The 52,133-nt window shown below is 50.1% G+C and overlaps 7 protein-coding genes across 8 annotated transcripts; 4 read left to right on the top strand and 3 right to left on the bottom strand.

Annotated features, from left to right (window-relative positions):
• The first annotated feature begins 2,645 nt into the window (after positions 1–2,645).
• LOC120641372 lies at positions 2,646–4,178 on the top strand. The gene is made up of 2 exons (XM_039917456.1): positions 2,646–2,916; positions 3,584–4,178. Exon 2 carries the CDS (start codon positions 3,642–3,644, stop codon positions 3,978–3,980), a length of 339 nt encoding a protein of 112 aa, XP_039773390.1. The 5' UTR covers positions 2,646–2,916; positions 3,584–3,641; the 3' UTR covers positions 3,981–4,178.
• Positions 4,179–7,805: 3,627 nt separating this feature from the next.
• Positions 7,806–11,640, top strand: LOC120641371 (elongation factor G-2, chloroplastic-like). The gene is made up of 4 exons (XM_039917455.1): positions 7,806–8,184; positions 9,056–10,464; positions 10,628–11,140; positions 11,242–11,640. Exons 1-4 carry the CDS (start codon positions 7,962–7,964, stop codon positions 11,410–11,412), a joined length of 2,316 nt encoding a protein of 771 aa, XP_039773389.1. The 5' UTR covers positions 7,806–7,961; the 3' UTR covers positions 11,413–11,640.
• Positions 11,641–23,556: 11,916 nt separating this feature from the next.
• LOC120641368 (hsp70-Hsp90 organizing protein-like) lies at positions 23,557–27,329 on the bottom strand. Its single transcript, XM_039917451.1, has 7 exons — positions 26,322–27,329; positions 24,969–25,257; positions 24,756–24,841; positions 24,282–24,505; positions 24,119–24,185; positions 23,939–23,998; positions 23,557–23,858 (listed from the first exon to the last, which is right to left on the bottom strand). The coding sequence occupies exons 1-7, from the start codon at positions 27,204–27,206 to the stop codon at positions 23,745–23,747; spliced, it is 1,725 nt and encodes a 574-aa protein (XP_039773385.1). The 5' UTR covers positions 27,207–27,329; the 3' UTR covers positions 23,557–23,744.
• Positions 27,330–31,014: 3,685 nt separating this feature from the next.
• On the top strand, positions 31,015–37,229 carry LOC120641369 (vacuolar-processing enzyme beta-isozyme 1-like). Of its 2 annotated transcripts, XR_005662245.1 has the most exons (10): positions 31,015–31,312; positions 31,989–32,153; positions 32,318–32,474; positions 32,586–32,671; positions 32,773–32,972; positions 33,694–33,742; positions 33,845–34,051; positions 35,009–35,215; positions 35,364–35,619; positions 37,072–37,229. XR_005662245.1 is itself a non-coding variant. In XM_039917452.1 (9 exons), exons 1-9 carry the CDS (start codon positions 31,100–31,102, stop codon positions 35,544–35,546), a joined length of 1,467 nt encoding a protein of 488 aa, XP_039773386.1. In that variant the 5' UTR covers positions 31,015–31,099; the 3' UTR covers positions 35,547–35,703. The 2 variants fall into 2 exon arrangements, 1 of the variants encoding a protein (XP_039773386.1); XM_039917452.1 differs by lacking the exon at positions 37,072–37,229 and having other exon boundaries at positions 35,364–35,703.
• Positions 37,230–37,256: 27 nt separating this feature from the next.
• Positions 37,257–40,118, bottom strand: LOC120641370 (plasmodesmata-located protein 8-like). The gene is made up of 2 exons (XM_039917454.1): positions 38,963–40,118; positions 37,257–37,587 (listed from the first exon to the last, which is right to left on the bottom strand). Exons 1-2 carry the CDS (start codon positions 39,717–39,719, stop codon positions 37,481–37,483), a joined length of 864 nt encoding a protein of 287 aa, XP_039773388.1. The 5' UTR covers positions 39,720–40,118; the 3' UTR covers positions 37,257–37,480.
• A 4,502-nt stretch (positions 40,119–44,620) lies between these two features.
• LOC120640258 (glycosyltransferase BC10-like) lies at positions 44,621–45,634 on the top strand. Its single transcript, XM_039916113.1, has one exon. The coding sequence runs from the start codon at positions 44,621–44,623 to the stop codon at positions 45,632–45,634; it is 1,014 nt and encodes a 337-aa protein (XP_039772047.1).
• Positions 45,635–47,936: 2,302 nt separating this feature from the next.
• Positions 47,937–48,904, bottom strand: LOC120641367 (auxin-responsive protein SAUR36-like). The gene has a single exon (XM_039917450.1). The coding sequence runs from the start codon at positions 48,716–48,718 to the stop codon at positions 48,203–48,205; it is 516 nt and encodes a 171-aa protein (XP_039773384.1). The 5' UTR covers positions 48,719–48,904; the 3' UTR covers positions 47,937–48,202.
• Between the last annotated feature and the right edge of the window lie 3,229 nt (positions 48,905–52,133).

Below are 52,133 nucleotides of genomic sequence, written 5' to 3'. Positions count from 1 at the left end.
GTGACCTTGAACCTTTATCTTTGAATGAAATCCACTTCTAGTTCAAGTCACCGTCTTCACAATAAGATTCTAGAAAGATTAATACTTGCCAACATGAACACCACACATGACCAAGATTCTTCAAGTTGAACCCAAAGAACGTTTTGTCACCCTAGCATTGGTTTCTCGGCAAAACCACAATTGCCCTTCTCCAAGCTTAGTACCTAGAAACCCATTCCCGAATTCCAACTCTTCATCCTTGCATCACATATAGCTTCATGTAGGCTTGTATCACATTTAACTTACAATAAAATCCATTTTGATCCTCAAGCTATTTTTCTTCTTCTAATGAATAATGCTTCTCAATGTGAAATTCTCCTTGTCTCTTAGAATTCTTGGACTTGATCATTATCGGTTTCCTTGCTCATGCCAAGCCTTTGCTTACATAGCCTCTAGAAACTCGCCTTTCGATCACATCCATTTATTCTCAAGAGCCCTCTTGAACTCACATTGATTTTGCCATTACAATGAACATCATTTCTTTCATACTTGCTTGATCATCAACTATCTCATACATTCCTTATGACAAGTTTCTCCAATTGTGAGACTATGCCTAAGCATACACCTTTGTCTCATTCATAATACCTTGGCTTGTCATTTTGAATTCCACTTACATCAACAAACTTCATTTGGATATACGAATAAATTCTTTATTGTTGATACATATCCCAATTTCTATAGTAGTTGTTGCTTGTTAATATTCTCATACTAGAATATGTCATTCATCTTGTCATATGAGCATATGTCTTGAATCTTGATTCATTTCATCACATAGATTATAATTATGATAATCAATTCCTGCTCATATATTCAATAAGATAGTTAGTCCTTTAATCGTGGTGTCAATCAATCCACCAAAACACACTAGGGGCCGAGATGCACTTTCACTATGAAGTGATTCTCCATCTTGATTTTAAAAGTTTATACTACAGAATCAAAGAGAACCACTTTCAGCCACAAAATCACTTCTCTTAGAGAATCAGCTCCCATAGATCTGAAGTAGATGGAGCTCTACCCAACATGCCCTAATAACGCACCCACAGACCCCACTTATTGAATAGAAGGAAAGGACTACAAAATATATACTGAGTTCTTTGTTTACTGGGATATAATAGCCTTACTAACTCATGGAGAAATTGTACAACCACCATCAAGATTAGGCTTATGTATTGTTTCTTTAACGAAGAATTATAAGATGGCAGGGAAGAAAGATGCCAAGTTAAGACAAGGGTGGAGAAAACCTGCTTAGGGTTACCTTATGCTGAATATAGATGCTTTATTCCTATGATGAGAATTGGGGGTGAGGCAGGAGCCATTGTCGGAGATGGTTCGGGGGGTATGATTGTATCCTCAAATACTTATGCCCTACCTAGTGGATGCACCAATGGCGGAAGTTGTTGCTCTCAAGGAGGGATGCTATAGCTCATTATATGGGAGGTAACTGACCGGTTATTCAATCTGATTGTATGGAAGTTGTTGAAATTATGGAGAATGACAGCTTTACTGCGAATTCAGCTGCCTCAATTTATGATGAATGCAATATAGTTTGTAGTGGGTTCCAAGAGATTTCCATTGAGCACTTAAGCAGGGAAGCAAATCAAGTGGCACATGAGTTAGCTAGGTAAGCTATGTTTACTAAGGAAAATTGTATCTGGGAATGGGATGATGATCCTCCTAGCTTCCACTACTACAGATCGGGCCATTTGTCCCGGTTCCAAAGGGCTATTTGTCCCTCGCGCTAAAAAATATTTGCGCCCTGCGGGATTGGAACCCAAGACCTATTGCCTAGCGCATGACTTCCTTGCCAACTCAACTAAGTAGTACATGTGACTCAGTAAAGAATAACTCCCTTTTGAACTATCACGTGGAGGAGCCTTTTGTCCGGGTTGGTAACACCAACCGGGATAAAATGGTCCTTTTGTCCGGGTTGGTACCACCAACCGGGATAAAAGGGTCACCCTTTTGTCCGGGTTGGTGTTACCAACCGGGATAAAAGGGGTTGGACCTTTTGTCCCGGGTGGAGCCACCAACCGGGACAAAAGGGGGGACTTTTGTCCGGGTTGGTGGCTCCACCCGGGACAAAAGGCCCCTGTCCCCCGCTGGCCCGGCTAGCCTTTGGACCCGGGACAAAAGCCACCTTTTGTCCCGGGCCCAAAGGTAACCGGGATAAATGACCTGGAACAAAGGCATATTCTGTAGTAGTGTTCATTGTCCAATAATTATTATAACAATGTAACTATCTTCGATCAATAAAGCTTGCCTATTATAAAAAAATACTATCCATAGATAGTAATCAAGAACTCTACTTATGTGGTCTAATATTACTTTAGTCACTCTCCTCCTAATTCAATTTCAATAAGGTCGGTCCCAACAACAGCACAAATTAAGTAAGGAATTCAATTCAGGCTACCTGATTCCCTTGGCCTTCCTTGTGCTCACACCTGTATCGTCTGCGTTTTCAGAGCGCATCATAGTACTCGCCACATGCCTCGCGAGTAATTTAGTGCCTAAGATTCCTGCTACGCATCAGACTATCCAAGCCTTACCGTGTTAGCCACGCGCCTCCGATTAATTTAGTACTAAGAGTGCCATCACATGAGCTGGATACATCTAACTTGGTCACCCCTCTTTAACCCAGTGGCACTAATTAGTCCATCCTTGACCAGCAAAAGTTTCTCACCTCATTGATAAATGCTAGACAGTCCAGACAGATTAGGTAGGAGGGTTTCACCAAGTGTTGTGAACTTGTGATTATAAATAGCTGAGCCCTCTAGTTGTGCCCTTCACCACATACCCATCTCAGAGCGCGCAAAAGCCTTTCAGACCAAGAGAAGAGAACTAGCGTCAGAGTCGCATACCTTGGGGAGAGTTTATAAGGTAAGCAGAATATATATTTTGAGCTGTTCCGGTTTTCTTTTTCTTATTGACATTATTTTTCATATTGCAAGTGTCCAGTGCGTGTCAATAAACTGCACATATATATTTTGGGTTGTTTGTAGTTTGGTTTCTTCTCTTTTTTTTTTGATGAAAGGTTTCTTCTTTTTCATATCAGAAACATTTACACAGTATTGCGATTTGTCACAAGTAATGGTTCAGTAAATCTGATCTGCTGCCTCACTGCCGAATGTTGGTTTATCTGTCATTTCGCCATTTCAAAGAACAGATCATCATCTAGGATTATTTTGTTTCCATTTGATTCAATGACATTTATCATCCTGCAGTTGAATTTGAGGAATGGAGCAAATTAATGCCCATGATCAGATACTGTTAGTATTTCTACTGATAACATAAAGCCAGAATGTGTAGTACTAGTCATCTCAACAGGCTTTCAGATTTTCCTGGAACAAAAAAAAAAAATCCATGATCCTCTGGACATGAAATTTCCGGACACCGACCGTTTTAGCACAACTGCACAAGGCCGGATTGCATAGATCCCCATCCGTATATTTTCTTCTTCATGATTCGAAGCACGCACTGTCAAAAATCCTATTGCCACATGAAACAGCTAGCAGTTCTTGTTAACATCTGATGTTACCAAATGCAGGTAGCACCAGGACAACCATCGGGCTCCATTGAGATCTTCAGGCAGATCATCAAGCATCATGCAGCGGTGGACTCGCAACGGGATGCTGAACTTCTCTCAGCCGTCGGCGTCCCCGTTCGGCTTCTACGACCCCGGCCATGGCGCGTCGAGCAGCCGCGGGCGGTGGCACGGCTGCCGGAGCCAGGACAAGGAGCAGCGCAACCTGGAGAAGAACCTGACCAAGGTGCGCAAGGAGTGGATGAAGGTGAAGGAGGAGATGGGGTACGCGAGGCTGCTGAGCGAGCACCTCAGCGAGACGGTGACGGAGGCCGACCGGAAGGTGGCCGCCATGCTGGAGGAGCTCGACCGGACGGACAAGTATATGCAGGACATACTGTCGTCGTCCCAGCAGAAATGAACTAGCCATGGTGGCAGATTTTTTTTTTTGAGCCGGACATTATTTGTGTGTTTAGCTAGCTAGAGCTTCTCCTTTGGGGGATTTTTGCCATTTGGTATTCTTGTAGATGTCCAGGCCAGTACGGCCGGCGTGTATGTACATCATATGTAGTCGACGGGTCTGACATATATATGTTATTCTTCAGTTCGCCTATGTATATATTTTTTAGTTCAGTTCAGTGCTCGCAACCTTCATCTCTAGTCTTCAGGTAGCTTTATTTGTCAAAATTTCGCCCAAAATTAAATCCTTCAAGTGCTTCAAGATTTAATTTATATATATGCAACTCATGTAGACATACCGTTTGGCGGCTGGAGTTTGCATCCCAGCTGTGTTTAGTTCCGCGAAAAGTTCCTAAAATTTTTCACTGACGTACATCACATCAAATCTTATGATATATGCATGGAGTATTAAATGAAGTTAAAAAATATAACTAATTGCACAGTTTGGTTGTAAATGACGAGACGAATTTTTTGAGACTAATTACTCCATAATTAAACAATAGTTACCAAATAAAACCGAAAACATTAACTTTTTCGCAAACTTTTTGCGAAAATAAACACACCTAGCGAGACTCCGAAAGCAATGCGCCGCCCATCTGTACTACCTGGAACGTACTCATCGTACGTCGGACGAGCAACATAGCAGACTTTGCAGTGAAGGACTAGTGACGACTTGACCGCCGAAACTGCCGACGCAAAACAATAGAAAAGCCGCCCATCTGTACTACCTGGAACGTACTCATCGTACGTCGGACGAGCAACATTGCAAACTTTGCAGTAAAGGACTAGTGACGACTTGACCGCCGAAACTGCCGACGCAAAACAAATGAAAAGGTAAGGCAAATAAGGCGTTCCAGCGCAAATTTTTTTTGTTGGAATCTTAAAGTACTAAAGTAAGTTTATTTACAAATTTTTTTGCACAGATGGATTATAAATCGCGAGACGAATCTAATGATGCTAATTAATCCATAGTTAATCAATAATTAGCGGAGGGTTACTGTAGCATTATTGTTGTAAATCATGGATTAAGTAGGCCCATTAGATTTATCTCGCGATTTACAACACATCTATGTAAAAAAAATGTAAATAGACTTCATTTAGTACTCCACGCATGTATCGAAACATTCGATGTAACGATTTTTTTATATTTATGAGGTTTATGGGATGTGAACAACAGGACCTAAGCGAAGCGATGAGCTCATAGCTGACGAATTGGGCGTCCTCCCTTTCCATTACCAGAAAGCACAGCAGGAGCATAGTCATTTGCAGGAGCAGGGGACCGCGAGATCGTGCGTTGCCATATTGTTTAAGGGACGCGACGCAGCTTATTATTACCCACTTGGGAAGGCGCCTGCATTGTGTGGTCAGCGAAACCGGTTTAGGGTTCCTAATCCGGTGGGCGGATCTGAAGATAATGTCAGGCCTGACGTAACTTCTCTCCGTCTCTGTCTCGCATCAGGTCACACACACATGCCGGTCAGCGAATGGATGGCAACTGCCAGCTGGCAAGCCAAGCCGTGCGCGCGGGCGCTCGTAGTTTCAGCTCGGGTTGTGGGGGCCACCACGGAATTGGGTTGGGTGTGAATTTAGCTGGGCTCAACTTATTTGGGCTGACCCGCATGCTCCTCTTTCTACATAGATGGCCCATCAGAACGAGATGCGATGATCAGTTCAGGGCCCAAAACCTCTCATGGGCTGTGGCCTGTAAGCTTCGTGCACTTGCAAGTATTGAAGTATGTACGGCAAGCAAAAGAGGGGGAAAATCCTCTAAAAAACTAAGAAAAAAATCTTTACAAGTCTCTGAAGGTAGATCGCAGATCGCACAAATAGTTCTGAAATCTCATAAAAAGCTGCGAAAATCAAACCGATCCGTTTGTGAAAACGGGCCGGCTGCAGCTTCTCAACTATTTACTGCATAGCCAGCCTCTGCATATTCCAAGGCACGTCAAGGACGATCGCTAGCGCCCCATCCAGCAACCAGTACCAGCTCGTGTAGCCGTGTGACAGAAACACCGGCTTTTGTCCTATGCCTCTGGATGCAAGTGGAATAAAATTGAGTCAACCAGTGCTTGACACTACCCATTAATATATTTTTAGTGTTTTGGGTTACCATAACCCATAACAACGTTTACAAATGGGTCAACCAGAAAACACCAAAATTATATCTGATGGACATGCTTTACTACCAGCCTGCCGCATATGCTCCTAGAAATAACAGTACATAGCTCACATTTGGACACAAAAGCAAAAGGAGTAAACTGCAGGCTAGAGCGGCCGATGCCAGACTGGTGGGATGCTCTACCTTGAGCGCACCAATGAGAACTCCATAGCCTCCGACGAGCGCACTGACGAGGACTCCATGGCCTCCGATGCGTCCTCCTGCCCCCAGCGGCATCTGAGCGAGCTGGAAGCGAACGCGGGTGGCGGGATTTGAGCTCCGCCATGGATTCGTCCTCGTCGACTTCGGCTGGTACTCGCGGCTACTACTCCGCGACCGGAGGCAGCCGCCGCAGTAGCACGAGCGGCTCCAAACCTCCAGTCGTAGCTTGGGCTCCTCCATGTGGTCCCGGAGCTCATAGGACGGTGTCGTGAGGAGTCGAGGAGGGCCGCCATCATCTTCTCCAAGGCGACGCCACGGCCATGCGCAAGTACCGCAAGGTCATCGTCGTCGACGGCGAGGAGGAGGAGGAGAGCTCGACGACACTGCGAGCTCCGGGCCACGCTCAACGATATGCTTGTAGCCGCCGCGTGCATGCAACCCCTGGCAGACGTGCCGTGTGCGTGGCCGGGTACCAGGCCATCAAAACTCATGTACGGGAGAGAACTGGACACACAGGTCATAGATGAGAAAAAGCGCGTGCGAGTGCGACTACGAGGTGAAAGCGAAGTGTCTGGCCGCCGGCGGTAAGAATTGGCAGCCGTTCTGCCAAGAAAAATGCGGGTAAAATTTCGAGGGCTCGCTGGCTTTGCAGCGGGTGCAAGTGGGCCGCGGGTGTATGCCATTGTGTGGGGGGGCACGTCCAAAATTTGGATGGCTGCTGGGACTGAATGGCCACTCGTGGTAGGAAATGTGGAGACGTGGCCGCTTCGCTGGCATCATATATACTTTTTTGTTTAACTGTTTTTTAGCCGAGGTGGCAGAAGACTGAATCTCAAATTACAGTGTTTGTGAGTATTGTGTCAGTACCGTGCCAGGTTTTTCTTTGAATAAAAAGTTTGACAAAGATTTACGGCGGATCAACATGATACAACTACTGTTTGGTGTCCAAACATGTAGCCTTTGAGACACCTCAAATTATATTTCCTAATACTTTCTATAAGGGAAGGTCGCGTCATGTCTCCAAGACTCCAATCATTTTTGCCTCTCAAATCATCAACATCCGCCAAAGGACCTCTAGCTGACTTGGCTGGGAGAACCCAGCGGCACTGGTCCTGGGTTCGACTCCTCATGGGAGCGATTTTTAGGTTGAGATTAAAAAAATCCCCTCGTCTGCCTCATGTCCAAAGCACTGTGGAGCCCAGCCTAACTCATAAGGCGACGGGCCCCCGTGTACGGGTGGGGTAGGGGTGTTTTCTTGGTCTGATGTGAGAAGGTCATTCTATCTCTCAAAATAATGTCGTGGGGGCGGTCTTACCCCGCAGGTCAAGTTTTTTAAGTTCATCAACGTCCAGATCTTTTTTTTTTGAAACGCAGGCAAAAAAAAGGGGAAAACATGCTGGCTATCAAATAAACGAAAAAAGAAGCGCCAATCCAAAACGTGAGACGGGGAGGCGTCCTCTGCGCTGCGCCCGCGGCTCACATTATCCTCAGCCTCAGCGGCCGCCGCTCGCGCGCTTAAAACCCGCAGCCTTCCGCCCGCGGCAGCCTCGCGGCGCAGGCGAGGCGACGAGAGAGAGCTCGCGGCAAGGAGCCACGACCAAAGGCAACCAGAGGCAAATCTCCATGGCAGCCGAGGCGCCCGTGCGAGCCCCCGCCGCGGCGCGGTCCGCGCGCCGGCCGGCCGCCGTCGTCCCCACCTCGTCCGCCTCGCGCCTCCTCCTCGGCCACCGCCCCTTCCTCGCGCCGCGCTTCGCCGCGGGGCGCGCCGCGGTGACCGGCCCGGCGGCCGGGCTCCGCGCGCGCCCGCGCAGGCCGCGGCTCTCGGTCGTCGCCATGGCTGCCAGTGGTGAGCGAGCGCTATTCCGCCCCTTTTTTTAAGTTTTCGTTCTCTTGTCGGGCGCGTCGTTGCTGGTAGTGCGCTGGTGCGAGTCCTGTCGATGGCGCGTGGGTGTTCCATGTGTCCATGGTGTTTGTGGAAATGACCAATAGAGTATCTCTGTAGAGTTGCGGTGGGTTGCAGTTTAGTATGATGAAATTACGATTGTCCGTTAGTGTTTGTGCTGCTTATTGCTGACCGCCTTACCCAAATCGAGCAGTTTGCTTGTTGTTGAAATTATCCCTGCAGCGCTTCTGTTCTGCCTGTTAATCGGATGTTAATGGGTGTGCTTTACCGGATAAACATTTTATAAGTTTTTTTCTTGAAAATCGATGGAACTGTACTGCTCGGAGTTGTAGTAAAAGTAGTGCTGGACTTCGTAGCTTGCTGATGGACTTCATTTCTGTACAAGTTGTTTTGGTAATTAAATTTGATTCTCACGAATGGAAGTTAAAACATAATGGGAAGCAGGGCATAGGAGGTCCAATAATGAAAATTCTGCAAATATTCAGGAAAAAAGTGTCTGAGGCCTTGTAAAATGAGAGTGGCTCTCTATTTCATTTGCTTGATGTGAATTTGCTGCAACTACAGAGGGGAAATCAATGTGCTTTGCTGTTGATGCCACTTGATACTAGAAATTTCTTCATATGTAACTCCACAATTTGACTGGATATCAATGCTAAACCTTTCCATATACATCCCTGAAAGTTGCGAGTCACTTCCTTTTAGTTTACATTTCTTACTGCCACATCTACCATTTTTTTTTTGAAATAATACATTCCTCTATCCACTTTTTTGGCTTTATGAATTAGATATTGACTTGCTTTTGTTGTATATCTAGATCGCCAGGTGCCTTTGCAGGATTATCGCAATATCGGTATTATGGCCCATATAGATGCAGGAAAGACGACAACTACAGAACGCATTCTGTATTACACTGGAAGAAACTACAAGATTGGCGAGGTTCATGAGGGAACGGCTACGATGGACTGGATGGAACAAGAACAGGAGAGAGGAATAACCATTACATCTGCAGCAACCACTGCCTTCTGGAACAAACACAGGATCAACATTATTGATACTCCTGGGCATGTCGACTTCACTCTTGAGGTTGAGCGTGCTCTCAGGGTGTTGGACGGTGCTATATGTCTCTTTGACAGTGTTGCCGGGGTAGAACCACAATCCGAGACTGTGTGGCGTCAAGCAGATAAATATGGGGTTCCAAGAATATGTTTTGTGAACAAAATGGATCGTCTTGGAGCTAACTTCTTCAGAACTAGAGATATGATAGTTGCAAATTTAGGTGCCAAACCTCTGGTGGTTCAGTTGCCTATTGGTTCAGAGGACAATTTCCAAGGAGTTGTTGATTTAGTCAGAATGAAAGCTATTGTATGGACAGGGGAGGAGCTGGGTGCGAAATTTGATTATCAAGACATACCTGCTGATCTCCAGGAGATGGCTCAAGACTACCGTGTTCAGATGCTGGAAACTATTATTGAATTGGATGATGATGTGATGGAGAAATATCTTGAAGGAACTGAACCAGATGAGGAAACTGTTAAGAAATTAATCAGAAAGGGAACAATTTCTGCCAGCTTTGTCCCAGTTTTATGTGGTTCAGCCTTCAAAAACAAGGGTGTACAACCATTGCTTGATGCTGTTGTCGATTACTTGCCATCTCCACTTGATCTACCTGCAATGAAGGGTACTGACCCAGAAGATCCTGAAGTGATCCTTGAAAGGCACCCAAGTGATGATGAACCATTTTCTGGGTTAGCTTTCAAGATCATGACTGATCCATTTGTGGGGTCACTAACATTTGTTCGCATATACTCTGGGAAGCTGGTAGCTGGCTCGTATGTTCTCAATGCAAATAAAGATAAAAAGGAAAGAATTGGAAGGCTTCTAGAGATGCATGCAAACAGTAAGGAAGATATAACAGTTGCTGTGACTGGTGACATAGTAGCGCTTGCTGGCCTGAAAGACACAATTACTGGTGAAACACTATGTCAGGAAGATAAGCCTGTAGTGCTTGAACGTATGGAATTTCCTGATCCTGTCATTAAGGTTGCTATTGAACCCAAGACCAAAGCTGATGCTGACAAAATGGCTACTGGATTAATCAAGCTTGCTCAAGAAGACCCATCATTCCACTTCTCTAGAGACGAGGAAACCAACCAGACTGTTATTGAAGGAATGGGAGAATTACATCTTGATATCATTGTAGACAGATTAAAGAGAGAGTTCAAGGTTAGTATTCTGATTAGCTGCATTTGTGCAGTGTGTGCCTCAGATGCTTCTTTATTTCTATAAAGAAATTTGATAGTTGTTCTATTGGTGGTTGACTGTTGTTATCTATGAGTTTTATGCCATGTTGCATCACCCCCTAACTCTTTGGGAACAATCTGTACAGGTTGAAGCAAACGTTGGAGCTCCACAAGTCAACTACCGTGAAAGTATTTCCAAAGTCGCAGAAGTACAATACGTCCACAAAAAGCAATCTGGTGGATCTGGTCAATTTGCAGACATTATTGTGCGCTTTGAACCTTTGGAAGCTGGAAGTGGGTATGAATTCAAGAGTGAAATCAAGGGAGGGTCTGTGCCCAAAGAATATGTACCAGGAGTTATGAAGGGATTGGAAGAAAGCTTACCCAACGGTGTCCTTGCTGGTTACCCAGTTGTGGACTTCCGAGCTGTGCTGGTTGATGGCTCATACCATGATGTTGATTCAAGCGTCTTGGCATTCCAAATTGCAGCCAGAGGCGCCTTCCGTGAAGGAATGAGAAAAGCTGGTCCAAGACTTCTGGAGCCAATAATGAGAGTTGAAGTGATAACTCCTGAAGATCATCTGGGTGATGTTATTGGTGACTTGAACTCCAGAAGAGGTCAAGTTAACAGCTTCGGGGATAAGCCTGGTGGACTCAAGGTATGGAACAGTACATCCTCCACCTTCATAGCCTAGTTTATCAGAGTCTGCCCATTGAAGTGTGTCCTGAAACATTTACCTTACAATGCTATTGATCGCAGGTGGTTGATGCGTTTGTGCCACTCGCCGAGATGTTCCAGTACGTCAGCACCCTCCGGGGGATGACCAAGGGGCGCGCGTCCTACACGATGCAGCTTGCCAAGTTCGACGTCGTCCCGCAGCACATCCAGAACCAGCTCTCCGCGGCGAAAACAGAGGAAGCTGCTGCTTAATTTTCATTCTCGTAGATATTACCCATACGGCCACGGCAGAGCAGGTTGATAGGAAGGACATCAAGGTGTATGTAACGTCGTAGCGTGTCCAAACCCCGCGAGGGGACATTATTTGCCATTGATTTTGGACCTGGTAATGGCCTTTGTCGAGTTTTCTCGATGAGAAAAACATTAATTGTAAGTTTTTGGTTCCTTGCTCCTGTTGAGAACTCGTGCCTCATTCTCCCATCTTCTTGTTCGGTTCTCTTTTGCTTGTTGCTTTGCATCCTCTACAACGATATGTTGTCTGTTGTCTCTCACGCCTGACGTTGTAAAGACTAATGCATACGAGGCATGAGCAAGCACAAAATATTTGGATGCAACGCAATTACTTCATCTTCAGAGGTCTCCAACCGTCTTCGGCTAACTGTCTTACTCATTTCAAGAAGGAATTTGCTTTAGTTATCCTAAGAGCAAAGGCTAGAAATAATCTTTCTATGTCGGAATGGCTAGAAGCATTTGTGTAATTTTCCTAATTTTTTTATTTCCTTTTTATTTCTTGATTTGCTAATTTTCTAGCAATTCTTTGCTTTGGATTTAACATATATAATCAGTAGGGGGCCCACCTCTTGTTCCATAAAAAATATTGCTTACCTTGAGGGCATGGTCCTAACTATTGCTGGTGGCCTTCCTAAAAAAAAGACTATAGCTCGTGGCTCTAACTGAGTTAGCACTGGTGTGCAGAGGCGGATCCAACATGGGGGTAGAGAACTCCATGGAGCCCCTACAAATTTGAGGAAGGAGAAGCATGGGAGGAGGAAGAAGGACATGACAGCCCCCCCCCCCCCCCCCCCCCCCCCCCCCTGCTTGGATGTTGGGAGGATTTTCTAGGAAATGACACACCACCTTCAAAAAATGTCCAGCATTGAAGTTAGCTCGGGAACACCGGCCGGCCCCAACAGCGAGGTTGGAAATAAAACGTGCGCCGGCGCCGCTACCTACGAGTCTCTGCGGAATCAATATCTCTGCACCAAACCACAAACGTGATGATCTGATTCAAAGCAGTATAAAAAGTGGCATAATGCAGCAAGATCCATGCATTGTAGGTGAGGAATGTGAGTACTCTATCCTGCCTGTGATGAGTGAATTGTCAACCGTGCGGTGTGATCGTGCGCTTGGTCTTTAGATTGCAGGTACACGGGCGTCGAGTGTCGATGGGGAGCTGCCGTGGAGGTGCTGTGGCTGATGGACCGTGCGGTGGACGGCGGTGAAGGGTAGCCGGGACCGGAGCTCAGGCCGGGCGGCAGCTGTGGCGTCCACTCCTGGATGTGACGGAGGTGACGGGCGTCGACAGTGTCTAGGGCCTCGCTGTGGGCGAGGAGGTGACGGGCGTCGAGCGGCGTCTAGGGCCGTCAGAAGGCTGAGGCGGGAACGACGTCTAGGGCCACGGCGTGGAGGCGGGAATCTTCCCGCGCGTGAGGTTTTGGCGGTTTTCTCAAAACCGGCTACCTACCCGGGTTTCGCGGACCCTTCAAAACCGCGGACCTGATCTTCATCAAGATGGTGGCATCGCGGAGAAGACTTCGTTTCGAAGAAAGAACCTCGGCCGTCGGATGAGATCGTGTACAGGGGGTGCTGCAGGACAACCGGTCCCTGGAACCGATCTGACCGGTCTAACCAACCGGTCTGACCGGTCCAGCGTACCGGTCTGACCGGTCCCGCGGGTATAAATACCCCTTCACTTGTGTTAGGTTAATAGCGGCTTTTGTAATCAGTTCGTGAATTGTTCTATCTCCCAGGCCGCCGCCCCTGTGTTCCTCTCCCTCTGTTCTTCTCTTTAGAGTAGATTTGGTTGATGGATTTGAGAGACCTTGTGTGGATTTGATTGGGAAAGGAGGCCCTAACCTCCTCGTGCCCTCTGGGCTTTTTGAATCAATCACATCTCCTCGTTTCGTGCCTTGTGTGATGAATTTTCGACTTCGTTTTTGGCGCACTTGATTGCGAGGAGGCTACGAGTTCTTTGCTGTGATTCCCGTGCTTCTAGCCCCGTTCTAAACCATCTGGAATCACTAGCTGTTTCGAATTGGAGTTCTTGAGTTTTTGAGAAAACCCCAATCCTTCTTGATCTCTCCTCGAATTCTCTAGATTTGTTGATCTTTAGGACGAGATCTCTTAGGGATATGTTCATGGGGTAGGGGCGAAGCTATCCCCCAAGTTTCATCGATTTTCGTGGTCGTTTGGTTGAGATTCATCGTTTGAATCCAAGTTTTCGGGGGTTTTCTGGGTGCCACCGGTCAGACCGGTAGGCAAGACCGGTCAGACCGGTCTGCTAGTTTTTGAACAGCCGATACCGGTCAGACCGGTACAGTGCACCGGTCAGACCGGTCCAGGCAGATCAGTTTTGCAGTTTTCCCGATTCGCTTCCGATTTGCTTCGTGGTTTTGCTCGCTCGTTCGAGACCTTTTGTGTTGGTTTAGCTTTTCCATAGCTATTCCAAACTCTGGTCAGAACGCTTGAGAATTTGGGTGATTTTCGGGATATAGGCCGACGATTCAAATTTTGAAGAAATTTTGATCGGCTCCCATTCACCCCCCCTCTGGTCGCCGGCTTCGGTCCCTCAATTGGTATCAGAACTTGGTTGGTGTTTTCAATACCTTAACCGGTTCGAAAACCACTTGGCGACCATGGCGAGTCTTGGTAAGATCTCGGTGTTTTTCGTCGAGGACTATGCCTACTGGAAGGTTCGCATGAGAGCCTTCCTGCAGAGCATGGGAGCCGATGTATGGGAAATTACCACGAAACAGCTTTACGAGGTGCTTGCTATTCGGACCACACCACTCCAGGTGACCCAGCACGAGGCTAACGCCAAGGCCGTCAATGCCTTATTCGCTGGCGTTTCTCTTGCGAAGTCCTAATTTGTCCAGGGTTTTCAGGAAGCCCACAAAATTTGGACGTGCCTTGAGAACTACCACGAGGGTACACCTCAGGTGAAAGCCAGACTGTTCGAGACTCACCGGCGTGAGTACGAGAACTTCACACAGGAGCCGGGTGAGAGCATTGACTTGATGTTCAATCGTTTTCAGTCGATTGTGAACAAAGTCAACGCGAACAGATCTGCTGGTGCCCTTGAGTACACAGAGTACAAGAAGGCTCTCAAGTTGCTCTACGCACTTGACCGCTCTGTGTGGGATCTCAAGGTGAACAAGATCGTTGAGTCTGCAGGCTATGAGACTCTGACCGTGAACGAGCTTTTCAGCAAGCTCAAGGCCACGGAGGTGGATAACCAGACACGAGCCAAGCTCAATGGTGCCCCTCCTTCCAAGAGCATCGCTCTTGTGACTGGCCCAGGTGGTGGATCGAGCTCTAACGCTAACTCTGCTATTGGCTTTTCTCTTGCCTCTTTGCCTTCTGTTTCAGATGAGCAGCTGGAGACGCTGGGCGACGACGACTTGTGCCTCCTGATCAGCAAGTTCCAGCGCGTCTACCACAACAGGCAAAGGAAGAAGAACCCCGGGTGCTACAACTGCGGCGATCTGAACCACTTCGTCGCCGATTGCCCCAAGAAGTCTGGCGGTGGCCAGAACAACTCCTTCGACTACTACCGCCACCGCGACCGCGATGAGGGAGGCTCCAACAAGGAGCGTCGGCGCCACAAGCACCGCAGTCGTGACCGGGGAGGACGCTTCGACAAGGAGTCGCTCAAGAAGCGCTTCCAGTACAAGGCCAAGAAGCGGGAGAAGGCCTTCCTGGCGCAGCTCAGCGACCTCGACAAGAGCTCCGACACCGACCGCTCTTCTTTACCGACCTCCGACGACGACGACAAGAAGAAGAAGAAGAAGCGGGACAAGGAAGCCACCGGCTTCATCGGCCTTCTCTTGGCGGCCGGTCGGCGCAAGAGCTTCTGCACCATGGCGGGCGAAGCCGATGGTGCTCGTGCGTCTTCAGGTGGACATGCTACACCGGCGCACTCCGGATCTTCTCCTGGATCCGAGAGTGATTCAGAGGTAAACTCCACGATCGACCTTCTTGATATAGAGGTTAGGGAGTTGTACGCCGCTCTCGACAACCAGAAGAGGCTGCTTAAGGAAGCAGCTAGAGAGCGTAGAAAGCTTAGGGCTGAGCTGGCTTGTGCTAGGGAGAAATCTAGTGAGGATGAGTGCGCTGGCTGCATATCTCACATGAATGATCTTGTTGCTCTCCGTGCCAAGCATGATGAGAACGTCGCGAACTTAGATGTTGCTAAGACTTCGCTTTCTGATGTGTCTCACGAGCTCGCTAAGGCCAAGCATGAACTAGAACTGGTTAAGGACGCTCCTATTGTTAGCGATATGCTTGAATGTGATGAGTGTCCTATCTTTAAGTCCGATCTAGCTTCGTTGCAGTCCAAGTTTGCTACTGTTGTGTGCGAGCTAGAGGAGATGAAGTCTAGGCCAGTTCTGCTTGGTGCCTGTAAGCTTTATCCCACGCTTAAGTCGGAGCTAGATGAGAAGAATGCCTTGGTTAAGTCTTTAGGGAAGACTAAGGTCGTGGAGTCTAGCCCACCTATTGACTGCTCTGTTTGCCCTGGTTTGATCTCTGATTTGGATAATCTTGCGGTAGAGAAAGCCAACCTGGAGAATGAGAATACCTATCTTAGGGCGATTCTAGTTGGGTTTCTAACAGTGAGCCGCAGTTGGGCATGATGATTAAGCAGTTCAAGCGTGGTGATGGATTTGTGGTCGGTTACACATACACGAAGTCAGACTTTGACAGGTTGTATGGTAAGATTGGCAAGGCCGCTGGAAACACTGCTAGCACGAGCACACAGCCTTCGCTTGTTGACCCCGCGGATGGTGTGCTTAAAGAACCACCGAAAGCACCTCCGCAGAAGCAGGTTTGGGTTCCAAAGCCCAATGAGCTAAGGAATTCCCTCGACACGCTCCCTGCTACCGCAGCCCAGGTTGCCCAGAAGAAGAGGGCTGCTCCTCCCCGTTCGCAGGCTAGGCCTCCACCTCCCATGCGTGAGGTGAGGTACCACTGCGAGTTCTGTGACAGGGAAGGTCACCTGGAGGAGTTTTGCTTCAGGAGGAAGCGGGCTATGAGGAGAGAGTAGGAGAGACGGAACGCGGACATGTACTCTGCTCGGGAGCATGGTCCTTCTCGGCGTGGTGGTAGGCAAGATGCGAGGGCGCGCCGTGTAGGTGGAGGTCAGGGAGACGGGGGTGGTTACCGTGCTCCAGCGGGTGGTCGCTTTGCCGGTCGTGCTCCTGGTCATTTTCAGTACGGCTATGGACCACAGGACCGAGGCTTTGGAGGAGGTTTCGATGCTCCACGCTTTCCTCGCGGTGGTGATCGTCAGCCTCGCAGTAGACGGGACAGGGGATACGCTTTACCTGACTTTGGTTACCCTTCTGTAGAACAAATGGCTCGTAACTGGTTTGCTTCTCACTTTGCTAACCCCAGTGTCGAGACGTTTGCTCCTCCTTTGTTTCGATGGTGATGCAGGTTGGAGGCCTGGAGAACAAGTGCTCCATGGATCTTGGTCTTATGCAGGTTTGATCAAAACTTGATGGTTCTCCAAGGCTGATGGATAGCCCATGATGGCTGTTGTATCCTCTGTACATTTGAGTTTGTCTTTTGAGTTCTTTGTACATTTTCTGCGTGTGACAAGTTGTAGATTCTACATCTCTACTTGTTTTGCTTGCTAGGTCTGTGCTTGTGCTTTGGTGGACTAGCCACTCTGTATGCTAGTTTTTGTGATTTTCATTTTGTCATGACTCTTGCTAGCTCAGGGTGTGTGCTTTGTCTAGTCCCCTCATGCTTGTATAGCTTTTGCTCCTTAGTTCTGGTTGCTAGCTCAAGTATCTTCTTCATATAGTCTTGCTGCCTTGGTTCATGTTGTTGAGTGCCTTTAGATTATTCTAGGGATATCTTTTGTCTTGATATGTTCTAGAGTGTCTTTTGGTATAACCTTGCATGTGGCTTGACTAACACCTAACCATTTGCTTGAGTTTTGCTCTGGATCTTTGGTGTTTGCTATCTTCTTGTGTCCTAGCTTCTCTTGTGCTAGGTATCACTTGTTGAGGGGGAGCTCTACCACAAGTTGATGATCCGGAGTTACTGCGCCGGCTGCAGGCTCCGGCCCCTTCTGCTTCGACTACCTCAGCTCAGGAGGACGATCCAGTACCACTACTTCCACTTCGATCGTTCACCTCTACAAGAACCTGTTCGAGCAGAAGGTGGACCCGCTGAGGACGCAGGGGAGGTGACCTCGAGCTTGCTATGCTCTAGGTCCAGCGGGATCTTCATCGAGGTATGTAAGTGTTTGACTTGTACGATTTCTTCCCAGGATAGACTTGTGGTTTTCTGATTGTTACCTTTTCATGGTACTCAGTTGGATCCATTTGGTCTAGTCCTATGTGTCTTTGAACCGTTGTATTTGCTGAATTCTTCAGTTGCTTAGCTTTTGGCTTTTCTTTGTCTTTCTCTTAAGTTTTAGCTTGGTTAGTTGCATTGTGCATATACATTATACATGTTTGCATTTTGTATTGTCTCACTTGCACTAGCATTCTTGTATACATTGCTATGATCTTCTAGTGCCTGCTAGTGTGAGTTGATAAACTTGATCATGTATAGCTTGCTCCATTGTATATATGACATCATCTGAGTTAAGCTATTTTGATTTGAAAATCTAAAAACATGATCACCCTGTTTGTCTACTAGCATGTTAGGGCGTGTTAATATGCTTTGCTATCTTATTCATGCTAGTGTAGCTTTTCGTTCAGCAATTCATACTTGAAATGATCTAAATCTGATAAAATTGCTTGAACTGTTCTTGAAATGGATTGAAAAGATCCAGGTGGGATTGCTTGTCGCACTGATCGAGCTTTCGGGACAGCTCACTCTGCACTTGTGAGAACCCGGGAAAGGCTGTGCATGACTGAAATGAGTGCTTTAATCTTCTGATTGTCTTTGACATAGGCTTGGCCTCGTTGCTAAGTAAAGCATGACAAGCTTTCAACCCCTGGCATTAAGAATTGATTGCTATAAATTTGATGGAAAAATGAATGTTAACAACATCTTTGGCTGGTTTGGCTCACCTGTATGAGTATGAGTAGCACTGCTTTCCATTCCCTACTTATTAGTGCTAGATCATGGGTGATGCTTTTATTTCTCCTAAACTGAACTTGCCTAGCTCTAGACTGATTTGATATACCATGTTGAGCTAGATGCAGGTCTTGTTTATGGATGCACACATGCTTGTGACTAGATGTTGCTCATATCCTTGTATTCCTGAATGCTTTCACTTACACCTCCTGCATTGCATTTTTTGCATAGCATTTGTTCAGGGGGAGTCTCAGCTTCAGGGGGAGCTTTAGGTCTTTTTAGGCTTGATGTGTGCATGTGCCAACAAGGGGGAGAATTTTGAAAGAAATGATCGAACAAGGGGGAGACTTGTTTGATTTTTGAAAACTTGTTGTGCACAGGGCTTTGAGAGTGCATCATTTTGGGAGAGTTGCACTTGTGAGAGGGAGAAACATTGCTTGGGGAGTTTCTGCTTTGGTTTTGGCTCCTGGTTTTCCTCGTTTTCCTTCTGCTTCTTGCATGACTGCATCGAGCGTTACCTATGTCTTTGAGGAGTCATGTTTTGGCTTTTGATCGATTGCGTCGAGCCTTTGCCCTTGTCTTAGGGGATCGATTTTGCTTGAGTAAGTGACTGTTCTTGCCTTTCTGAGCCCCTCGTCACTTGCTTGTGCTTCTTTGTTCTTTTCTGGTATCACTTCTCTGCTTTCAGGTGGTGTGTTGACAATGCACTCATCAAGGGGGAGATTGAGGAATGTGAGTACTCTATCCTGCCTGTGATGAGTGAATTGTCAACCGTGCGGTGTGATCATGCGCTTGATCTTTGGATTGCAGGTACACGGGCGTCGAGTGTCGACGGGGAGCTGCCGTGGAGGTGCTATGGCCGATGGACCGTGCGGTGGACGGCGGTGAAGGGCAGCCGGGACCGGAGCTCAGGCCGGGCGGCAGCTGTGGCGTCCACTCCTGGATCGAGGGCGCAAGCGGCGACGGAAGGCGGGTTTCTTGGTTTGCGCCACAAAACCAAGGAGGCGGACGGCGGTTGAAGACACCAAGTCGTGGAGGCACGGGCGTCGGTCTCGGGACTGACGGAGGCAACGGGCGTCGACGGCGTCTAGGGCCTCGCTGCGGGCAAGGAGGTGACAGGCGTCGGGCGGCGTCTTGGGCCGTCAGAAGGCTGAGGCGGGAACGGCGTGGAGGCGGGAATCTTCCCGCGCGTGAGGTTTTGGCGGTTTTCTCAAAACCGGCCACCTACCCGGGTTTCGCGGACCCTTCAAAACCGCGGACCTGATCTTCATCAAGATGGCAGCATCGCGGAGAAGACTTCGTTTCGAAGAAAGAACCTCGGCCGTCGGATGAGATCGTGTACAGGGGGTGCTGCAGCCAACCGGTCTGACCGGTCTAGCGTACCGGTCTGACCGGTCTAGCGTACCGGTCTGACCGGTCCCGCGGGTATAAATACCCCTTCACTTGTGTTAGGTTAATAGCGGCTTTTGTAATCAGTTCGTGAATTGTTCTATCTCCCAGGCCGCCGCCCCTGTGTTCCTCTCCCTCTGTTCTTCTATTTAGAGTAGATTTGGTTGATGGATTTGAGAGACCTTGTGTGGATTTGATTGGGAAAGGAGGCCCTAACCTCCTCGTGCCCTCTGGGCTTTTTGAATCAATCCCATCTCCTCGTTTCGTGTCTTGTGTGATGAATTTTCGACTTCGTTTTTGGCGCACTTGATTGCGAGGAGGCTACGAATTCTTTGCTGCGATTCCCGTGCTTCTAGCCCCGTTCTAAACCCTCTGGAATCACTAGCTGTTTCGAATTGGAGTTCTTGAGTTTTTGAGAAAACCCCAATACTTCTTGATCTCTCCTCGAATTCTCAAGATTTGTTGATCTTTAGGACGAGATCTCTTAGGGATATGTTCACGGGGTAGGGGCGAAGCTATCCCCCAAGTTTCATCGATTTTCGTGGTCGTTTGGTTGAGATTCATCGTTTGAATCCAAGTTTTCGGGGGTTTTCTGGGTGCCACCGGTCAGACCGGTCTGCTAGTTTTTGAACAGCCGAGACCGGTACAGTGCACCGGTCAGACCGGTCCAGGCAGATCAGTTCTGCAGTTTTTCCGATTCGCTTCCGATTTGCTTCGTGGTTTTGCTCGCTCGTTCGAGGCCTTTTGTGTTGGTTTAGCTTTTCCATAGCTATTGTAAACTCTGGTCAGAACGCTTGAGGGCTTGGGTGATTTTCGGGATATAGGCCGACGATTCAAATTTTGAAGAAATTTTGATCGGCTCCCATTCACCCTCCCTCTGGTCGCCGGCTTCGGTCCCTCAGTAGGACTACCACGCACATTCTCTAGCTAATCGATCACGTACGGCCCAATGGAGAGAAATGGAGTCGGCCTATGTCTCCAATCTCATCGTGCCTGTCGTTTCGATACTTCTAACCATTGTTGGAGGCCTTACAATGGCATAGGAGCAGCGGGGCAGCTCCGGCAGACAGCGTCGGGCGTTGCCGGCGTGGATACGCCCACTGTTCATCAGGTTGGCGCCGCTCAGCGGTGGAGCCAGTGGGGTGCTATGGGGCTCTAACCCCTCCTACAATTTTCAACCATAAATGAAGATGAGAAAGAAGAAGGGAAAAAAAGGAAAGGAAGAAGAGGATAATGAGCACCCTAAATTCAAATTCTAGATCCGCCACTGGGGCCGCTCATCGCCAGCGCGGTCGACGCGGCGCTGCGCCTCAGCACCTACAAAACCGACTGGGATGTCGTCCCCAACCTCGCCATCGTGGTGGCGTTTGTTCTCGCCGCCGCCGTCTTGCCTCCAGTCTTTTGCCACCTAAAGAAGACACGCCTGCATTGTCCGCCGCCAAGGAGTAAGTGCTGAAGAACTCATGCATACACTTATTCTGAATCACATCATGCATACACTTAACTCATGCCGAGGAGCAACGGATGACGATCCCATGCGTGCAGGGGCAGGGCGTGAGACCATGACTGTCATATATGTATATGTGCAGTCCATTTCAGAAGCTTGAACTGAAGTGTAACAATGAGAAAATTTTGTATTCACTTTTTCGTCCTATGAGCTAGTGACAGGGACAACCTTGATGCATCCAACTTCCCGTTAGCATATACTGTGTGTACTGAACTCTTAGTTCCTGTTATCAGTTGTCGAGCGTGATCAATCAGAGGATGTGCATGATTCTGTAGATCTTGCTGCATTATGCTTCTTTTTATACTACTATGCATTAGATTCAGATCATCATATTTGTGGTTTGGAGCAGAGATTTTGATTCCACAGAGACTCGTAGGCAGCTAACTTCATTTCACTATTGAGACGTCAGTGTCGACGTCCGCTGCATGTGCTAACTGCGGCCTTCTCGTTCACGGCAGCGTCGAGGCCGCGGGTGGCTCTAATCGAAGGCGGCGGCGCAGGTGGGGCCGGAGGAGGCGGCGGCGGCGGCGGAGCAGCGTCTAGATGGTCTCTGTTGACGGATGGTGACACGCGGAGCATGTGGCAATGGGGCTGCGATGGTCTCTAGATTATCCCTGCATGGCTGCATTAACGAGGTACTCTAGTGATTTACCTGCAGGACACGCCTGGCATTATCCCTGCGGACGCCCATTGTTACCCGCTGCACAGGGGCGGAGCCAGCGTGGGCCCCCCTACCCCACGCAGACAAGGGGAGCACCCCCCCCCCCCCCCCCCCCCCCGAAGCCCCCCTTGATTTCTCTACGCCATGGAAGAGAGATGTAGCGAGATGCTCTGTCTGGAGGTTGAAGAAGACAGTAAATCGAGCAGCGGACCCTTCAGGATGCACGAAACTGCCCCACAGCACTGCCTAGTTATCTGTTGGGCTTCACATGTGATGGCTTCTGGCCCACGGGCAGTCATTTCAAGCCCCCCTACTATTATTTCCTGGCTCTGCGCCTACCGCTGCATGATCGGATCAGTCAGAATGTTAAGGTCTTCAGGATCCTACAACGCTTTTGTTCAGAAATAGAAAATGGTGACCGTTAAGAAGCATGCACTGTGTTTTTTTTCTTTTTTTTCAGAAGTAGTTTATGGAGTGAAAATAAAAATTTTCTGCTGGACCTTAAGTTTTTAAGATGTATGATAAATCTACCTGTCTTTCCTAAAATTTCTCCTTGTTCATCTCCATTTGTTTTAATTAATGAAGTAATGACAAATGGCTTGCAACAAAAACCAACATGGCTCAAGTTAAGCTTTAAACACACAGTGAACATACATAGAGATGTGATGCAAAGGGAAAAGGTTATATTAGTAGGATTGCAAGGCATATAGAAAATTTGGTCACCGAGCTTTTATGACCAGATAATAAACATTATAGAATCTGTATACATGTGTATTGTGTTGGAAAATAGGCAAATGATAGAGCGAACATTATTAACAAGGTTGCCTAATTAGATGCGAGTTCCAAACTTGCCCATAAACTACTCAATGCATAATCTATTAAAACAATTTTATCTCTTCAGATTGCTAGTTCGTGTAGCAGCATTTCCCCATAGACCAGTAAGAAAATATGAAAGGGCAAAGTACAATACGGCTACAGGTAGAAACACTAATTTTCTTGATAACGGTATTCTTCTCGTTCATAGCATCACGCTTGCTTCGAAGGTGGCGCATCCAGTTCAGGCTGCAAGCGCATAGCCTTGGGCCCTGTTTGCTTTGTGCTACACTAGGAGTAGCACAAACTTTGACAGTTAATTACTGGTATTAAACGAAGGCAATTTGTAAAACTAACTCTACAACTATTACGCTACTTCGCGAGACGAATTTAATGAGGCCTTTGACCGCACGATTAGAGGATGTTTACTGTAGTATTACTATAGCCAATCATAGATTAATTATCGTCATTAGATTCGTCGCGAAAAGTTACACCTATTCCTGAAAATATTTTACAAATAAATTTTATTTAGTACTTCATGCATGTAAAATTCTCTTTGTAGCGCTACTCGTGCTACTTGATCCAAACGGGGCCTTGATGCCATGGCAGCTGCTGTTGAAGTGCTGATCCGATCCTTTGAGACCGGGTGGTGCACGCCGAGGGAAAAAGGGAACGTTGCCGCTGCGGCAGTTGACAGGACGCAACCATATGCTCGAATGCGAGAGACGGAACTCTCTTCACACTTCCACAGGCATTCCGAAAAAAAAAACCCACACAAATCTGGAACATTGTCTAGTGGGAAATCATATGGACGACCAAGCTATGCAGTGGCCAAAATGAGATCACGGTATTTTCAGCAAAGGTCTCAACTCTGAATCCGGACTTTGCAGCTACAGACTACTTCATCTGAACTATCCCTGCGCTAACGAGCTTCTGGATCTTCTGCATCACTCCGGGGTTCTTGAGGTGCGCCTGGGCAGCCCGTGGGTTCTCCTGTAAATAGGCCAAGACCTGCACGAGCTCCACATAATCAGATCCTCATCGGACTTGTATACCTACAATTCAGACCAAATGCAAACGTCTATTGTTACCTGTCGCATGATCGGATCAGTCAGGATGTTCTGGATTTCAGGGTCCTGCATAGCTTTGTTCTGCATTAAGGGAAGAAAAAACAAGATAACCATTGTGTTCTTGCAGTAGTACTGGATGGAGCAAATGACGTGCTCCACAGTGACTGAAGCAAAGCTTTTTAAGATGAAGAATCGATTTACCTGTCTCTCTTTCATTTCCTCCTCGCTGAGTTCACCTCTGCTTGCCTTGTTGATCTGTTCGACACACCTGAACCAAGAAGATAGCAATAGCAACGATTAGTATTGCTGCTTAGCGTAAACCAACATCTGGAGATGGTCATGGTCTCTTCCACTAGCATTATACCTCCTTACACCATCAAGCAATTCCTGGTTCTTGGGATCATGCTTTAGGCCAGCTTGGTAAGTCTCCAGCGCTTTGTCATATTCCTTCATGAAAAATTGGATAGCACCTTTTCTTGTGTATCCTTTGGAGAATGTAGGGTCTAGCTCTATGCACTTTTCAGCATCTTTTAGACCTTCAGGAAGGGCTCCCAGCTTGGTGTAACAAGCAGCCCTGTTGCTGTATACCTGACAAATAGCCCATAAGGATAGGAGCTTAGAAAATGCCCAAAGCATCAATCACAGACATAAAAATGGTAGAAAGTAGTAGACCTAAAGTGCGTGTAAGCACTACTAAACGCCTAAATTATGGAGTTCAATATGTTACACAAATTCATTTCCAGATTATCCATTTCCCAACAGATGTTAGGATTTGCATGATCTAGGTTTCCACAAATATCAAGTTGAACTAATTGAAAGTGGAATATGAAGAAATTACCTTCGGGTCCTTTGGGTTTCTCCTGAGAGCTTCAGTGTAATGCTTCACTGCTTCTGGATATTTCTGCTGCTTGAAAAACTCATTACCTGCACAGGGGTTAAAAAGATATGGTTCATAATCAGCATCGCCTATTAAAGCAGGAAAAACTGCACGAACAATAAACACTGATATAATAACAAATAGAATGCCTGTGGCAGTGCCACATTGGCATACCTTTTTCTCTTTCCTCATCAGCAATTTTTGGATCATAGTATTCTTGCTGCTCCAGCTCCTTCTTTGATCGTTCAGCATCATTCAGTTTCTTCAGGGTATCTGGGTTTCGGTGCTCAGTTAACGCCTTCTGGAAAGTCTCAATGGCAACATCGTAATCTTTGGATGTCTTCGCAAGTTTAGCAAGAGCGGTTCCTTTTCTGGTCAGTGCCCTCGAGATCATCTTGAAATCAGCATGTAGTTCCCTTCCCCTTTCAACAGCCTTATCACAATCCTTGATGCACTCATCATACTAGAAATGAAAGACAAAATATTAGTTTCGGAGGATACTAGGGCCATGTTTGGTTCACACCTTAAATTTTTTTTTCACAAAAAGGCAAATGCATGCATGGCGTACTAAACCAAATTTATTTGCGAAACCTTTTCACGCATGGGTATAACTTTTCGAGACGAATCTAATGAGCCAAGTTCCACCATAATTGACTACATTAATGCTACAATAACCGTACCTAATCATCCTCTAATCATGCGGTTAAAAGCCTTTATTAGCTACAACACCATAATTGTGGAGGTTGTTTTGTAATTAGACTTCATTTAATACCTCTAATCAGTGGTCAAAGTGGTAAAAAGTTTTCATGAAATTTTTTTCACCCTTAACCAAACAAGGCCTAGAATCACCTGAATCATATAGTGCAATGCAGGAAACGAGATATCATTGAATTGTAAATTGGCTCGGAAACAGGGCATGCCTAAGTTATATCACAATCACAAATAGCCTTTGGCATTGCTGTAAAGGCATATACCAGTGACAGGAGCGCGAATTCTAGCTTGACCAACTCATCAAACTGTAAAGTGGTCCCTATCATATTAACTCCTACTACAAAACATAAGACTCGAGTTCTCAAACAATGCAAGCAGATGTGGAATTCCCTTTGACTGTATTTTTTACTCCAACTGAACAGGCAATACTTAACCGATTTCATATCTAAAAGCTGTTTGCAGGATGCGGGGAATTGGTTGATCATTTCACAAATATCATACCAAATTTGTACTCCCTCCGTCCCAGAATATAAGCATTTGTTGACTTTTGCTGATCACGTTTGACCATTCATCTTATTTAAAAAATTTATAAAAATGTAAAAACAATTATGATATACTTAAAATATATATGATGATAAAACATGTCATAATAAAATAAATAATATTTTCACAAATTTTTCGAATAAGACGAATGGTCAAACGTGAATCGCGAAAATCGATAAATGCTTATATTTTAGGACGGAGGGAATACGTTTCTTAACGAGGACAATAATCAACAAGCACTTTGCTATCAAAGTAGAACGTGAAGGGCGATACCTTTCCCATCTCAAGATAAACAGCAGCGCGGTTGGTGATGTAGGAGATGTCCTCGTCGTCAAGCTCCATGGCCTTTGTGTAGTGCTGGATCGCATTATCGAAATCCTTCTTTTTGTAAGCGGCGTTGCCCGCTTCCTTCTCCTTTTGCGCCGCCGCCTTCCTCTCCTTCCGCTCCTTCTCCTCTTCTATCACCTCCATCGGCTCGGGCTCAGGTTCGGGCTCAGGCTCCCTTGCCTTTGCCTCCGGCTGCTGCTTCGGCGTCTGAGGAGCTGCCGCCGGCTCAGACGCCCCATTGCTCTGGGGCTGGAGCTTGATGTTGAGCATGAGGGTGAGCACCTGGACCATGCGGGGATCGGAGAGGTAGGTGTTGAGGCTGCCGGGGTTCCGCTGCACCTCCCGCAGCATCTGCACGAAGTCCGGTTGGTCGAGGTAGGCGCGCGTGGTGGGGTCGGCGGCGATCTTGGTCCACAGCTCGGGGCCCTGGAACACCTTGCCGAGGGCGTCCCCGCCGGAAGCCCCCGGGCGCCGCGTCGCCGCCGCCTGGCGCGCCTGGGCGAGGCCGGACCTGAGGGCCTCGTTGGAGGGGTCGAGCGCGAGGCCCTTCTCGTACGCCTCGACGGCAGCGGGCGCGTCGCCGAGGCCCAGGAGCGCGGCGCCGAGGCGGGAGTAGCCCTTGGCCCAGTCGGGCCTGAGCGCGACGGTCCGCTCGGCGTCGGCGAGCGCCTCGGAGTAGCGCCCGAGCGACGCGTGCGCCGCCGAGCGGTTGGAGTAGAGGACGTGGTTGTCGGGCGCGAGCGCGATGGCGTCGCCGAAGTGCCGGGCCGCCTCCTCGAAGCGGCCGGCCGCGAACGCCGCGTTGCCCTTGGCCTTGGCCTCGTCGGCCATCGCGGCGGCGGCGGCGGGTGCTGATCTGGCGGGCGATCGGGGAGGTGGAACGATCGGGAGCGTCGGTTCCGGATCGGTTGGCGTGCGCCGTCCGGGCTTTTAATTTGGAGGGATCGTCGAGGAGGTGGGAGCGAGTAAAATATGACGGGAGAGGAGGCGCGCGTTCTAGTACCGTCCGGGGCTCCGCGATTCTGGAAGGTTCCGGAGGGCGGGAGAAAACGGGAAGTCGCGAGACCGATCACCATCGATGGTAGTGTGGCGGGTACATGCCTCGCGGTTCCGTTCCAACTTCAAGCTGATTTGAAGGAAAGGATGCCTATCAAGGGACATTTCCTCTACCCCGATTCTTGGGGGTAGTTTAGTTCCCAAAATTTGTTACGTGAAAATTTTTGGACAAGGTTTGACCACTAATTAGAAGTATTAAATATAGACTAATTATAAAACTAATTACACAGATGGACGGGAAATCACGAGACGAATCTATTAAAACTAATTAATCCGTCATTAGAGGTCGGTTCATGTAGCACAACATTGTCCAAGCATAATCCAATTAGACCTAAAAGATTCGTCTCGCAATTTCATCCGGGAGTTGTGGAATGGGTTTTGTCAGTTATTCACATTTAATACTCCTAATTAGTGGTGAAATATTGTCAGTTGCTGTAGCACCCAAAATTTTTTGGAATCTAAACGGGCTTTGCCTCTTTGTTTATGCATTTGTGGAGCATTCTCGTTCATCAATGAAATTCGAAAGAGAAAAAAAAATCCATGTAGCCATCTATATCTGTCGCTCAGCAAATCATCAATGTTAACCCATAGATTGTCGTTGATACACCGAAGAGGCATAATCAAATTAAGTACTTAGCAAAATGTAAATGGCTATGAAAATCTCCTAGTTTATCGTTGAAGTCTTCTTTTTTTAAAAAAAACCTTCAGAGGTTTCAAACATAAGCTGTTTTGGGCCTCCAATGTTGAATGGTTGCCTTAGACATATTGAACATACAAGTTCGGTAGCAATTATTTATGACTCTTTACCTACTAGGCGGCTAGGCCTGCTGTTTTGAACTGGTACGATTCTAATTGGCAGTCAAACCCACAATCTAATGAAGGGAAGTATCAAGGATCAGTACGAAGTGGTAAGTCTTGAGCACACTTTCATATTGGTTACAACTAATCACACTGCTTTCTTAAGAAGGTTGAAGATAGAACTTCGGAAAATCATATAATTTGTTGGACAGGTGAAAACAAGAACCTCTAACTCCAAATAAGTACAGGGAGGGTTCTCATGTCATGGAGTATGGTGACAAGATCTTCAAGGATGAGAAGCTTTTCCTTTATCAAGGTTTTGATCCTGCTAATGCCAAAGCTACAAACACTGCTTTGGCCAGGCTTAAAGGGTGCAGTCAATCAGAGAGATGCTGATCTTCTCTTTATGTGGAAGAGGGTAAATTCTAACTATTCTTTCAGTTGGCACATGCAGACGGACGTTGACAATGACATCTCAATAACAAATTGAAATTAGCACTGGAACACCAGCCGGCCGCCAGCAGCGAGCGAGCTTGGAAATTACACATACGCCGGACGCTGCTGCCTAGGAGTCTGCGGAATTAATATTTCTGCGCTAAACCACAAACGTCATGATCTAAATCTGATGCAGAGCAGTATAAAAGCGGCATAATACAGCAAAATCCATACATTGTAGAACAACCGCACACATCCTCTGATTGATCACGCACTGCACAATCGAGAGAAATGGAGCTAAGCTACGTCTGCAACTTTATCGTGCAGGCTGTTGATGGAGGCCTTGCGATGGCATGCGCTCTGGCGGCCAAAAGCGGGTGGCGCTGGCATGGATAAGCCCGTTGTTCATCAAACTGGCAGCACTTAGCGGCGGAGCCAGAGGGGTGGGGTGGGGTAGGGGGGCTGGTGCCCCCTGCAGTCCATAGAGCTTTTTCTACAATTTTAACTAATGAATGAAAAGGAGGAAGAAAAAAATGAGGAAGAAGAAAAGGGGAGGGGCAAGAAAGAAGAAGAGGACAATAAGCCTCCCTTTAAATTCAAATTCTAGATCCATCACTGGCGCCACTTGTCGCCAGCGCGGTCGGCGCGGCGCTGCGCCTTAGCTCCTATAAAACTGACCGGGATGTCTTCCCCAGTCTACCATCCTAGTGCCGTTTGTCCTCACTATCGTCATCTTGCCTCCACGTTTTTCACCCTGAAGAAGAAGCAAGCCACACCTGCATCGTCCGCCGCCGAGGAGTAAGCGCCGAAGAACACTTGCATGCACTTATTCCAAATCATATCATGCATGCACTTATTCTGCATACACTTAACTCATACCAAGGAGTAACGGATGACAATCCCATACATGCAAGGGCAGGGTGTGAGATCATGACTGCCATATCATGTATGTGCAGTCCATTTCAGAAGCTTGAACTGAAGTATACCAGTGAGAAAATTCTGGATTCACCTTTTCATCTTATGAGCTAGTGACAGGGACAAGCTTGATGCATCCGACTTCTCGTTAGCATATACTGTGTGTACTGAACTCTTAGTTTCTAATGTTGTATTAAAATTGTTGGCCCAAAATGAAATTCTATTTCTCTCAACCCCATTAAGCCCACAGGGCAGTCTTACATATATAGACTCTAACTGCATATTCTAGAGAATATGCTACAAGATGGCCACAGGAGGCCAGTAAAACCACCCTGTGATCCCATCGACGGTTGAAATCATCCCAGGAAGGATATACCTAGCCCTTTCTAATAATATAGATAGATACATTGACGCACATTGTGAGACTCATCTAACGAGAATAAATGAGAGACAGCGTGTACCGTTTTGTATTATGTTTGTGTTAACTATGATACTATGTGTCTGAATTCATTTGGATAGGGGACGTGAGGGATAAACTGCATATTCAGTGAAATACTAATATACTACTTCCCATGACTGCTGCTCTTCAGTGAAATTTCCTATAACGCTCTATTTTCTTGATTTGGCAGCAGCTCGGTGTACAAGGGCCAGGAGCAACAACTGACCGAGTAGCAGGCTGTTGGGTCCAAAGAGGACTGCACTCTGCTGCAACCATTTTTTTCTCAAAACAGTTATAGCTAATCATCGATTGAAACAACGAGCTGTGCTGTGCACAGTTTGAGCCCACCGCTTGGCGCACACTGAATCCACGGTCGATCAGATATTCTGATCGCGCGTGAAGCAATCGCGGTGCCCTTTTCAGGGCCTTCACCACCTCCGGCGGCAACGTCGAGCAAAAACCTTTCGCAAAAGCGGCGCAAAAGCATGCCCGTTCCCTGGAGAAGAGACGGAAACGTTCCACGATTACCCGATTCCAGCGCTTCTCCAAGTCAGAGGCTCCGAGCCACCCACCACTGCCACTTCCGCCATCAGAGAGCGTCGGTTTTCGCTGCCTTTTCCACACCTCCCTGTCGTGGCGATACCAAAACGCTCAGCAGATCGCGCGGTCGCCGTCGGTTCCTCACTGTAGCTTCAGAAATCTCGTCGGAATCCGGCAGTTGACGACGACCTGGTGCGCGCAATTTTTAAGCCGAGAAGCCTCCGAATCTTATCCTGTGCCCACGCACCGGGCCCGTTCCAGTTCCAGCAACCCTTCCTTCCAGGCCCTGATGCGGGGCCCCCGCACACGCGTCGGACGCGTGAGCGGCCGCGCCGGCGTCGCGTTCGCGGCTGCCTCGCGGGCCATGCTGCGCTGCTGCTGCGGCCGCCGCGACACGTAAGTCCGGGTAGCTTCCTTTTTTAAAGGCGCCCCCCCCCCCCACCCCCGGGTCCCAGCGTCGCCGTCACAGCTCCTGCTCTTGCACCACTCGCCTCGCTCTCTGTGTCTCTCGCGCCGCCCCCCGAGGCCCGAGCGGTCGGTGATGGCAGCCGCGGCGTGGCTGTGCGGGCTCGTCTCGCTCCTGGCGGTAGCCGCCGCCGCGGCGGCGGATGGGGAGTGGGAGCCGCTGATACGGATGCCGACGGAGGAGGGGGGCGACGCTGCTGCTGCTGCTCCGGCGGCCGAGGATGAAGTGGGGACGAGGTGGGCCGTGCTCGTGGCGGGATCCTCCGGCTACGGCAACTACCGGCACCAGGTGAGCCCGCGGCGGCCTCATCAGTAGTGCTGTGATCTGTGACGAAGTTAGGACTTGGGAGGGCGAGGGGCCGAGGTCAAAGGGCAGAGAGCCAGAGACGAGAGAGTGGGTTACGTTGTGGAGTGGGCCAGTGGGGAGTGGGGACTAAATTTTGAAGCATTCGATCGACTCCCCCACGCGCGTAGTATTTTGACTTTCTAATCGATTGGAAGCGTTTGAAGTTCCGCTGCTTCGAATTTGTTGGATATTGTAGACTGATCTGCACTTGCGCTCGTTCTCTGACTTCGAAACTGACTGTGTGGGGGTTATTTGCCTGTGAAGTTTAGGTAGGAAGGACCGGATTATCCAATCAATAGTTGTTTTGCTTTGCTTGAAGTGTCCATACATGATTCGGCTCAGCTGTTTCAGGTGGTTGCTGTGTGGTGGATAATTTTAGGTGAGAAGAGACATGGTTCATTGCTGACAGAAATTCTGTTCGGCTGAATATGGACTAGCAATGTGGGGACTATTTGGGATTTTGTTTTGGATTAAGCTACTAATGGTTGAATGCTACACATTGAAAATTGTCCTGTTGTGCTTTCTGTACAGTCACACCCCTTATTTTATTATTGCGTGCTTACTAAAAAATGGATGGTATCAAATTATTATGAGTGCTTGATTATAATATGCTTGGCAGGCCGATGTATGCCATGCATACCAGATACTGCAGAAGGGACGAGTGAAGGAGGAGAATATTGTGGTGTTCATGTACGATGATATTGCCCATAACATTCTGAACCCAAGGCCTGGGATTATCATTAACCATCCTAAAGGTGAAAATGTATATACCGGTGTTCCAAAGGTAATAATTGGTTCTTTCTCGTCTTCAATTTTAGTTCCACACAAGATCTTGAGTAGTTTACTTTCAAAGTCAAAAGATAATTGTGTTTTTTGATCATATATGGATTGACAGTTCTTACTGCTCATTTATTGTGCGAAGTTGATCAACTTCACATGCATTTGCAGGACTATACAGGTGATCAGGTCACTACTGAAAATTTCTTTGCTGTGCTCTTGGGCAATAAAAGTGCAATTACTGGAGGGAGTAAGAAGGTTATAGACAGTAAACCAAATGACCACATATTTATCTATTACTCAGATCATGGTGGTCCTGGAGTTCTTGGTACGCATTTGGACTTAATTGTCAGTTAAACCAAATGACCACATATTTAATGCATAAGAGATGCTGCTTAGTTGATTTTCTATGTGCTTACTAAACTGATCAAACTTATAGGTATGCCAAACTTGCCATATCTCTATGCTGGCGACTTCATCAAGGTTTTAAAAAAGAAGCATGCTTCCAATAGCTACTCGAAAATGGTATAGATTTTTCATGTTTTTTTCTTTTCCTTTCAAAAAAGAAGGTTCGTTCTGGAATTGATACACCTAGATTGAAACGAAATTTTCATATTATGTTTCAGGTTATATATGTTGAAGCATGTGAAAGTGGCAGTATCTTTGAGGGATTAATGCCACAAGACCTAAATATTTATGTCACAACTGCTGCAAATCCAGTTGAAAATAGTTGGGGAACATACTGCCCTGGGATGGACCCACCACCCCCTCCTGAGTACATTACCTGTTTAGGTGATCTGTACAGTGTTTCTTGGATGGAAGATAGGTAACAAAATAAGACTCATTAAAAATCCATTGATATATCGTATTAGATCAAAATATGTTCCATCTTTTTTATACTTGTGGAAGGTATATCTTATGGAGACCAAATATTTGATATGTTGATTTGCTCTTTTCAATTTTGTAGTGTGATAAAATTCAAGTTACATTGGGTGTTTTTAAGCTTGTTCTGTTGTGTTATTGCCCATAATGAAATTGCCTTTTATATTGCTCGTTCATTCTACGCAGCTGAACTTAGCATCAGCACTGTTATTTGGAACCTTTTTGTTAATTATTTCTAAGTTGTAGATAACATGTCCTGCTCTCATGTCATGTTAAAGAAATGCTGGTACATAAGAAGGTATATGCTGGTGATATTTAGTATAATGATCCATTTTACTACTAGCATATAAGGTAAAACACAGTGCTCAGTTGTAGTGGTAATAGCTAATACATGAAAACAGATGATGATTAAAAAGGATGGGGATTCCTCTTAATACAAAGATACGCAGCTCTCCTGCGTGTCCGAGAAAAAAATTTAAAAGGATGGGGAAGTATCAGTTGTCAAGCAGCCAGAGCTCTGTTGAGTGTTGGCAAGCAAAGGCATTTTGCTTTGTGCTTAACTTTTTTCGGTCAATACAGCCTGAACATATAAGCTTGGTAGCAATTATTTATGGCTGTTACCTACTAGGCCTGCTGTCTTGAACTGATCTTATTCTAATTTGCAGTCAAACCCACAATCTAATGAAGGAAACCATCAAGGATCAGTACGAAGTGGTAAGTCTTGAACAGACTTACATATTGGTTACAGCTAATTACACTACTTTCTTAGGAAGGTTGAAGAGAGAACTTCAGAAAATCATATAATTTGTTGGACAGGTGAAAACAAGAACCTCTAACTCGAATAAGTACAAGGAGGGTTCTCATGTCATGGAGTATGGTGACAAGACCTTCAAGGATGAGAAGCTTTTCCTTTATCAAGGTTTTGATCCTGCTAATGCCAACGTTGCAAATACGCTGCTTTGGCCAGGCCCAAAGGGTGCAGTCAATCAGAGAGATGCTGATCTTCTCTTCATGTGGAAGAGGGTAAATTCTAGCTATCCTTTCAAATGATATATAATTGCTGATTAAAGGGAACAAAATGGATGCTTTTCTGAGTAATATCATGACAAGTAGAACTATTAGAACTATTGGTTGTCTGTTGTTTTTCATCCTTGACCTCTACTTTATTGAGCTAAAACATTATATGTTGTTGCGCCAGGCAACACACATGCACAAACCATTTCGCGAATGGGATATTGCATTTTAGATGATTAGTTATTTGTTGTCGGAAAGTATGCTGCTATGTTTGATACAGATGGCATCATAACATTATGTTGTTATAATAATATATGTTTTCTTCTAGTTTTATAACTGTCCTTCCTTATGCCTATTTCTTTGAATAGAGTTGTTTATTTTCTTTTTACTTGGTTGTCTTTGAGACATTGTTTTATTAAAAAAGATCATAATTTTTTTGTGTTGTTCACAATAAGTTCCATGGCTTTAGTTTTTACAACCATTTAAAAAAAATTTATTGCCATGTGCAAATTTGCAAGTCCTTAAAGTGCTTATTTGGAAAACCAGTATAGGTGCTAACAGCTGACATATTTATACACATATGTTTTAGACAAAGTTAGAGAATAATTGACAAGAAAGTTCAGGGAAGAGGTTTTGCTTGTTTTAACACTAAAAGCTGTTCTGCTGTTACCTCCAAGGTCACCTATTACCAATCAAAGTTGGAACTATTTTGCTTGTTTGGATGGCTTAACTGTCGTAGCTGGGCTTCTTACTTCTTATAGAAGATAGGACTTAGGAGGAAGAACTAACCTCTTAATACAAATGTGCTCTTGTTGAGAAGCTACTGGTAGTTGAGAGGGTTAGAGTAGAGCTTGTACTCTCATTCTGATGTCAAGCTCTCTCCTCCAAGTCAAGCCTAAGTTTTGCAAATCACTTTTGGTAGCCTTCTATTGTCCTTGTTTGTTAATATTCACTTCTTGCTTTCAGTATGAGCAGTTAAATGGGGGATCTGAAGAGAAACTGAGGGCTCTCAGAGAGATTAAAGAAACTGTTCAACACAGGAAGCATCTCGACAGCAGCATCGATTTCATTGGGAAACTTATCTTTGGATTTGAGAATGGGCCTAAAATGCTTGAGACCGTTAGAGCATATGGTGAACCATTAGTTGATGACTGGGATTGTTTGAAGAGGATGGTGAGTACACTAATCTCTCTTATTCGGCTCTGGCATAAGGCACGCATGAAGTTCCCCTTTCTCACACAACTTCGCTGCTTGCGCACTTGCATTCGGTTTATCCGTTTATGTCCTATTGAACTTATTTCATCTCGATTGCCATTGCCAGGTGAGGATTTTCGAATCCCAGTGCGGGTCGCTCACTCAATACGGCATGAAGTACATGAGGGCATTTGCGAACATTTGCAACAGCGGTATATCCGAGACAAAGATGAGGGAGTCGAGCATCAGTGCTTGCGGCGGTTACAACCTGGCGAGGTGGAGCCCTTTGGTTCAGGGACACAGCGCCTGATGAGGTGCAGCCTGTAGCAAAGGTCCCCGAGGTCTATCCTGCGTAGGGACGCTGCGAACTCGTGTAACCTGGGGACTGTAAAGCGCCTGTGGACTTGAAAGGAACATGGTACCATTTATACTATTTCGAGTGATTTTGATGATCGAATGATTGTTAAGATGATCATTCTCAGTCTTTTAGGTTCAAGTGATGACAAAGAGAAAGAGAAGATAGGCGTAGCAAGGCCCGAAGGGCCGCCCCTACGGGGGTTCCGTTACCCGGTTAGCGGACGGGGGTCGAGGGGGAGCCGCCCCTCGCGGGTCTCAGGGCAGCGCCTTGAAAGCTCTTCGATCAGCAGCACCGGAAGAACCGACGCATGAGCATCGGTGCATCCGATGGTAGTCGGAAGAATCGACGCTATGATACTTTTGTGCAGAAGGGAATTGAAGCCAAGTTAGTTTAGAGACGATGCAAGCCGAGCAAGAGTCAAGTCTTCAGCACCGGTTGAACCGGTGAGGCATCGGTGTATACCATCAGTGTAATGACGTCAGCAGAAAAGTTGAGTGCTGTGAGTGACCGGTTTAACCGACGGGAAAGCATCGGTTCAACCGGTGGTCACTGTGTCAGCTGTCAGGAGTTCAACGGCTACTTCGGGTATTAGAGTGACCGGATGAACCGACGCTACCCCTGCCAGAGGCATCGATTCATCCGATGATACGCAGATTTTCTGCTAACCGTTGGAGCAACGGCTACAAGACTTGGTGGCCTATATATATACGCCTCACTCCGGACATTTGAAGTTTGCTGGAGTTGCTAGACATTCCACATACACCCAAGAACATCTCCAAGCCATACAAGAGCATCAAGATCATATCCTTAACCCTTAGCACACTTTGAGAGTGTTGTGTAAAAGATTAGCTCTTAGTGAGTGTGATTGTAAGGCCTTGAGCCTTTGTGCTGTGGTTCTTTAGCGAACCAAAACAAAAGCTTGGTGCGCCGGCACCTTGGAGCGTGAAGCTCGCCGGCAACGTCATCGACCCTCCGACTTGGTGTGGAGCGGCGACGATATTTTTGTGCGGGGGACGTGAAGACCCCCATCCTTTGTGGAGAAGCTCCTTAGTGGAACCCGGGGCCAAGGTGACCGTGATTGTGTTCACGGAAGAGACTTGGTGGCCGAGTAGCAATACTTTTAGTGAGTGCTACAACAACGTGGATGTAGATATGCCTTTGTGGCTAACCGAACCACGGGATAAATACCCGCGTCAAGAGTTTGCTATCTCCTATCTCGCTCATTAAGGTTCCGCATTTCATACAAGCAATTTGTATGCGTTTATTTTCATATAGTAGTTTCTTAATAGGAAATGTTATAGATTGCTAAATTTTTTGGGGATAGGGGTTTCACATTAGAACAACCATAGTTGCACATCTAGATAAGCTTGTTTTAGTTTAAGTTTTGTGCAAACTAGTTGGAGCCATAGGTCTAAGTTTTTAGAGTGTCTAATTCACCCCTTCCCCCTCTTAGGCTAGAGCACCCGATCACTTTCAGGACTGTAAAGCGTAAACCGCTCAGAATGTGCGTTGGTTAATCTGCTGTATATATTGTGTACCGTGCGTTCGTGCCTGTGTGAACTGATACCATGCAAGTCTGATCTGCAGCCAACTGCCGAAATGATTATGACCTGATGTGAATGCTGTTGCGAAAAATGATTGCCAAGGAGGCCATGATCAGCGGACCAAAAATGATGACCCAAATCAATATAGTGCTCCTCCAATAGTCCACATCTATTGCTAACAAAAAGAGATTACATGCGCTTTCTGAAGCTTTTTGCAGGCTATGCTGGTGGATTCATCCCTTTCCAGATTCCTTGGTTCTCCATGCCAACGCCATCAGACCCTGGGAACGGAAGCTCGTTCCCCTGACCCAGCTAGGCTGACCACGAGATTACCGAAGATGCTTAGTTACATGTTTTCCTAAGGAAAGAGACGAAGACCACGAAGAGTGCCAGCCCCGCCAAGATGCCGACGACGATGGCCAGCGTCCTCCCAACATCGTCCTGTGAATCTGCGACCATAGGAGGGCATCAGATCAGATGATCGGGTGCGTGCAGGATTAGAAGAGCATATTCAAAGCCGCGCACTCGCCCGGGACCGGGAGTGCTGCCTGCCTTTGGTTTATCTATCGGGAATATATTCATCGGCGTGGATGGGGAGTGGTTGGCTATGGGCGCCGCCGTCAAGCCCCGATCCCACAATGTGCGCGCCTATCGCGGCCGCGCAGCCCTAAACCCGACCGATAGATATGCTTGGGCATTAGGCGTAGGGGTTTTTCTTTTAGTGGCCGTCAGTGGATCAGGACAGCCCTTTCGATCGGTATATATACGGCAAAAGAAAAGAATTTTCGATGGCATAGCACACTCAAAAGTTTGTTTTGTTACTGTCGCTTCGATCAAAGCTTGATGCCTGATTAAACTGTGGGTCCAACTATAATTAGCCTAGCATACGATGATACGACCCACTAGAAAGTTCAAGATGATTGGCACATCAAAACCCATAATGTATTGGACGAGCTTAGCCACTAGTGATTTGACTGAATAGGCTGGACAGGTCTCTCTCTGATGCATATGGGTTGTTATGCTGGGCGCGGCGCGGCGCGGTTATCTGCAGTCAAGTGATTGGTATCTTGTCTCTTTCTCTTGCTAACCTAGACACGCCTGTTCGCTCTATTGGGCTTTGGGCAGCTAAAAATTTCGAGTTACAGGCACGTACGATCCAAGGCAATTGAAAATTTTGAGTCACACGCAGAGAACTTTCCTGCGAAACTTAACTTAGTCCGTGTTTAGATGAAACACAAAAAAATTTTGCGATGAAATCTTACTAATTTGAAGTAATAAATGAAGTCTATTTTCAAAATTTTTTACACAAATGGGTTGTAAATCGCGAGACGAATCTAATTATGCTAATTAATTCATGATTAATCCATAATTAGCGGGTGGTTATTGTAGCATCACTGTTGCAAATCATGGATTAAGTAGGTTCATTAGATTGTCTCGCGATTTATAGCCCATTTATGTAAAAAAATTTGTAAATAGACTTCATTTAGTACTCCATACATGTGTCAAAACATTCGATGTGACTTTTTTTCGTTTACGGGTTGTGATCTAAACGCGTCCTTACCTACTTACTACTACAGTAGTCACTAAGCCTCGGACATTCTACTGACATTGGAGAAAAGGACTGTCAATGTCAGAGGACATATTCTGCCTCATCACTTTGGGAAGTTTACCCATCGCCAACTGGAATCAATTCCAACCGCAACTCGTGCTAAGAACGCGCAAGCACAGCAGGAGTAGAACCGAATGATCCGGATTTTTGTTTATTGTCTGATGAAAAGAAAGGCTGAAACGCGAAGAGCAAAATAAAACTGCATGTTGCCGTACCTTGTGCCGAGTGGAAGTAGTAGCCGTCGGCCCAGTACCTGACGTAGCACTGCGCCAGGTACACGTCGGCGGCCAGCGCGGTGCCGCAGGTGCCCTTGAGCTGCCCGACCGCCTGCGCCAGGCACGCCGTGCAGTCGGCCGCCGCGAGGTCGCCCAGGCACTGCGCCACGCCCCGCACGCTGCCGGAGCTCGCCACCTTGTAGCCGCCGCCGGCGCCCTGCTGCAGGTCCCCGAGCACGGCGTCCCGGCTCCCGAGGAAGCCGCCGTCGCTGCTGCTGCTGGTGCTGCACTTGCGGTACACCATGGCGGTGTCGGGCGCGCCGACGAAGTTGCTGCCGTCGTACCGCACGTAGCACCCTTCCAGCTGCAGCGACGCCGCGTACGCCGCGGGGCAGACCTGGCCCAGCTGCCCGACGGCGTCCCGCACGCACGCCGCGCAGTCGCCGCCGTCCAGGTCGCCGCGGCACTGGTAGAGCCCGTACACCGCGGCGCCGGCGCCGCCCGTGGCGTTGGCGCCCGAGGTGAAGGTGCCGTACCCGGCGTTGGGCGCCGCGTTGGCGAAGGAGGTGAGGAGCGACTCCAGGCTGGCCTCGAACGGGGTGCCCGGGTGGTACTTGGACGGCGAGCACCCGGCGTAGATGAACGTGCCGGTGCCGGCCTCGGCGACGCCCGCCGCGCACACCAGCCCCGCGACGACGGCGGCGAGGACGGCGCGGGAGCCGCGGCATGGTTGGTCGCGCCGCGGCCGGTGCATCATGGCTGGTGAGACAGAACCGCGCGCGTCGTTGCGGGCCGTGTGAAGGGCGTGGGGTGGTGGTTCCGATGGCTCGCTGTGGCTGGGGGCAGCGGCGATCGGCCGGTGCTTTTCCGAGTCCTTTGTCTGGACAGCGAGGAGAACGGTGGTGGGGAGCTTACACGGAATAAATGCGCGCGTCCGTTAGAGGATTTGTGGTGCGCGCGGCCTCTCTAGAACCTTATACGCCGGGCTCGGCCGGCCGGCGGCTCTGGTCGGGTTCCCGTCCGTCCATAAGCACTTGAGCAGGAGGCATCAGGCGAGGCAACGCAAGGCGAAACACAGGGGAGCCGTCAGTTGTTTTGTCGTCCTTCTTGCCTCCCCACCCAGCAAGTGATAGGATAGGACGTACAGCATGGGTAGTGGTGTGGCGCGGGCGCGACTGCTTTCGCGCGGTACGATTTGAAGACGAACGCGCCATCTTGACGGGCGCGTGGCGTGCCCTCGGTTTGCTCATCGGTTCGCGGCGATCGCGATCGCGACGCCCTTTTTTCGTGATCTGGCGACCTGTGTCCGCGCACCTGACGACCGGTTGTTCTTTGGCCGCCGACACGGGTGTCGGGGCCAGCGTCACTTGTCGTCCGGGTGTATAGATGGCCAACCGGGCCGCCCGGGCACGGCACGGCCCGAGCACGGCACGGCACGCCGGGGCACGGCGGCGCCGCCGTGCCGTGCCGCGTAGTGCCGTCGTGCCGGCACCTCGGCCTAGGCACGGCCCGACGAGACCGTCGGCGTGCCGTGCCGTGCCCCGGGGCACGACAGCATGCCAGGCCGGGTGGCGGCGGCGGCCTGCGCGGGGGCGATTGCAGTGGCCAGGGAGGCGGGGACATGAGGCGACGACGGCGGCTGGGGGCGACGGTGGCGGCCGGAGGCGACAGCGGTGGCGGGGAGGCTGGACAACCGGCGACAGCGGCGGCATGGGGTGACGGCGGCGGACGCGGCGCGACCACGCCAGGGAGAGGGCGCGAGGGACGGAGGGAGAGTGCGGCCTGTTAGGTTTAGGGATTCCTTTTTCATATGGGCTGTTGAACGGGCCTTCATCGTGCCGGCCCATTAACCGGGCCGTGCCCGTGCTAGTACCGCGGGCCGCTTCGCTGGCCCAGGCACGGCCCGACGCCTGGCACAGGCACGGCACTGGCCCGATTGGCCACGGGCTGGGCCGTTCTCGGGCCATGCCCGTGCCAGCCCAGCGGGCTCGGCCCAGTTGGCCAACTATATATCCGGGTGCGATCGCTTCCATTCCAGCAAGAGTCCTGTGTGACAGTAGCGTCGATCGAGGGGGTTGCCTCATCTGTCTGATTAGCAGCAGGGTCGGCACTCGATCCCCGGATGTTGGCACGCTCAAACTCGCATCAGATGGAATGATGGATGCTGGTACGCGGGAACTTGGACGGCGTAGAAGGGTCCAGAGGCAAAGCACGAAGCGCGTCGGGCACTTGCTGACGACGAAACCTTGCAGTCACTACAAAAAGCCCATGACCTGCTTGTTGATGATGAAACCTTTGCTAGATTCCTCGCGATAAGGGATCGAGCACGTAATGTAAAAGCTACTAGGTCGACACGCAGGCTAATGCACGGGACGAGTCGAGACCGGGCTGGGCTCTCGCGACAGGCGGGCAGAGACAGCGACGGCGCTCATCCGGGCGTCCCCGCCTTTTCAGGAGCGCAGCTAACCATCGCTCCCGGTGATGGTTCGTCGCCTGAAGCCAGCAGCCCGGACTCCTCCTTCATCATCTTCTTCTTCTACCTTCATCCCCCTTTGCCGCCGCCCAGCCCCGCCTTCACCCCACTGGCGAGGGCGGGCTAGGGTCCCGCCGGAGCTCCGCGCCGCCGCCGCCTCCCGCCACCGCCGCCTCCGTCCACCGCCGCCGTTGCCGTCGATTCCCCCGCCCCGGCGCCGGCCCAACCGCTATCTCCCACCGCTCGGCCGGCGGCGCCCTCGCCGCCGCCGCGTCCGCCTCCTCCGCCGGGCCGGCCTGCCGCCGGCGGCCCTCCCTCTATGGCCGGTGGTGAGCAGCCGCCCCCCGGCAACCCGAACCCCTAACCCGGAACCCTAACCTCGCCGGAGTTCGAGGAGGAGGTGATGGGCCGTACGTGAGCCGCTTTAGGTGATGGGTGGGACTTTTGTGGCGCGCGCGATATATATAGCTGTTCCGCCTTTTCAGCGCGCTTCATTGTTCCCGAACGTTCCAACAGTAGCGCCCCGGGAACGGGCCCGCCCGACATGCGCCACGGACACGGACCCCGGCATGGCCGTGCGGCCGGGAACACGCGAGCCCTCCCGGGGCCCGTCTCGGCTCGATCTGCCGCGTCGATTTCGTCGGCGGCAGGCATGGCGGACCGAGATGATGCGCCAGGTGCAAGCGCGACGCGGGCACCGGCGCACGGCCGAGATGCGGCGTCGAGCGGTTCCGTCCACCGGCCGGCATGTGTTCCCGGCGATTTCAGCCATCGTAGGGCGACGATGGCGTGATGGATGGAGCCATGGAGGAGGGGCGCCTCTCCCTCTCCGATCTGAAAACTGAACTGTCGAGTTGCTGTTCTCCTGTCGATTGGCATACGGGCCCATTACGACCAGGAGTTGGTCGGTTTGCGCGGTACGATTTGGGCCCGGCGGTGAGCGCGCCTTCGACCGGGCAGGAGCATGTGAGTGTGGGACAAGGCCCAGGAGCATGCCTTATGACCAGATTCCAATTTACCTCCTACAAAAAAAATTAAAATACCAGAAATTGTTCTTCCTTAACTATGAAACTGCCTGTTTTTTCCTACTCCTCCATTCCAAATTATTATGTATCTAAAAAATTCAAAGTGACTATAATAGTTTACTTTTTTTTTCAAAGAACGTGGTCCTGACACTTCGTTCAGGTTGCCCCAGATTTAAGAGTGCTCACCATTCTTAAAGTCCTCTGCAAGGTTCAGCTCTCAGCCTCTCACTCACTCGTCACCAGCTTAGCTTGCTTTTGCAGGAACATGCATGCATGGGCACAAGTATTTGGGGAGGTGCATCAACTGTAGCCTAAGCTTGCCTAGTAAACCTTTCAGAACTGATCTCCGACCCAGTGTCCAGTCACATATGTCAAGGGCGTAGTGCTAGCATGAAGCGCCTGGGAAACTCTCGGCCCTCGGCCCTCGGCGAAGCTGAAAATCCTCCACCCGGTCCCCGTTGCCAACTTACCATGTGCGGGATGATGGTGAGGGGAGCATTCATGCAACTCGAGTGTTGGGATCTTAGCTTCTTAGATGCCCAGACAAGGAACATGAACAGTATGAAGGTGGCAATAAATGTAGGTGCTGAATTCTCCGATAATAGTAAAAAAATTCAACCATTTACACTGTGGAGAGAGGGGGCTATTTATACTCCTAGCCCTCGGCCAGGTTTTCCTAAATTGCCCCCTCCCAACTCATTTACAGCTCACTTTTAGCCGGCTTCGGTGTAAAATTACAAGGTGAGAGGTGTACAAATCCGATCTTCTCACATATTCACGTTTCACACACATATCTACAACCGACGAAGGTTTTCACTTCCTTCGGGGACCTCCGGGAGTCACAGCCATGAAGGTTCCATCAACGAGCAATCAGCCGTCACCTTCGTTCCCGAAGTTGATCAATTTACCCGAAGGTCCTGGTCTTATAACTTGTGCTTCTGAGCAACCGTTCGTCACCTTCGGTCGGACGAAGGCGATATCCTTCGTCACCGAAGGTATTGGTCTTTACGCTTGCGCTTCTGGGCAGTCATCCGTCACCTTCGGCCTACAGAAGGTGATATCCTTCGTCCCCGAAGGTCATGGTCTTTGAGCTTGCACTTCTGAGTGTTCATCCGATACCTTCGGTATGCTTGGCTTCCTCTCGTTGGGGCCCTGCAAACGAGTTAAAGAGCATTTCCGAGGGTGAGGATTGACCCGAAGGTCCAATCCCCAACACCCAGCCCCCAGAGTTCGTTTTGCTCTTCGGCATCTCCCTCGAAGCGGCAGTATTTATCAGGTTCCTTTTTTTCCCGTCCGTCCGTCTGTCCTACTGTCCAAGCCTGTATTGTTGCAGCTGCCTGTCCTCTCAATGTCAAGAAGAACAAATTAAAGCCAAGAAATATGTATCCTGGGTCATTGTCTTGATCATACTTTACAGCGCAGCTGCATACACATCAAAACCGTCTACAAGCTTAACTATGCCGCCTGTATGTTGTATCAACTGGTGAATCTTTTAAACTGTTATTCTGTACTACTACTTCCGCTTTGAGCTTTGCCCCAGCATGCATACACCTTGCTTGCGAGGTTGCGTCAATGGTGTATCAGCAGTAGCCAGCAGATGGCATCATCATGGGCTCGTGGCAACAAGGTCAACCCTCTGGCAGGCATCTCCTTTGTGTGTGCACAAGCAATAGTTCCTGGCCTCTCGATCTTATTGTGACGCGCTCCAAATGAAGAGGTACCAGTTGTTTAGTTTCTCCCCATCTGATCAGCCCATTGTTTGCACAATTCATACACGAGAAATCCACCCTGTCACTCGCACATTTCTCCAGGTAATTCTTTCATGACGGGACCAAATTAAAGGCTGAACCAGATTAGTGAACGCTACTTAATTTCTTTTGCACCAACAAGCCATATGTTACCTTTCAGACAGAGCAAAGCGGCCAGAATCCTGCGTAGATGCCCCAGTGAGGCGGTAGTATAACTAACGCAGCTGCAGTTCTCTCTGATGCGCCCTAGCTAGCTGCAGCTTGTATTATCTTGTGGCAGGCCAACCCGTCAGCAGAACCATGAAGAAGGACAGAAACAAGCCCTTGGCCTTGCCTCATCTAGGCAGGGTACTCCTCTATGTGCTACCACTACCGATAGCGCTTCTCTTCTTCTCCTTGGGATGTCCTGGGCATGACGACCTCCACCGCAAGCTTCAAAAATCGCCACTTCCCTTTCGTGACCCCGTCGCCGCCGCCGCCTACGCCATTGTTGGCACCGAGCAGCGCCATGCACAACATGACCGACGAGGAGCTGTTCCGGTGGGCATCCACGGCGCCGAGACTCGACGGGACGCCGTACCACCGAGTGCCCAAGGTCGCCTTCATGTTCCTGGTGAAAGGGGACCTGCCCCTGCGGCCCCTGTGGGAGAAGTTCTTCGAGGGGCACGAGGGCCTCTACTCCATCTACGTGCACGCCAACCCCTCCCACGCCGGCTCGCCGCCGAGGGGTTCCGTGTTCCACGGCCGCACGATCCCGAGCCAGAGGACGGCGTGGGGAGGCGTCTCCCTCGTGGAGGCGGAGCGCCGGCTCCTGGCGAACGCGCTGCTGGACCTCGGCAACGAGCGCTTCGCGCTGCTGTCCGAGTCCTGCATCCCCGTCTACAACTTCCCCACCGTGTACGCCGTCCTCACCGGCGCCGGCGGCGCCAGCTTCGTGGAGAGCATCGCGACGCCGGCGCGCTACCGGCCCCTGTTCGCCGCCCGAAACAACGTCTCCGTCGAGCAATGGCGCAAGGGCTCCCAGTGGTTCGAGGCGGACCGCGCCCTCGCCGCCGCGGCCGTCGCCGACGGCACCTACTTCCCGACGTTCCGCAAGAACTGCGCCGGCGAGAGGTTCTGCATAGTGGACGAGCACTACATGCCGACGCTGGCGAGCGTGCTGGGGTGGGGGAGGCGCAACGCCAACCGGACGCTCACGTTAGCGGACTGGGACCGGGAGCGGCGGACGGGGCCTCACCCGCACACCCACAGAGCGGAGGAGGTGACGGAGGAGCTGATCGGGCGGATCAGGAGCGGAGGGGCGCGCGGGAACTGCACGTTCAATGACGGGGCCAGCGGCGTCTGCTTCCTGTTCGCGAGAAAGTTCGCGCCGGACACGCTCGAGCCGCTGCTTCGCTTGGCCCCAAAGGCCATGGGGTTTGGGTGAGATGGAGGTCATTGACAGGGTTTGTGAAAATAGCTGGAATGTTCAATAGTAATAAGTTCGTAAATGCTCATAAGATTGGATTAGAAATGCAAAAACAGGAACGATCGAAACCGATTGTAAAACCGTAGCTAGGGGCTTCCTCAATATTAAGATGCGCCGAGTGTGAAATGGGCTCAATCTAGGGACCTAAGATGGGCTGGAATGGGCTGCTACTGTGTGAAGGCCGAGTACTTTACTTGAGCGAGAGGGCCAGAACTGCCGAAATGAGGCCCAGTATATGATTTGGAAAAAAAAACACTGTGCCATTTGGCCCAGTATTCAATCCTCACGGGCTCACCGAGCCATGTTTTCCAAGGAATCAATCTGCAGCGAACTTTTTCCAGGTCTGCAGATTGGAAATTTGGCGTTGGACGGTACTAGCAGACAGTGCAGTTAAAATCTTGAACGTTGAAACCTTTTCGGAGGCAGTATGTTCCCAGATTTTCTACTAGTGTCACTCTGGTAGTCTGGTGTGTCCAGGCTCCAACTCGTCTGAAACTCTGAAGGCGCCAGGCAGCATTGCAGCTGAGAATTTTGCCACCCCATTTGTTCCGATGGTGTGTGAGATGACTGCAAGCTACACCGCTGATCGTCTCGAGGAATCAGCAGTACCAGCCTATCAGAATTCAGAGGGTTCTATTCATCTATCTGTCCGACTCCAACTTGTGCGCTAGCTTACTACAGTAGTAGTGCTAGAGTGTTTACGACTGAGATACGAGATATGCTGGAAATTCCTGTTTCCCCTAGTTGCTTGTTCTTGTCCTTTTCCAGTGTGATCTGCTGTATATTCCCTCCCCGTAGTTCATTTAGTTTGCGCTTGCACTAACGCCCTTGTGTGGCTGGGCCATCCCTGCACATCACATCAGACTGAACTGTACCCAATTACCCGTAGTGTAACTACCCTAATATAGTATGGTTAGGCATCCGGGTATATCTATGCTTGCTGCTTTATAGTCTTTCATTTCCTTTTGCCATTTGCTTGGAGCTAGCTGCATGTAGGTCAAAATAAGACCATGCATCTTCACTCTTCTACAAGACTACAGGACTCCTACGTTACCACCCACACTGTCCTCTTGTTGTCGTCCTATTTTCCCAATGCAGAAAGAATGGAAGATACTTGTGGATAACACCACGTAAAACCAGTCTATATATATAGTATTACCATCGGGCACAGCTCTGCCATGACGCACTCGCGCGTCGACCGTAACGCAAGTCCTTGCACTTACCGTGGCCGTTCCTGACATCGGGATCTAAGCAGCCGCTGAGGCGGACCTCTGCTCAGTTCTCCAACCGTGTTGCGCTCTGTGCTAATCATCGCTTAAAGCATGCAGAAACGGAGCAGAAAAATGTCCCGATCGACCCAGCCGTACCGCCCGCTCTTTGTTGCCGCGATGGCGGGGTTGTGTGTCTGGCTCCGGTGCCGCGCGCCCGAGCCAGGAGGGCGAGATCTCCTGGTCCCGCAGCCATCGATCGATCTGAATCAGAGCGTGCGGCGTTGGCCCCGTGAACGGACAGCGGCGTCCTCGTACGAACCCATGATTGTTGCTGTAGAATTCCGGTAGTGCACAGTAGCCTGTAGCGCCGTCGCTGTCGATCAGGCGCCGGGGAACCTCGCCCTCTGCCGCCAGCGCCAGGTGGGGGCGCGCGGCGCCCTGTACTCGCCGGGCACGGGCAGTCGGGCGCACGGACGACGGTTGCAGATCGCCCACCGCACCTCCCCACGCAACGCCTAGCGGGACATGGCGCCGTGCCGTCGCGTCGCGTGGCCCTTCACGCCTAGCGGGCGAGCTGACGCCGGCGAGGCAGGCACACACTGGCGTGCTGCGTGAGAAAGTGGCGCGGCCGCAGACGGCGTGCTCCAACTGCCGACGAGCGAGCCCGTTGCGCGTGGGGGTGGTGGGGGTACGCACGAAGCCACCAAGGCGTACGGTTCGTACAGTGTTGTTGTTGCCGTTTCCGCTGTCCGAGGACAATGAATGGCACGCTTCCCGAGCATGAGACGAAGGACGAGTCTAGTTCCGAATGGAAGAGAGGGATCTGCAGGTTGCACACAGACGAGGCGCACAAAGAAAACAGAGCATGCTCTCCTGGCCTCCCGGGCAAGATTTGGATAAGCTTGTGCCTGTACTTCTGTAAATCTGCCGGTGGTTACTACTGGAATTGGCAAGCGTGGAAGATTCATCACACTCGGTCAGCCAAAGTAGTAGGATACAATTCGCCAAGGAACGCACCGCGTGCAAGAAGAAATTCAGGCGATCTGATGTGGAGACGAACAAGACCAGCGTGTTCTGAACAAGAATCGCAGCCCCCGTAATCGAACATCATCGAGAAACAAAGAACAGCAGGCATCAGCCAACAAGGACCAAGAATCGAACGAACAAAATCAGCTAGATAGCCCCTTTCGGCTGGAAACACGCATATGTACACCAACCGCCTCCGCCGCCGGCCGGCCGGTGGCGGCCAGGGGCCTCTCTCTCTTTCCCTCCCTCCCTCCTCCTAACCGGCTGCTGCAGTGACGCCCTTCTACTACTACCACCTGCCGAAGCCCTTCTTCCCCGCGGCGGCCAGGGCGGCGGCCTGCTCAAACCGCGCGGCGGGGCAGGGGATGGTGATGCCGCCGGGGTGGTGGAACCCGAACTCCTCCTCGGCCTCCCTGAGCAGCTCCCCGAACATGGGGTGGTTGAAGTACACCACCGGCACCACGTACCGCAGCGACGCCTCCCCGCCGCCCACGTACACGGCCACCTGCCCCTTGGGCGTGGTCACCGCCGGCTCGCCGCCGCCGTCGTCCAGCGCGCGGCGCCCGCCGGCCCTCCACCCGAGGCTCAGCCGCCGCGCCAGCGACCGGCCCCACCACAGCACCGGCGCGAGCTTCCTGGCCGCGCGCTCCCCGCAGCATCCGCCGCCGCCGCCGCCGCCGGTGGCGCAACGCTGCCGCAGGCGGATGTAGCCTCCCCGGCGCCGGCGCCGGCCGCAGAGCGCCCACCGCCACAGCCCGACCAGCTTCCGCCCGAGCCGGAACCCTCCGTGGGACCTCCTGAGCATGGCGAGGATTGCAAGAAACCGCCGAAGACAAAGCTCTCCCCTTTTCTTCCTCTAGTCCTGATCCTGAGCAGGGCGTCAATGGTTGGGGTGGGAACGGAAGCGCCGCGGGAGACGAGACGTCGCGAGGCTGATGAGGGCCTGAGGGCTCAGGGGAGGAGTGTGACGAGCGGGGGGGTCCCGGTCGTTTTATAGCCATAGGACACTGGGCGCCGTCGAGCGAGTGATGGAGCCATGGTGTTTGGCTGCGCGTCCCCAGAGTTGAAAATCGGACGGTGATTTTGCTTGTGCCGAGTTCTTGGGGCTCCCGGCTTTGGCCTGGCTCTGCGTGCTTGGCCCCTGGCTCGGCTCCTGCGAGCGTTTGGCTTGGATTCGCCAGGGTTCCGTCGTGGCCCGGCCTGGCGGCGTTTGTTCGGTAATGGCGGGTGCGCGGCCTCGGACTCGGACGGCGCGTGGTCCATGATTCCTTCGGCGCGATGGAGAGGTTGCACGGCCATTTCCGTTTGGCTGTCTTAGGTTGTTTGGTTCCCGTTCCTCGACATCCACAAGAAAAAAAGAGGATCGTAGTGGTACTATTCATGGTTTTTTTTTCTTTCAAATCGCTCGTTTGCTGAGCACACATGGATAGCGCTAGGCTCCATTCCAGCTAAAAGCTGAAGAAGTGCTTTTTTAAAAAAAAAACTAAAGAAGTGCTGTTTTAGGAAGCTAAACTACAGTACCACTTGTCTCACTACTTGCGAAGAATACTCGAGTAATTTTCTATGAGCCAGGTAGCTGTGCAGTTAGCCACTGATGTAGTAATGTTAACCTTTTTTTCCCCCTAAAAGAGTCCCTTTTTAGATTGTACGGTGGTGGCATTGCCGAAGTTACCTATGTTCTTCTATCGGCCATGTCGATTGCTGGTTGGATCGAGGTCCTTTTTTCCATCTAAAGTGTACTGTAGATTGTTTAGTAGCAGTGCCATCTTTTTTTTTGCTGAAACCGGGCACCTAATCTCCCTTTTCTAATCTTCCTTTGCTGCTGCTCACAAATTCAGAGGTCACGTCACCGGATTTAGCCCCAGGCCCAGGTCCAAATTCACCTCGTTTTCGTACGGCTCGCAGGAAAGTTGTCCCCGCCCCGCACTGTCATTTCGCACCGAGGTCGCACTTTCTGGGTTCTGGCTGGGCGGCTAGCTGCGTAGCTAAAAAAACCCTTATCACTCCGTTCGCTGGGTTGTAGTTGGAGCTGGAGCTGGTGACTGGAGTAGTGTAAGAGAAAAATACTATTAGCTGGTTGGAGTGGTGTGAGAGAAAATTATTATTGGACTGGAGCTGGAGCTAGCTGGCGAACCGAGTGATACTGCCGAGCGAAAGGGTCAGTGAACCGTGCCTGGATCTTCTCGGCTCTGAAAAATCATGGCGGCTGGTGGGACCAGGGACGCACGGACTGTCACACGTGTGACAATCCTCCCAGGTTGCTGCGAATCTGCGATGAAGGCACAGCCCGCCACAGGGGGGACAGCTGAGAACTGAGATCCGCTTGTACGTACGGTCTGGTCACTGGACGGTGTCCGATCTGTCCGCCCCAAACCCAGAACGGTGTCAGGTACTCACGGCGCGAAACCTGAACTGTTGCCACGGAGTTACCCAGCACGGCGACACCGGCTAAATTCTGGAAAAACAAAAATCAGAACCGGAACCGTGCCGGCCGCATCCGGGGCAGGAAAGGCAGGGACACGACGTGTGGAGATATGGGTGGGCACAAAATCCGAAACCCGAAGTCCGAACCCGAAAAACCCGAGCCCGAATCCGAAATACCCGAACCCGAAAAACCCGAAACCTAATTCAGGTTCTAACCCACGGTACCCGAAATTATTACGGTTAATTCGGGTATTGGCCACGGTACCCGAAAAATCCGAACAACCCGAAAAACAGCCCAGCCCAAGTTTGTTTCATTGCAGTTTCAGCCCAGCCCATCAAGCTCCACCCTAACCCTAGGCAGCCCATCAGCCGCCCAGCCCAGCACACCCCCACGCCACGCACCGCACCCCCCCAGACCAGACCCCGCGCCGCCCCAGCCCGGCAGCCCCCAGACCAGACCCCTGCGCCAGCCCCAGCCGTGCAGGCCCCTAACCCTAGGCGGCGACCGGCGAAGCCCCTTCTCCCTGTCGCCGCCACCCGCCAGCCCCCGTCTCCCCGTCTCCAGGAGCGAGTCCGCGCCCGCCGGATCCGCCTCCTCCACGCCCCGGCTCTTGCAGTCCCGGCGGCGGCGGCGGCAGGTGGCCAGGAGCTCGAGTCCGCGGCCGCCGGCGCCGGATCTGCCTCCTCTCACGCCCCCGGCTCCAGCTTCAGGCTCCCGCAGTCCATTGGCGGCGGCGGCGGGTGGGGCCTCGGGACTTCGGCGGCGAAGGCGGCGGCGGAAGCAGCCATCTCCCTTCTCTCTTTGTTGTTTTCTAATCCACGAGCCAAGATCAGGACATCTCTGTTTCCTTCTCCTCCGCCATCCAATCCACCAAAGCAAGCTATCAGCAATGCACTACCCATCCAATCGCTAGCACCAGGTCCCCATCTGGTCTTCCCCATCATGAATCTCTTGCTCCACATCCTGAATAGTAGCACATTCATCATCTTCAATCTCTCATTTGCCAAATCAACGCGGCTCCATGCCTTATCGTCTTCCTCCTGTCCGAGGCGGCGAGCCGTGAGCGGAGGCCGGCAGCACGCGGAAGCAGCGCAGGCCGGCTGGAGCAGAGGCGGCGCGGGGTGGCGAGCCACGTGCGGAGGCCGTCCTCCCACGGACTCCTGCTGCGCTGTTGGGTCGTCCACTCGTCCTCTCTGGAGCCGGCAGCTACCTCCTCGACGAGCTTCCACCCGAGCACGCACAATGCACGGGTGTGAGAGGACGGCATAGGTGCGGGGGATCCATCGCGACGGACCAGATCGCGGGCTTCCGCTGCGCCGCCGGGTAGTCCTTTACGCGGGCTCGTGCTCGAGCGGTGGCGTATTGCACGGGGTGGTTCTGGTTCGGGTTGTTCGGGTAGACCCGAACCCGAATTTTCGGGTTCTTCTTTTCTCTAACTAATTTCGGGTAGTATTTTTGGGAACCCGAAATACCCGAAATCCGAAATACCCGACCCGAAATTTTCGGGTAACCCGAACGCCCAGCCATAGGAGATACCATGATCCCCTGTCCTGTCCGGCTTGCACTTCACTCTCCCAGGCCAGTAGCGAGCTGCGCCGGTTGCCGCCACTCCAGGCCGAACGTTCGTGGAAGGAAAGCCCGCACGAGCTCAGTCCTCAGTGTCAGTGGACGGCAGTTCTTCTGATTTGTCAATGAATTAACATCACCGGACATCATGTTTAGCCATGTGTGCTAGCAGGCCGCGATTAGTATATGGAAGGCGTCGGCGTCGGCGTCGCTCTCGGTGCCTTGCCTG

Source organism: Panicum virgatum, chromosome 7K (assembly GCF_016808335.1).
Source record: "Panicum virgatum strain AP13 chromosome 7K, P.virgatum_v5, whole genome shotgun sequence".
Taxonomy (NCBI): domain Eukaryota; kingdom Viridiplantae; phylum Streptophyta; class Magnoliopsida; order Poales; family Poaceae; genus Panicum; species Panicum virgatum.
Note: the sequence above shows the minus strand (reverse complement) of the source record. Positions and strands in the feature narration are given on the sequence as shown.

Excerpts from the sequence above, each read along its gene's own strand:
- LOC120641372 (XM_039917456.1), top strand. The coding sequence starts at position 3,642 with ATGCAGCGGTGGACTCGCAACGGGATGCTGAACTTCTCTCAGCCGTCG.
- LOC120641371 (XM_039917455.1), top strand. The coding sequence starts at position 7,962 with ATGGCAGCCGAGGCGCCCGTGCGAGCCCCCGCCGCGGCGCGGTCCGCG. Across the intron at positions 10,465-10,627 it reads GATTAAAGAGAGAGTTCAAG|GTTGAAGCAAACGTTGGAGC; the intron begins GTTAGTATTCTG and ends CAATCTGTACAG. Across the intron at positions 11,141-11,241 it reads ATAAGCCTGGTGGACTCAAG|GTGGTTGATGCGTTTGTGCC; the intron begins GTATGGAACAGT and ends TATTGATCGCAG.
- LOC120641368 (XM_039917451.1), bottom strand. The coding sequence starts at position 27,206 with ATGGCCGACGAGGCCAAGGCCAAGGGCAACGCGGCGTTCGCGGCCGGC. Across the intron at positions 23,999-24,118 it reads AGGAAATGAAAGAGAGACAG|AACAAAGCTATGCAGGACCC; the intron begins GTAAATCGATTC and ends CCCTTAATGCAG. Across the intron at positions 23,859-23,938 it reads CTGATCCGATCATGCGACAG|GTCTTGGCCTATTTACAGGA; the intron begins GTAACAATAGAC and ends GAGCTCGTGCAG.
- LOC120641369 (XM_039917452.1), top strand. The coding sequence starts at position 31,100 with ATGGCAGCCGCGGCGTGGCTGTGCGGGCTCGTCTCGCTCCTGGCGGTA. Across the intron at positions 32,154-32,317 it reads TATATACCGGTGTTCCAAAG|GACTATACAGGTGATCAGGT; the intron begins GTAATAATTGGT and ends ATGCATTTGCAG. Across the intron at positions 32,973-33,693 it reads GTTTCTTGGATGGAAGATAG|TCAAACCCACAATCTAATGA; the intron begins GTAACAAAATAA and ends TCTAATTTGCAG.
- LOC120641370 (XM_039917454.1), bottom strand. The coding sequence starts at position 39,719 with ATGATGCACCGGCCGCGGCGCGACCAACCATGCCGCGGCTCCCGCGCC. Across the intron at positions 37,588-38,962 it reads CTACTTCCACTCGGCACAAG|ATTCACAGGACGATGTTGGG; the intron begins GTACGGCAACAT and ends CTATGGTCGCAG.
- LOC120640258 (XM_039916113.1), top strand. The coding sequence starts at position 44,621 with ATGACGACCTCCACCGCAAGCTTCAAAAATCGCCACTTCCCTTTCGTG.
- LOC120641367 (XM_039917450.1), bottom strand. The coding sequence starts at position 48,718 with ATGCTCAGGAGGTCCCACGGAGGGTTCCGGCTCGGGCGGAAGCTGGTC.